Source organism: Equus przewalskii, chromosome 1, assembly GCF_037783145.1.
Source record: "Equus przewalskii isolate Varuska chromosome 1, EquPr2, whole genome shotgun sequence".
NCBI classification, from domain to species: domain Eukaryota; kingdom Metazoa; phylum Chordata; class Mammalia; order Perissodactyla; family Equidae; genus Equus; species Equus przewalskii.
Genome location: NC_091831.1, coordinates 127,345,218 through 127,406,165, shown reverse-complemented (window position 1 = coordinate 127,406,165; position 60,948 = coordinate 127,345,218). Strand labels below are relative to the sequence as shown.

The window sequence follows — 60,948 nt, the reverse complement described above, 5'->3', positions numbered from 1 at the left end:
TTCCTGCCTCTCCATTCCCAGGTACCCAGAGATCTCACACTAACCCCCATCACCCTAGTGCAGGGCTGACTCATCCATTAGGCACAGGGCTTAAAGTCCACATTACAAAAATGTCTTAATTTCCTTTATAATCAGAAGAAAAATAAGTGAGCTTTTAAGTGGAAGAAAATATTTCAGTATAATATATTCATCTTTATACCCACGCAGTCATAAAATATAATTTTAAACATTTTTTTATTGAGGAAGGGGCCCAGAAGGGCAAAGGTGCCAGGGCCTACGAAAGCCATGATGTGGCCCTGCCCTAGTCTTCCCTCCTGCCCGTGCTAACCCTCTAGACTCCAAAGATTTCCTTTCCCTCTATCAAAATGTACCTGAACGATAGCCCCCCACTGGCCTGGGAGCTCCTGGAGGACAGGACCATTCTCCATCCATCCTCATGTCCCCACCATAAGCTCAGTGCCTGCCCCACAGTCACATGAGCTATCGTGTTCCCTCTTTTGGCAGAGGGCCCAGGAAGAAACCTCAGGAAAAAAGGGCTAGGTTTTAAATAAATGTTGCCTGAGAAGACCTGGAAACTGTGCAGATTTCCCATCTGTGCGGTAGGACTTAGTCCACACGCCCTGTGCTGAGCTCTACTGACACTCCTCCCACCAAGTTCACCAATGATCTCCAACGTGTAAATCCAAGAGGGACTGCCCAGGCAGAGTCCTGACTGCACAGCGCATCCGACACTGCTCATCAAGACGTCCTTTCTGGCTTCCATGACACTTTTTCCTCCAATCTCCCTGGACAGTGCTGCTCTGTCTTCTTTGCATGCTCATCTTCTCTGCTGGGCCATTAAAAACAAAGAATAATGATACTAATAATAATAGCAGGTGAAACATATCGGCTACTTGCTCTGTGCTGGGCACTGTTGTGTCATTTCTTTTAATTCTCAAAATAATCCTAAATCTACTTTCCAACCACTAGTGAGAGTGATTTTTCTGAAAACTCAATCTGATATCACTTCCTTGAGTCAAACCTGCTAAAGGCTTTCCCTGGCCCACAGTTTTTAAGGTCTTTTGGGATCTGACCCCTGCCCACCTCTCCAGCCCTCTCCTTCCCTACCCCATCCCCTACAATGTTTCTCACCATAACCTCTTCCTTTGTGACCCTCCTGCCTTGAGTTTCTCCAGGGAGAACTCTAGGTCTTTGCATGTGCTGTTCCCACTGCCTGAAACACTCTTCCTCCACTTTTTGGCCCAACACCAATGGCTCTTTCAGGGTTCAGCTGAACATCACCTTTTCCAGGAGCCCAGGAGGGCTGTATAGCATGGTGGTTAGGAAACCAATCTGCCAGGTTCAAATCCCAACTGTGCCACTTCCTAGCCATATAACCTTGGGCAAACTATTCAACTCACTAGGACTTCAATTTCTTACGTCATGAGGATTAAAGAAACCAGTACATGCAAGGTGCCTACATGTGTTACTTCCATATTTCCTGACCTTAGACCTTGTTAAGACTCCTTGCCAAGTATTTTCCAAAACTCCTTTATAATATCACATGATGCCAACCTCACTCCTGAGGATGTCTGTCCATCTGCCCACCTTGCCAGACCGTCAGCTCCGTGAGGGCAGCGGCATTTTGACTTTGGTCCTGCTCCTATTTCTAGTGCCCGGCACACAGGAGGTGCTCATATTTGGTATATCAATGACCAGAAATCCAACACCTACTGGATATCCTCGTGATACATGCTCTCCAGCAAACAGCCACCTCGAACAAGGAAGGAGAGGACAAGATTTTTAGCAACGGCAGACACACACTGAGGTCGAACGCAGTCACGAAAGCGACTTGGTAATTAGGAAAATACATTTATTATTTCTGAAATGTTCCAACATTCAATGCAAAAACCATGATCGTGGCTTTTTTACAACTTCACAAATTATAGAAAAATGACTTTCCCCCTTCTTTACAGAAATCTCCCTTCCCAGATCAGACAGGGCTCCGTTATGGCTGAAAGGGGGCAGGAAGGAGGGGCAGAGAACACAGCCAGTAGAACAGCCGCTCTCTGGGCAGCCAGAGGCTCTTCCTGCACAGTTAAAGCCCAGGCTGAGTCCTAAAGACCCGACCCCTCTGTGGGAGGCTCGGTCCACGCACATCCGTGGCACACTGAGGCAGGCTTCTGTCTCCAAGGCCGGCTGGCAGCCCACAGACGGCCTACGGCGTGGCGCTTGTGGCTGGCAGGCCACGGTCAAGGCAGCTTCATGAGAACAGGAACAGGAGGCAGACCTGCAGCTTAAACCCCTTTCTCTAAATCATGGCCAGGAGAGAGGCTGTGGACACTGCCCAAGTGGTGCTCTAGGTTTAGAAATTTCCCCTTTTACTCAGCTCACAAAGATGCATTTGTCAAATAGCTATTTTTTTTAAAAAATCAGAAAATAAACATTTGGTTCCATTTCAGCTGTAATCAGCAGTTGGTAATTTTTAGAAAAAGCCAACTTGAGTCGCTCATTGTTAAGTTCATATTTTTCCTCAGGTCTCTGACTCCCTCCTTTCTCATCCGTGGTTGGGCGGGGGGGTGCTACGGCTGTAGCAGGAGGCTGTTTGTTGACTTAAGAAAACCGTGAAAATGTTTTGCACTCACATACAAAGGCTGATGGAATTCAAAAACGATCCCACCGATTTTTATGAGAAACATGACTGCTCCTCTTGGGTGTCTCAAGTCAAAACAAGGCAATCGTCAGTGATTTATAGTCCCCACTACACATTTTCCGCCTTCCAGAAAGCATTAGAGAAAGGGCCAACATCTGCCAGGAGCGATTGTAAACACAGCACTGACGGCCTGGACACTTTGTTTTTAAATGCAGCAGGACTTTTTCCTTTGGCCCTGGCAGAAAAGCCAACTCCTTAGGACCGTTTAGGGAGGAGCAGACAGGAGGGCGCCCCCAAAACCTAAAAGTGAGAGACCAGGGGTCTCTGTTGACCGGAGTGTGGCCAGGAGCATCATCAAAGGCAATCGATACATTATGGCATGTGAAAATTGTCCTGTGGTCCCCAACTGGCCCCCAGGTTCAACCTGGCTGGATGTGGGGCACAGGAGGTACAGAACAAGTTATCATAAGGCACATGGTCGAGGTGGCCCCCACACCGGGCCCAGAAAGACCCCTATCTCTTCACACGATTCCAAAAGTGTTGGAAAGCTGAGGAGTTGATGACACTCACTAGGAGCAGCAGCAGCAGATACAGGGATATCATGACCGTAAACCAATGGCTGGAAACCCAGGAGAGCTGGCTTGAAGCTCTGCTTAAGGGGGAAAAAAGAATGACATTAGCAAAAAAGAGAAAAACATTTTTTTAAAGTATATGCAACAACTTCTGGCTCAAAGAAGATGAAATGATGAATTTCATCCTCTGAGCGAGCCATGAAATGAAGCTTCGTGCATGCTCCTTTGCTTAAAAAATCTGGGGCTGTTTGCTCTGGCACCGACATGCCTTTCACCAGAACATTTTCTAAATGTAAAAAGACAGCTATGCAATGAGCTCATCCTGATCCTCTCTTTTACAGCTCCTCATGCACCTTTTATAACCCATCTTTTCTTAAGTAGGATTTTGGTATCTAGAAGAATGACCTTGCTTAAGGTGTCTATCCAGATGGCAGCAGGTGGCGGGTTATTTAGCAGAAGTCGTTTCAGTTTTAGACATGCACACATAGCAATCTGAGCGGGGGAAATCCTCTTAGTCCGCTGAGAGATGATCTAAACCGTCCAAGTGTGCACGAAAGAGACACTCCAGGGAGAAGTGGGAAGGAACGGAATTTTCAAGTAGAAAAAGCCAGATGATTTTAAACCAAAGGATAATGTTCCCCAGACTCAGGAACCCTACTTCCCAAATTTTGGGGCGAAGGGGTAGATTTTACCAGTTTATGAAATCCTAAGTGTGGAACCCACTGGTATGTACAAGCAGAAGTGGGGAGTATTAAAGTGGCCCCCTTTCCTGTCTTATGTGCTGCTCACCCCCAGGAGAAGCTCTACCATGAGCCCCAACAATGATAAGATCTCAAAGTGACCCCCAGCCCTGGAGAACCCTGCAGACAACCCCCACATCCACTCCGCTGAGATGGGAGGAGGCATCCACCCTGGCTCTTAGGAGCCCAAAGGCCTTGTCGGCTGTTGGTTTTAACACCCTCATTTTAGAGATAAAGATGAAGCATCTCTGCTCCCGAGAGGGGCAGGCAGTGGTTCAGCAAACGCTGTGGGAAGTGACAGAGCTGGGTGGCACACAATTCCAGCCTCTGAGCTTAACCTAATCAGTGGCTTTCAGACTGCAGTCTGGAGCCTTGGTGGCTAAGGGGCCTCACGGTCTAAAGCAGCCAATCTGGCTTCAGTCAGTCCCTCGTGTTATTTGTGTTTACGAATCTCTATCTTCTTTGCTAGAGTACACAGTCCTCTTAGGGCCAGGACTACATCTTATTGGACCTCTATTCCTCCCCTCACAGTGTCTAGCATAGTGCTTTATATACCTGATACACAGCCGAGGTCTAAGGCTGGAGGAAAGGGGGTGCTATACTAAGAACCCAGTACTGTGCAGCCTTGAGTGGTTCTCCTGGGCCTCACATGGGGACCGTCCTTCTCACCTCTTGGGCTGCTTCTGCGAGTACACCAGCAGGTACTTCACACGCAGGAGCTGGTTATTGGTGACCACAAAGTACTTTGGAGGGATGTCTCCCCCTTCACTGTGCTTGATTCTCGCTCTCCTGCGGTCTAGCTCCTTGGAATCTGAATGAGGAGAGTAGAGGGTGGGGGAAATACAATAATAAAAGCAGCAAATTATGAATAGAAACAGGTCAAGCCTCCTGGTCTTTAGGGTGGAGAAGCCCCACCAGGCTGAGGAATGGCCTGTTTGTGTATGTGAGGCAGCACTAAAAAAACAGGAGAAGCCAACAGACAGACAAACAGGAGGTGGAAAAAATGAATAGGAAAATAAGAGGGATACAAGGGGAAAAAACCGAGTGGGGAAAGCAGAGGTAAGCAGCAGATTGATGGCCATAACAAAACAAGAATCTGGGACCGGGAACTGGGAACAGGACTGGATGGGAAACAAGTCTCTTAGCAGGCATTCTAGATGAACCATTCTGGATTCGAGCTTTGTAGAACACTTATCTTCTACCCTTTGTACCAAGACTCGTTTAAAAAACAAAAACTTTTAATAACACGAAAAAGCTTTACAAAAAAAAAGCTGCGTGCCAGCAGGTGTTGCAAGGTTTTGTTTTGATGTCTAATGTCACGGTTTGCAAACTTCCTAACAATTATAAATGCAAATATTCACGCTGTCTGGTTTGAGAGGGTGGCGTCAGGCCTGGGCCGGTTCCTCGGGATTCCAGTTGTTTTATATTAGAGGCCAAGAACAGACAGTGTTCTTAATTCTCCTTGTCCCTGTGGAACCAACAGGCCAGTTCTGGAGACGAGAATGACAGTTCTGTGACTCTTCTGTCTCCAAAGGCAAAACCGCAGGGGGCAGAGAGCAAAGAATCTAAGGAACCTCAGAGGAGTGGACTGAGGCGGCCAGCTAGTCATTGACTCCCGGGAGAGCCTGGGGTTTACTCCCCACGGGGGCCTGAGTTGCCCCTCACAGCCTCTGGGGGCCCCGGAACACACCAGAGTAGCCTGGAGGGACAGGATCTGGATACACATCTTTAGCTTCAGTTTAGTAAATATTTATTGAATGTCAAGTACGTACCAGGCTCGCTGCTGACATTAGGCACCCAAGAGTGAATGAGACCCAGTTCCCGGCACTCCCTACCCAGCACCTTGTAGTAAGTGAGATCTTTTCCATCGTGTGTTCAACCCCTAAGGAGACTGCTCACCCCTTGAAGGCAGTCCCTGTCATACGTTGGTTTGGACCCAGCCCAGCTTTTGGTATGCAATGGGCACCCCACTGAACAGCTGGGCCAACGGCAAGAGTATGCACAGCCCAGGTCTGGGCCAAGTGCTCACTCACCCTTCTTCTTTGTTTGGCATTTGACATCTGGATGGTCAATGACCTCACACACGGCCACACAGCTGAGGATGGGGCCAAGGAGGCTGCGCTGCCACCCATGGCCGTGGGGGCTATAAATGAGGGCCAGGCTCAAGTCACTGGTGAGGTAGGTCCCTTCCCCGAACAAGGATGTCTGGAATGGCAGAGGTCAAGTGAAAACAGACAGGGCCTGTGAATGCAGGGTTGGCACAGCAAGACAACACAGATCTTTCTTCAACAGAGTTGTATAAAGAAAATTTTCCAGTCTCTTTTTTTCCCCAGCAAAAGGTACAAGGCCACATAATATTATCACATCATCCTAGGGTTATTACTAACCACATTCCTATCTGATGGCAGTTTAATTGATTGTGGATGTGGCTAACTAGCCTGGCAAACTTGTAGTTCCTGCGGTCAAGGGTGAGTCAGAAAACCATAGGTATAAGAGTCCCAACAGACCTGAGTTTGAATCCTGCCTATTCCTCCAACAAGCTGGCAAGTTATCTAAACTCTCTGGGTCTTAGTTTCTACATGTGAAAAATGGTGATACGAGTATCTCCTTCAGAAGGTCGTGGATGAAGATTCGATGAGAGAATGTGCAGAAAGCATCTAGCAGGACACCTGGCACATGAGAGGGGTGGACACTCCATCACAGGCTCTTATGTCATAGCATATGTGGTAATTCCTGTTATATGAATGTGTTAAACATGGTTACACTGATGGGCTTGCAGAAGCAAAGTCACACCTTTATATACAGGGAGGGAGGTCACACCTGAGAGGGGAAGTAATCTGAGTCATTTCTTTTTTTTTTAAAGATTGGCACCTGAGCTAACAACTGTTGCCAATCTTTTTTTTTTTCTGCTTTTTCTCCCCAAATCCCCCCAGTACATAGTTGTATATTTTAGTTGTGGGTCTTCTAGTTGTGGCATGTGGGACGCCACCTCAGCATGGCCTAATGAGCAGCGCCACATCTGTGTCCAGGATCTGAACCAGTGAAATCCTGAGCTGCCGAAGTGGAGAACCCGAACTTAACCACTCGGCCATGAGGCCCACCCCTGAGTCATAGGAAAGAAATGAATCTCCCAGACCAGAAACTATAACCCAAACAGGAAGGCCTCTATGAGGGGCAAGGTAAGTTTTACTCTGTGTTGGTGTTGACCAAGAAAATGTCCAAAACTCTGGGAGGCAGTTCCCTGGTGGCAGGTGCTAACTTGGTGCCCTCCGTTAGGAAGTATGCCAGATGACAGAGAAGAATCTCAGGTGCAAATACCTGCAGGCTGAGGCTTTGGCAGGCATAGCAAACACATCCTTTGCCCATGGTAAACATCAATAATCAACCATGATGGCCAACACAAAAATATCAATCATGGCATTCATTCACACTGACTCAGAATCCTTCTTAACATTCCAGGTAGCTGCTACCAATGAATGGAATTTGACATTCAAGTTGAAATTCAATTGCTATTCTTGGGCCACAGTATCAGTATCTAAGAGATGAGCGGACTTAGCTCACTGAATATCCTATGCTTGGAAATTGAGAAATAAGCTACTTAGTTGCACCAGGCTTCCACAATTCTAGTTGGTTAAGTGAAGCTTAGGGGAAATGAAACAAGCCTTTGCTTGGTCTTTGGGAAGCCCCTTGCCAGGTTAGGCAGTGTCCTCATCTCTCAAAAGCTGACAGAGACGTTTTCCAAGGACGCTGGGTGTCCTCTGACGCCCACATCCATTTTCCACTTATGCCTGCCACGTATATACCCTTCCCTAGGCTCGAGAGCCTTGTGCAAGGATGCCATGAACAGAGGTGCACAAGAGTGGGAAACTTGGGGTATCTCTACCACAAAAACAGTCTCACAGCTTCAAGTGGCAGGTGGGCTCCCTCAAACAAGCCCCTCACTGAAAACTCAGACAGAGGAGGCCAGAAGAGCATCCCCTTTACCAAAGGACTCTTGTGAGATGCTTCTAAGCAGCAAACCGCTGGGGCAGTGAAGTAAGGGTTTGGTGTACAAGACTGCAGTCCGCAGGCAACTTCTCCAGGCTGGCTCCGGTGTGAAGCGGAGGCCCCTGGATTCCAGTAGCCTGGCCATAATAGTAAGTTGAGAGCCAGTGTAAACAAGCCGGTCATCCTCAGCAAAAACCAACTGCACTAATCAGACGCAGCAGCGTTGGGAAAGTCTTCCTAGCCTTCGGGCTGCATCAGCCACAGCTGAGCCCGTGGCTCATGGAGCCAGCCCCTCAGACAAGGCAGATGCTGCCAGGCCTGGGGAAAGGCTGCAGCCCCCTAACTCCACCAGATTCCCTCTCCATCAGCCTATAAAAGCAGCTACTGTGGCCTTGGTGCCTAAAACAGGAAGAGCCCTTTGCATCCATGAACTGGTTCAATCATCTCAGCACACCAGCAGGTGGGTAATGGCGTCTTATTTACGGATGAGAACACTGAGGCTCAGAGAGGCTACGTAAATTTGCCCAGGGCCACAGAGCTGCCAAGGTGGTCTTTTTGGCTCCTGTCTATACTCTTTCTCTTACACCTCACTGAGAGACAAAATAAGTGCCAGCTGTTGACTCTAAAAAATGGTAGGAATGAAGCTCAAGGATGGAAGGAAAGGACCCCTCCTCAGCACAAGTCTCAATTTCTCTAAGGGCCAACTCTGTTGGAGTGTCCCCTAGGGAACTGTTTCTCAAATGTCAACGTGCACATGAATCACCCGGGGAGCTTGTTAAAGTGTGTTTTCTGAGGAGGTGGTCTGGGATGGGCCTGAGGCTCCACATTTCCAACACGCTCCCAGGTGATGCAGATGCCACTGGCCCAAGGACCACGCTGAGTAATGAGGGTTGCCACACCTGGGATCACCTGGTGAGCTTTTAAAGCATGCTGCTGCCTGGGCCACTTCCAGAGACTCTTGTTTAATTGGTCTGGGATGCAGCTGGGCATTCGGATTTTTAAAGCTCCCCAAGTGATTCCGAATGTGCAGCCAAGGTTGGGAACCATCTTTAAATCCATGCTTCTCAAAGTGTAATCAGCATAGGAATCTCCTGGAGGTTTTGCTAAAATGCAGGTTCTGATGCAGAAGGTCTAGGGTGGGCCCAGGATCCTGCATTTTCACAGGCTCCCAGGGGCTGCTGCTGCTGGGGCTGGTCAGCAGACCGCACTTTGAGTGGTAAGGCCTTAGTGAAATGACCCCCCAACCCCCACCAGCAAACTCCCCAGGGTTCTGACCCCCCCATGTCAGCAGGCTTAGGCCCCACCTTGTTCAGGTGGCAATGCAGGCCATTGTGGATGATGGAATGGAAGTTTTCTAGGCGGCTCCCGTGGAAGGCGTAGATTAGGTCTCGTTCTCCTTTGGTCTCGTAAAATTTGGCGTTCGCTGGGTCGGAGTACTCGATTTCAAACAGGAAGTCCGGCACGGGGACAGGCATGTGAGAGGTACCAGTCAGCTTTTGGATCTTTTCAAACTTGAAAACATGTAGGGAGTCGCAATTTTATTTGGGAAGCTGGTAAAATATGCTACGAAAATGGCCTCCTAAAGCATTGAGTTTAACTCCTAGGGGATCTGCTCATGAGGAAAACTGGTTTCATGAGAATAAAGTCATCAATTTGTAAACAGGCTCAGAGCTTCTAGCTCAAGACTGCTTCCCTCTAATAACCTTTTCCCTACAGTAGGCTAACTGAGAAGCATGAATTGCTCCTTCTAACTAAAGATCACTTCTAATTTTCATACCACTTTCACATCTATTTCCTGTATTCCATCTTTACAATAATCTCGGGGGTAGAAAGGTGTGATCAATTGCAAAAATGGCCACAGACTTTTCCTCCCATGCCCCTTGAATCTGGGCTTGGCCGTGTGACTTACCTTCATCAATGGGACTTTAGTAAATATATGGCAAACAGACACTTGAAAAGGGCTTGCCCTTCCTTGTCTGCTGCTGGGAACACTTCCCTCTTCACTGCCATGTGAGCAAGCCCTGCTAGTCTTCAATAGGATGAAAACCTCATGGAGGAAGGCCCCAACTACAGCAGCCATCCCAGCTGAAGCCCCAAACATGTGAGGCCACCCTAGATCATCCAGCCCCAGGCAAGCCAGCCCCAGCCAGAAGAACCACCCAAGCAACCCATGGAATTGTGAAAAGCAATCAATGGTGTTTTAAGCCACTACGTTTGGGGGATAGTTTGTTATGCACCAAAAGCTGATTGATACAGAAAGGTGAGCTCCTTACTAAAGGGCAACAATCCTCTTCAGGACAGAGACCACATCATTTCAGCGATTTCCAAACAGTAAGTCACAGATTAAAGCCAGTCTATCGTGAAGTTTTCTCTGGGTTATGATTAAAGGAGAAGAATAAGGGCAATAGAACAGATACGTTAATACTGACGTAAGGTTGCCACAAGCCTTTCTTTGGAAGAACTCTCCTTTATTCTGAGATCAGGACTATCCTCCTTTTTTGTGTGAAAACATCCTCTTATAAAATGATGATACATGGTGGGCTAATGTCCTTACTTGGGCACAATAAAAAGCTGATAATCCTGGGTGCCAAGACTCCATGTTTTAATGGAATTTAACTGGTTAATAATCAAAAGTCAAGGAGCCAAAAAAATAAAATAAAATAAAATAAAAGTCAAGGAGCCATTGCCTTATCTACTTTATCTAGTAGGCACTTGATGCCCATATGAGGTATGAATGAATGAATGAATCTCAATTTAACAGATGACAAAAGTGAAACCCAGAGATCACCCAGGAGTGAGCGGCCCAGCCTCGACCTGAGTACGGGTCTCCTAACTCCCACTCCACAGCTCTTTGTTATTTTACCATCCAACACAGACGGCTGTCCCTACACCCCAGAATCCCAGATACCAAATTCTACACCACCTAAGGAGGACTTCTGTCTTTAGCAGGAGACCGTAAAATTGAATGCTCTTGAATTAAAATTGATTAATTAAGTGGAGAACAGTACAGATGCCACTCAGAGGAGAGAGCACCAGACCAGCGATCTGCCAGTCCTACCCTCTGGTCCTTGTCATGCCAGCCTGTCCCTGGAAGATCCCAGCCAGGCAAGGGAAACCAAATTATGGAGTGTCTGGTCTGTGCCAGAAACCGTATTGGGGGTGACATTCTATCACAGCTCCCTTCTCAGGTAACTATTAATATTCTCAATTTACAAATGGGGAAAAGGCGATTCAGTAATGGATGGAAGTAGGAATCGAACCCAGAGCCTAAGGTTTTCCACTATTTCGGGTTCTACCTCTGTTTCCTGATGACTGGACTAGGCCAGAGTTTCTTAAGGTATGGTCAAGGGTCCACTCTTATGGGAATTACCTGGGGTGCTTGTGACACCCAAGATTTACTGAGCCCTGAGGCATTGTTCTAAGTGCAAACATTCATTCAATTCTCACACCCAGTTCCCTGATGGAAGCATAATTATCATCCCCACTTTACAGATGAGGAAACCGAGGTACTGAAATGTACCCAGTCACCTGCTCAAGGTCACGCAGCTAGGAAGAGGGAGAAGGCAGCTTTGCACTGCCAGTGTGCAAATTCCCGGGCCGCACTCCAGACACAGAATCAGAATCTCTGGGGTCTGGGAGTCTGCACTTTCAGCAAGCTGCCCTGGTTATTCTGGTGCACAAGGAGGTCCCAGAGCCCTTCAGCCCTAGGAATCTGTGATCCTGCAGACCAAAGGCTCACCTCCGACTTCCCTGCACTGTGGATTGTCAGGACCTTTGAGGATAAAATCCAGCTCACCAGGTCCCAGGCCCGTTTCTCTCTGTCTCCAGAGGACTGGAGAAGTTCTTTCAGGTTGGGTAACTTGCTGGCATCTGCAAGCTGAAGTGAGGAAAAACCTCCATTAGCAAGGATCCTGGACAAAATGATAACCAGGGGCCCTCTAGTGGTAAGGCAGGCGACTTGCATGTCTTTCATGACATTTCCTGAGAAACGCACAGGTCAACAATCCCCTTTCCAAATACTCCTCAATGCCAAAAGCTCCCAACACTGAAAGGCTGTTTTGTAGCTCATCTGGCACAAAACCCGACCTGAGCTGATGTGAGGTTCATTTAACCTTTATTTCTCCCACTTTGTGTTACTATCGGTGCACTTCGTTGTAGGAATATGAATGTCTGACTCAGGGCTCACTCGATGAAGGTGTCAGAAAACACACAGAACATGCACGTGTGGGTAAAGGGTTAACAAAGCTTTGTCCCTTCAGCACGAGAAAACGACCTTCATTAACCTGTTAACTGCTCCCCTAGAGACGGGATAAGGCAGCAAGGCAACTACATACATAACAGGCCACACTTATGGGACAAACGACCCAGAATGGAAAACTGCATGTGGACTAGAAGAAGCTATGAGTGGGGAGCCAGCTGCTAATTTGGGGTTTCCTGAGTGTGGTGACTTTTTGTGAGGACTCTGGCAGCCATGCCTATGGCATTTTTACAAGAGACACCTGCCTTGCAAGAGAGAACATGGGGCTTCATTAGGCCAGAGAAACGCCTGCACCCGCCTGACGGGAATCTCATCTCCTCACAGCTGAGCTGTCACTTTTGGGGGGCAAAGACTAGCTCCGGGACCTCTGCTGGACTGTGCAAGGACTTCCCCAGAAATGAAACACCAGACCCCGCCCTGCTGTGCATGTGATCTGTCCGAGAGCGTTCCCAACTGGTTCCCGGTGTGGCCTGAGACAGGCGTCTGAGTCGGTCACTTGGTCGTGTCCTTGGAGCATATTATTACTTTCATAAAGTCAGGCAGAATCTGAATTCTGAAACATACTTGGTGCCAGGATTTCTGATAAGAGACTGGGGACCTGGGCTAACAGATAGCTACTAGGTATCTGTAGTTTGTGCTCAGAAGTTATCACTGACTAGAAACCAAATCTCTCCAGGATGGCACTTAAGACACTGCAGACTGGCGTCGTCTGTGAATATGCCTTGGGTTGTACCACCTCCAAGCTTTGCTCACAGTCCCCTGGAATGCCCCTTCCTCCACCTCTACGAAACCAGGCACCCTTCTCTCTTAACCTCTAAAAGACTCAGCCCCTGTACTCTCTCCTCAGATGGCCAGGACGCCTGGAGGCCAAAGACTGCCTTGTGTGTTTTTAATTCTCCTCATTCCTGGATGTAGTGGACAGAGCAGACAGATATTAATTTGAATCCTGCTCCTGAGGCAAGGCACTGGACCTGGTCCACTATCTCCACATTGGGTTGTTGGGAAGATTAAAGGTAGTAGAATCTCAGAGCCTGGTAGAGCCTGGTCTATACATGTCCATTATCTTTTTTTTTTTTTTTTTTGAGGAAGATTAGCTGTGAGCTAAAATCAGCCACCAATACTCCCCTTTTTGCTGAGGAAGACTGGCCCTGAGCTAACATCCGTGCCCATCTTCCTCTACTTTATATGTGGGATGCCTGCCAAGGCATGGCTTGACAAGTGGTGTGTAGGTCCGCACCAGGGATCCGAACCGGAACGTGAAAACTTAACTGCTGCGCCACCAGGCCAGCCCCTATACATGTCCATTTCTTCTCTTGCTTATAGTTCTCCCTGGACAACACAGACACACACCCCCTTTGCTAGGGATGCACTTGGTACTTTATGAATACTAGTGGGTTTTTTTCCATTTCTCTAGAAAGTTGACTGTTGCTGACCTTGGGGGTTTCATTTCTCAACTCTGTAGTTGAAAATCAGAAAAATTTCAGGACCACTTTATTCCTGTCTCTATTTCCAAAGATTCAATCAGTAGCCTCAGACTTCTAATAAAACTATCTCTAGGGGCTGGCCCGTGGCCGAGTGGTTAAGTTCGCGCGCTCCGCTGCAGGCGGCCCAGTGTTTCATTGGTTCAAATCCTGGGCGCGGACATGGCACTGCTCATCAAACCACGCTGAGGCAGCATCCCACATGCCACAACTAGAAGAACCCACAACGAAGAATATACAACTATGTACTGGGGGGCTTTGGGGAGAAAAAGGAAAAATAAAATCTTTAAAAAAAACCAAAACTATCTCTACATGCCTCATGGAGCATCAGTGAGGATCCAATTTAAAAAAAACACGGACGTGTGGATGTGCAAATGCTCCATAAGTGTTGGTGCTACACGGCGGGGAGGCAGAAAGGTAAATAATTATGATTTAAACCTATTCATTGTCACAACAAAGATGGATACAAACTACTAAGGGGAAATTCGGGACTCCTGTTGGTTAGGGGCTGGGGGACGGGGTTGGTCAGGACCTGGCAGAGGAGGTGCTGTGTGACCTGGGTTTGACATGCAAAGGCACAGAAGCATGAAAGTGCGGCGTGTAGTCAAAGAAGTGGGTGGTGACGTGGTTGATCTCCTCCTAGGCAGCCTGGGCCCAGACCTGGGCTCACATCCCCCAGTCACGGTGTGACCCGGGTGGGTTGTATGACCTCCTGTGTCTCAGTTTGCTCAAATACATAACTGGGGTCATATGAGCAGCCACTTCACGGGATCCCTGCGCAGGTTAATTAAGTCACACAGTCCAGAGCTTACAGCACCAGCAAGGCACTAAGTCCTGTACTGCAGTGTTAGTGCAACGCCGCAATTGTTGTCGTCATTAACTGCAGGTCGTTCTGTGACACCAGAGTCTAGAGTGTAGGGGAGCGGTTGCCAGGAGCAGGAGTGCAAAGGCGACTTGAGATCAGCCTGTGAAGGGCCTTGTACCTGCCTTGGGGACGCTGGGCTTTCTTCTGTGGGCAGCATAAGGGAGCCACTGTGGGCACCTGAAGATGCGTTCCAAACGGTTTACCCTCAGGGGGCCGCCCGCATGGCCTGAAGTGTAGTCCAAACTACACGCCCAGCATTCTGCGGCTCATCTTGGCCTCCCCTTTCCTTCTTTTCTACTCCTGGTCCACACCTGTCATCCCAGAACCGGAGCTGCATCTTCTCTCCCATGATTACTGTTCCCATGACTCCTGTTCTCAAATCTACCTGTGAGCAGCCACGCTTGCCAGCAGTCCAGACCTGGGCACAGGGAGCCCCACAAGAGGCCAGTCAGCTAAGCCAGTTCCCTTTCAGGGGCTCAGTCTGGGGAAGTGGGAGAGACCCCTCCCAGATCCGAGCCGGACCCCAGCTCTCGCCTGGGCTGCCTTGGGGCCAGCCCTCTTCCAGGGCTCGGGCCCTCCCACTGCTGCCTGACCTCGCAGAGCCCCTGGGTGTCCTGCCGGGCTGCCCTCTTTGTCCCTACTTTTTAACCCCTCAACTGACCTCCTGTATGTCCCATTTCACTTTTCAAGCTACTCTGAAAAATAAATCTGCTCCAAGTTAATAGGATTCTTCCTCTTGTGACGAAAATCTGTCTGCATTTTAGGAGGGCCTTTTGGGGACCAGACATACAAGTTGGGTTGCCAGATAAAATGCAGTCTGCCCAGTTAAATTTTAATTTCGCATAAACAAACAAAATAAATGTTTTTAGTATAAGTATAACCCAAGCAAGATTTGGGGCATACTTTAAAAATTATTTGTTGCTTATTGGAAATTCAAATTTAACTAAGTGGCCTATATTTTTATTTGCTAAATCTAGCTACCCTCCCTTAACAAGGCCCTTCAGAATCTGGTTTGGCTCCTCCCACAGCACCTCCTGCCACAAACTTCCCATTGGTTCCCCCCATGCTGTTCCTCAACTGCACCATTCTCTCCTCCTCTGTGCTTCTGCAGCTGCCAGGCATGACATTCCACTCAGTCTTCAAGGCCAGCCTAAAGTCACCTCCCCTGTCCCTGACACACCACCACCTCTGTGCTCCTCTGTGCTCTAGGCAGAATCCCATGTTGATACTTCACTCTCTGGGGCCACCTCAGATGCAGTTGGGACAAACACTTCCTGAGGGCCAACCACATCTTATGAATCCTGGAGCCCCAGCAGCCAGCCTAGAACCTGGCCTGAAGTTCAGAACGAGGCAGTAACTACCATTTATTGAGGCCTGATCACGTGCCACACACTAGGCTCAATGCTGTGCACGCGTCATCTCGTTTTATCCTCACAACAGCACATTTTAAAGGGGAGGAAACTGAGGCTTGGGGAGGTTAAGCACCTTGCCTAGGGTCGCACAGCTATTCAGTGGCAGGGACATGCAGCCAGGTGGGCGGACTCCAGAGTCCATTCTCTGTGATTCTTTCCTATCAAATCAATGAAGAAATTTATAATGGGATAAATATTTTAACCCAAGAAGCAATTCTAGCAGAACTTTAAGAGGCTGCTGGGGAAGCTTCAGGTATGTTTCTGGAGTCTCCTATCCCAGAATAATATATACAACCAATATATACAACCAAGAGAGCTACTGGCTGTGCCTAAGCCCTGTCAAAGGAGGGGAGAGAGATGCACGTAACACTTAGTATGGACTAGGGTCAGGAGACAGAAAACCTCCATCTAGACAAGTTATGAACCACGGTTCATGACAGCGGAAGGCACTTACCAGCAACTGAAGAAGCGTTCAGGAGGAAGGCAGGCATTTCTGGGGTTGGCGGTGGGGGGAAGCAGAGGGAAAGGTTTACAGAACAGGTAGGATGGAGTGGGACCTGGAGTGATGAGGAGGACTTTAAGAGGCAGAGAAAGCACTCTCAGTGGGAAAGAGCATGGCGGAGGAGCAGAGAAGTGAACAGTGCCTGTTCTAAAAGGTGGTCCCAGGCTCAAATGCCCCCAGGGCCAGAGAGGGGAGAAAAATGAGTAAGCGGGGAGTCAAGGAAAGAGTGGTAAGGACTGTGTTGAACTGGAGACCCCAGGCCTAGCAAAGGGCCCAGCCACCAATCCCCCAGTTGCAGATCCAGCTCGTTTCTACCCAAGGGTGACCTCCATCCAGGCTGCAGAGCCTCAGATGTTTTTCTTGTTTTAAAAAGAAATCAGTAAGCCGGGGGTATTTTGGTTTTGTTTTGTTTTTTAATTTCCCAATTTCTAAAAGGCCTGTCAGACCACACTTTTGCAGCCTCCGCTCTGGGGAGCAAGAAAAGATTCAGCCAGAGAAGCGGGTGGGCAGCCTGGGTGAGGCCCGAATGATGGGCAGTGCTGGGCAGCCAAGGGGCTTGAGAAAGAAAGTCTCTGGGAAAGAGGTGGTTTGAGTGACTGAGAGACCAAGGGGGAGGGAACCAGCAGGGGGCAAGCAGAGGACAGAGAGGACCAATGACCCCGGAAGGGGACAACTCAACCTCCTTGCTTTGAGTCAGGAGGTGACAGGACAGCCCAGTGGATAGATTCCAACCACCCAGATCATAATCTCCTGAGGCGGCCGAGGAATTTATGTTTACAGCAGTTGCCACTTGTTGATTCTTATCACCAGGAAAAGATGGGGATATTCAGGCTTAGATATGAAGCACTGTTGTCCTAGAAGGGCTGGCAGCAGGCAAGAGAGAACATCTGAAAGAAGTCCTTGTCTAGGAAGACTCCAGAGGTCACAATTACTAGATGTGGGTGGAGGTGCTAGAAGGAAATGAACCAAAGGTACAGCCAAGATAACCAGCCTCGGGGACCAGACAGAGTGACACCTGAAACAGTGGGGTGGGTGGGATGGGTGGAACCAATGGGCTGCTGAGATGAAGGCAAGAAAGGTGACACCACAGTTACATACAGGTACACATTGCTGTGCACAAGTCTAAAGGATGGAAATCCAGATTTACTAAAACAGATTGGGGGTGAGAGTCTACTTTACAAGCGTTCTCATCACAAAAAGAGTCATCATGGGGACCTTAGAAAGGAGTGGCCTCCACCCTGGCTACACGCTGGCATCACCTGGTGGTCTGCCACCAGCACATCTACTGATGAGCTGATGATGACAGAGACAGTAATAGAACCTATGTTGCTGAGCCGTTAGGAAGATTAAATGAGTTACATGTACAGCCGGCTCAGAAGAGTGCCAGGAAGTGCGATTAGAAGTGTAAGTGTTAGGGACCGCATTATTATTATTAATCAAATCTCCCCCTCTACTGCTCCCCAATCTGAGGAGAGGCCTGCATTTCTGGGATGGTTGGGAAGGGAGGAGGTGGCTTGTACTAGAAGGATGATCCCACCCCTGGTCCTCCACATCACCGTCCCACAGGCTGAGATTTTTCTAGCCACATACCCACCAAGAGCCACATTACCTTATATGTATGTCTGTGTCCATATCTTTTTATATCTGTATGCTTCCCCCGCCCCCCTCATTTTTTAGATACCGTCTTTGAGAGCAGGGAAATAAAAAGGCAATCTGAGGGGCTGGCCCCATGGCTGAGTGGTTGAGTTCACGTGCTCAGCTTCAGCGGCCCAGGGTTTTGCCGGCTTGGATCCTGGGCACCGAGGACATGGCACCGCTCGTCAGGCCATGTTGAGGCAGCATCCCACACACCACAACCAGAACGACCTACAGCTGGAATATACAACAATGTACTGGGGGGATTTGGGGAGAAAAAGCAAAAAAAAAGAAGACTGGCAACAGTTGTTAGCTCAGGTGCCAATCTTTAAAAAAAGGTAACCTGAGAGACTATGAATTTTACCTCAAGATATCAAGTATATACCTACATGGACACTTATTGACTAGACTGAATTTAATTGTTATCATTTCCTCACCACCCAGCAGCTGGATGCTCAGGAAAATGATGAATTAATAGGAAAATTTTAAAACTACATATTCTCTGCAAATGAACAAAAATCCCAACGCCCAGGCTCCAACTCAAACCAATTAAATCAAAATCTCTAGAGGGGGCCCAGACATCAGTAGTTCTTAAAGCTCCCCAGGTGATTCCAAGGCAAGCCAAGGTTGAGAGCCTTGTAAATTCGAAGGATCTCTGGGGCTGGCCCTGTGGTGCAGCGGTTAAGTGCACACGTTCCACTTCAGCCGCCCCGGGTTCACCGGTTTAGATCCCGGGTGCAGACATGGCACCACTTGGCAAGCCATGCTGTGGTAGGCGTCCCACATATAAAGTGGAGGAAGGTGGGCATGGATGTTAGCTGAGGGCCAGTCTTCCTCAGCAAAAAGAGGAGGATTGGCAGTAGTTAGCTCAGGGCTAATCTTCCTCAAAAAAGAGAGAAAGAAAAAGAATGATCTCTGTTCTCCCCCAGGAAATGTCAATACCCAATTTCTAATCTGGAAATAAGCATACAAAGCCTTCCTTAGATTTGTTAGACTTCGAGCCAGCAATTTCACCTTTTGGAATTTATCTCAAGAAAATAACTAGAGATATAAACCACAATTAACATAGAAGGATGTTTATCGTAGCATTATTTATAAGAGCAAATTTGTTAAAATGTGAAAGAACCCAGAGGAAGGACTCCTAACTGCTTGGGGAGGGGGCACAGAATAAGATGAAGTTCCAGCCGGGTCTCAAAGGATGAGAAGCGTTTGCCTGGACAAAGAGGGGGATGGCATGGAGAGGGCAGGCACACCCTGGGGTCAGGACAGAGAGATGCTCATTCACGTTTTTAACCCAGACACTGAGAAGTCAGCTTGTCTAGACAGTACAAGCCAGAGACCAGAACCAGAGAGTCAATTAGAGCAGTCTGGCCCCCAAAATAGTGAATTGGGAACAGGGTTGGCTAGATGCAGTGCTTCTCAGACTTCACTATGCACACAAGTGCCTGGGGACCTTGTTAAAATGCAAATCTTGGGCCTGCCCAGTGGCATCATAGTTAAGTTCTCACACTCTGTTTCAGTGGCCCTGGGTTTGCAGGTTTGGATCCCAGGTGGGGACCTACGCACCGCTCATCAAGCCATGCTGTGGCGGCTTCCCACATACAAAATAGAGGGAGACTGGCATGAATGTTAGCTCAGGGACAATCTTTCTCAAGCAAAAAGAGGAAGATTGGCAATAGATGTTAGCTCAGGGCCAATCTTCCTCACCAAAAAAAACAAACAAACAAAAGCAAATCTTGATTGGGTAGGTCTGGGATGGGGCCTGACATTCTGCATTTCTAACAAGCTCCTAGGTGATGCTGATATTGCTGGTCCTCAAGCACACTGGGTGGCAAGGGGTTGAATTAACACAAAGAAGCCATTCCCGCCCACCTCCCACCCCAGAAAGGGTCTACAGACTAATGGAGAATCAGAGCATGATGTTTTCTAGGAGAAAAACAAAACAAAAATTTTACAGCTGTGATGTCAATGATAAGATTCTGTGTCAAGACTCAGGGATGTCAACTGTGCACAGGATAGCTCAACCTGAAGTTTGGGGGCCAATGGTCAGGGCTATCAGACATCCCAAGAATGCTACAGATTCTCTGATCTGATAGGAACTTAGCCAATCCTTGTCCCAAGGAACAGAGTCAGAAACTCTCATCTCAGCCTGGGCAATCAGCACATACCCAACTGATTCCTCAAACATCCAATAAGCACCTTCCTGGCACCGGGAATACAAAGAACTTCCAGTGTAAAATCGAAGAGCTGACTCAGAATAGAAATGTCCTCAAAACAAGGCACCTGGGAGATGATTTGGGACTTTGGGGGCTGTGAAAGAATAAGGCCAGAACCGTACCTAAAACCCAGAGCTTGGTTCAGCAGGGGGCATTCTCAGGAAACAACTGTTAAAGTGATTCAGGCCAGAGCTCTAATTTTTGGAAACTACAACACCTGTGTTACAGGTGTGTCATGACATCTCATAGTACGGAGGAAATTAATTAAAAATGGCTGAAAATGACACAATGTTTCACAATTACTTCCAAGTGCTGTTAGCCAAACAAACGAAACGAAAAACTTTTTAACAGCTCCATACCTTCCTTCTTCAGGTAACCACAAAATGATCAAGAAGGGCAAGTCCAGACCGGATTCCCTTTTAAAAGTTAACGTCTGAGTCAGATACAGGTCCAGATGCCAAGTTCTCCGCATCTTTTCTGTAACTCATGTGACACATAGCAAAACGAAACCTAACGTGTGTTTATCTAAGAATGTGTGCATGCCTCCCGAGGCCCTGCCTGGTGAGCGCCTTCTCGTTAAAGCCATGCCTCCAGACCGCCAGAATCTGTGCAGCCTGAGCTGGCTTCCCTCACAATGGCGCCCAAGAAGGAATATGGCAACAGAACAGCGTAGTAAGAATCTGCCTGTGCTTCTCCAGTGGCCCTTAAGAGAAAGTGTGCACTGCCTAGCACTGGCACAATGAGCCCTAGGTGAAGGACAGTCTGTCCCCAAAGAGGAGGTGGCTATTTGGGGCTACCTGAATTGCTGATGCTCTCCCAAGTGATTACAGGTATGGAAGAAAGGGTGTGCCCCAAAGTGAGAGCCCTGATATCTATAGGGAGACATGTGGCACATGGTGAGTTCTATCAGGGGACACTTTTACTTTTATGGTATCATTTGAAATTCTCATAACAAGAATATATTCAAACATTACTTGCATAATTAAAAATAAATTTTAAAAAAGCATGATAAAAACAATTCCAAACTCCCTTTACCTTTATCCCATAGTCATCAAACAAACCCGATTCTGTTTGCCAAAAAGACCTTCCAGTAGAAAGCAAACTCATTGAGCATTCTAGTCCACTTGAATGTTTCTTGGCAAAAAATAATAAAGTGCATCGTGGGGCACCACCTCTGGTGAGTTTAGTCCCTCCTCCTCTGACTGTTCCTCCTGGACAGATCCCTCTCTCACCATGCCACCACAGGGCTCTTTCAGAAATGCATCCTAGACCTCACCAACACCCTCCCCTGCCCAAGCATAAAACCCACACATCTTGGCAGGACATGTCCAACCCTGTGAGCTTCAGTTGGCTTCACCTCTTCCTGCTCCCCATGACAGCCACCTACAGTACAGACTTGTCCTTCTTGGCGAGCTCCTGGCTTTCTGCCCATCCTGCTACTCCTCCTGGAATACCACTTTCCTCCTCTCTGCTCTTCAAAATCCTCCACATCCCTAGGGAGTTGGCATGACATCAGTCACTGCCCCTGGTTAGTGCTCCCTGACCTCAGCCCACTGCCAACAGCTGGGGTCCCTGCTCTGGGCTTCCATGTTGTATGTCTAGGGCTTACCCCACAGTATAGCTGAGCACACTGTTAACCTCTCCTTGGGTCTGTAATTCTGTACCCTCAGCACCTAGACCACAGCAGGAGCTCCATAAATATCTTTGACAAAACTGAAGGAAGTTTCATCCCCAAGGCTCTGATATCAAGAACTTACAAAACTGAATATCTGAATTTGCATAACAAGCCATGGGTTTGCCTCTTTCTCCAATCTCCCACTCCCTGTACCCTGAAACATCTGTGTACCACAGTCAAGGCCTGAGGTGCCCTCAACACATCCCTAACCTGGGCTGCAATGGACAGGGTGGGCTCAGGAGGCTGGGCCTTGGTACCTTTACCTCCTGGGAAAGATAGCAACACGGGAACCCAACAGTGACCACCTCATCGGAGATCATTCTAAACATCTCTTGATTCTAAATATCTCCTTTAATCTGTTAACATGGTTTATAACATTAATTGATTTTCTAATGTTGAACTAATTTTGCATTCCTGAGATAAACCCACCTGTTAATGAGGAATTATTCTTTTTATACATTGCTAGATTCAGGATCCTAATATTTTATAAAGGATTTCTACATTTATACTCATGAGTGACATTGGTCTATAATTTTCTTTTCTTGTATCATCCTTATCAGATTTAGTATCAAAGTTATACCAGCCTCTTTTTCAATACTCTGGAAGAATTTATTTGAAACTGAAATTACGTATTCCCTCAGTGATTGGTAGAACTCACCAATGAAACCAGCTAGGCCCAGAGTTTTCTTTGAGGGAAAATCTTTGGCTACTAATTCAATGTCTTTAATGATTACAGGCTGTTTCACTTTTTTGTTTCTTACAAAATCAATTTTGGTAAGCTATATTTTCCTAGGCAATTCCAAATATTTGGATTACATAAAAAGATAACTGATATCTGACCGGAATGCTGACCCTGAGGTGAACGAACCCTGCAAGAAATTAAGTGCCTTGGGAATCATCAGAGAAATAACAGCTCACATGTGTACTGTATGTTACAATTTATAAAAGTACTACCCATATGTTACCTTATCTGAAGATGGAGCTGTGGGTGGCTTTGGTGACTTGTGTTGTCTAATTATTTGCCAAGGGATGGATAACTTCCTATTTAGCAGAATCAGCTGATTTCGATCAACATCTTATGGCTGGTCAAGCTGGGAAATTATGTGGTGGCCTATGCAACTACTGAAGTCCTCACTTCAGTCCTATGAGTCACCTGTCATTAACAAGAGGAAGCAGCCACCAAGTGCCTTGGGAGTGTCAACATTAGGGCGTCGGGAGTGTTCTCAGCTCATGGAAACCGTCCCCAAGGCCAGGCTGGGAATGGAAAGCGTGGGGGCTGGCAAGTTTACTAACACGGGTTCCCCAGGCCACGTGTCCTGGGACGGAGTGGGCAGCTCCAGGGAAAAGCGCACTCACCAGGGCCTCAAAGTCCTTGCAGTCGTGGCGGGCATAGAACGCGGGGAAGGGCCGCAGCACCGAGTCGCGCTTGTAGCTCTGCAGGGCCGAGGCGAAGAGGCTGCACCGGAGGTCGGCGGCCAGCACGTCGCGGCCCGCCGCCTCTCGGACGGCCGCCCTGCCCGCGGGCTGCATCCCGGGTCTCCGCGCGTTGCCGGGGAACACGCGCCGGTCAGGGTGAGGGCGGTGGGCGCGGGGCTGGCCCCTGGGACAATGGGCCAAAGGGGACCGGATTCCCAGGCCTGGGGTGGAGCTAGGCAGAGGGATGAGATGACAGGGATGAGAAGGTGTTGACTAGTGTCTTCTGCGGGCGTCCGGGCCGGGGCCCTCGCTGCTCGGGGAGACCGGTCGATGGGGGCGAAGGAACTGGACAGGACCACGGGTCAGCGCGGGGGGCTGGGCCTGGCGATAATGGGGCCGGGGGATCCCAGGCCTGGAAGGGGGCTGTGACATGGGATGAGATGACAAGGGCGGGAACGTGCTGACACGTATCCTCTGCACTGGCCCGGGGCGGGGGACGCCCCCGGGAGGAACCGCGGGCAGACCTCCCTCCCCGCGCCCGGCGAGGCTGCGGCGCCGCCCGTGCCTTCCTGTCCCGCCCTCGGCCGCGGCCGCCGAAGCCCCGGCGCTCGCCCGACTGCCCTCGGCGCTGCCTGCGTGCCGCCCGCAGCCACGTCGGCTCACGGTGCCCGGCCCGCCGGCCACCTCCTGCGCCCCGCCGCGCGCCCCGGCCTACCTCCCTCCCGGCCGCCGCGCTGCCGACGCCGCTCCGCGCTCCGCCCAGCCCGGCCGAGGGCCCGCCCCTCCCCGCTCCCGCCCCCTCCCCGCTGCGGCTTGTGCAGGCCCAGCCGGGTCCGCAGGGTCCCCCTCCCCCCCGCCCCATGCGAGGTGTGCGCCCAGGCGCGGTCACCCACGCCACTGCGTGGCACCCCCCCACCGTAAAAACTGACCCAGGCGCCCTTTTGACCCGCCCTTGAACTTGCCTTTGTCCCAGCTCCGCGGAGCAGTAGTTCTTGCTGCTACCTACTGCCTTCCTCTTGAACGGTTTCCCTCCAAAACTGGCTGTTCAGGAGCCATTTAACACCCAGGGAAACTGAGGTTTAGAGTGCTGTAATGCTTGCCCAAGGTCCCACAGCCAAACGGGGTGACTCTGGGATTCATACCCAGATCTGAAAGCCAAAAGACATTTCCTCTGCCTTTCAGCCTCTGGAATTTTTTGCATTGCTAAAGTCTCCGGCCTCTCAGACGAGATGTCCCAAGATCCTCCTTTGGGGCCTTCTCTGAGAGGGAGCCAGGAGAGACAAGTAATGGGGGAAGGCAGAGAGGAGCTTTAACGTAACTGTGCAGGAGGGAAGGAACTAGACTCCCATCGTCTCTCCCTACTCTGAGCCCCATTAGAGAAAACCCCGCAGTTTGGCCTCATGGTCACATGGAAATCTAAGCACAGGTCATTGCTAAATTCCGAGACCAGGAAGCCGCCTGACTCCGGGGCCGCACCCCCACACCTCAGGATCGTCTAAGGGAGGAACTTCCCCTCCTTCCATATCCAGGCTGAGCTCAGCCCTGGGCTCAGAGGAAAGGTGGTCCATGCCAGTGGATGATATGTATGACTTTGGGAGGAAGAGCAAGACTGGACCCCCAGACAGCACAGAGCTTCCCAGGCCAGGCAGTAAGTGCATGCTGCTCCCAGAAGTCCACATCAAACCTCTGGTTGCTGTGAGGCCTGGACTGATCCAGAAGCACCAAAAGGCCACAAGGCTCTTGGACAAGGCTCCTAGTTCCCCTAAAGTTTTGGGGGCCTCATGGGACCCAGGAACTGGAACATGGCTACTGAAGCTCAGGCCCAGAAAGGCAGAGCTCACAACAGTGGGGCAGAAGATAGGAACCAACCCTCATTCCATCTCTTCTCCGCTGTGGGCCCTTCGACACGGCTACCTCCTTAGCCTCCAGTATTGTTTGTTGGATGAATGCATGAAATTTGCTTCTCTGAATATGTTTTCTCACACGTGAAAGAAGAATCATAGTGAAAATATTCACATCCCAGAGGGCATGGAAAGGCCTCCGAGGATGCAACCCTCAGGGTCCAGGAGTTCTAGAGAGCAAGGTGGGTTATCTAGTTCCATGTCACTGTGTTGATTTCCTTTTTTTATTTTTTAAAAATAGCTTTATTGAGATATAATCTACAGCCCTTACAATTCACCCATTTAAAGCATACAACTCAATAGTTTTCAGTGTATTCAGAGATATGTGCAACCATCACTGCAGTCAGCCTGTTTTGTTTTGTTTTTGAAGGAAGATTAGCCCTGAGCTAACATCTGCTGCCAATCCTCCTCGTTTTTTTGCTTAGGAAGATTGGCCCAGAGCTAACATCCGTGCCCATCTTCCTCTACTTTATATGTGGGACGCCTACCACAGCATGGCTTGCCAAGTGGTGCCATGTCCGCACCCAGGATCCGAACCAATGAACCCCAGGCCACCAAAGCGGAATGCGCAAACTTAACCCCTGCGCCACAGGGCCAGCCCCATGCAGTCAGTTTTAAAACATTTTCATCACAGCAAAAAGCCCTGTACACTTAGGTTATCACTATCCTATATTCCCATTTACCCCAGCCCTAAGCAACTACTAATCTGCTTTCTGTCTCTTTGCCTACTCTGGACATTTCATATAAGTGGAATTATACAATATGTGGTCTTTTGTGACTTGTTCTTTCACTTAGTATAGTGTTTTCAAGGTCCATGTCATGTTGTAGCATGCATCAGAACTTCATTCCTTTTTGTGGCTGAATAATATTCCATTATATGGTTGTACCACATTTTCTTTATCCGTTCATCAGTGAATGGCCATTTGGGTTGTTTCTACCTTTTGGTTATTATGAGTAATGCTGCTGTAAACATTTGTGTACAAATTTTTGTGTGGACATATGTTTTCATTTCTCTTGAGTATATACTTAGGAGTGGAATTGCTCAGTCTTATGATAACTCTGTTTAATTGAATGAGAAACTGCAAACTACTTCCAAAAGTGACTGCACTGTTCTACATTCCCACCAGCAATGAATGAGGCTTCCAATTTCTCCACATACTCACCAACACTTGTTACTATCTCACTTTTTAGTTCTAGTCATGCTCGTGGTTGTGAAGTGGTATCTCAGTGTTTCGATTTGCAATTCCCTGATGACTAATGACATCGAGCACCTTTTTATGTGCTCATCGGCCATTTGTATTTCTTCCTTAGAGAAATATCTATTTAGATCCTGGGCCCATTTTTTTAGTTGGGTTATTTGTCTTCTATAGAGTTGTGAGAGTTCTTTATATATTTCAGATACAGGTCCCTTATCAGATATATGATTTGCAAATATTATCTCACATTCTGTGGGTTGTCTTTCACATTCTTGATAGTGTCGTTGAAGCACAAATGTTTTTGATTTTGATGAAGTCCAATTTATTTTTTCTTTTGTTGCTCATGCTTTTGATGTCATATCTAAGAATCCATTGCCAAATACAAAATCAGGAAGATTTGCCTGTGTGTTTTCTTCTAAGACTTATATAATTTTAGCTCTTACCTTTAGATCTTTGGTCCATTTTGAGTTGCTTTTTGCATATTGTGTGAGGTAAACGTCCAACTTCATTCTTTTAAATGTGGGCATCCTGTTGTCCCAGCACCATTTGTTGAAAAGACTATTCTTTCCCCACTGAATGGTCTCAGCTCTCTTGTTGGAAATCTGTTGACCATAGACACATGGCTTTATTTCTAGACTCAGTTCTGTTCCATTGATCTGTATGTCTGCCTTTATGCCAGTACCACACTAGCTTGATTACCATTGCTTTGTAGTAAGTTTTGAAGTCAAGAAATGAGTTGTACTTCGTTCTTTTTCTAGATTGTTTTGGCTATTGTGGGTCTCTTGCAATTCCATGTGAATCTTAGAATCAGCTTATCAATTTCTACAAAGAAGTCAGCTAAGATTCTGGTTGTGTTGAAACTGTAGATCAATTTGGGAAGTGTTGCCATCTTAACAATAATAAGTCTTCCAATCATACACATGGGATGTTTTTCCATTTATTTACATCTTTAATTTTTTCAGTAATGTTTTATAGTTTTCTGAGTATGTTTTGCACTTTTTTAGTTAAATTTTTTCCAAAATGTTTCATTCTTTTTCATGCTATTGTAAGTGGAATCATTTTCTTTTTTTAAAAAAAAAAAAGATTTTATTGAGGTCGTATTGGCTTATAACAATGTGTAAATTTCAGGTGTATGTTATTATATTTCACTTTCTGTGTAGACTGCATTGTGTTCACCACCAATAATCTAGTTTTTATCTGTCACCGTACATAAATGCCCCTTTACCCCTTTTGCCCTCTCCCCACTCCCTTCCCCTCTGGTGACCACCAATCTGTTCTCCGTATCTACGTATTTGTTTGTTTATCTTCCGCATATGAGTGAAGTCATATGGTATTTGTCTTCCTCTGTCGGACTTATTTTGCTTAGCATAATACCCTTAATGGTCATCCATGTTGTCACAGATGGCACGATTTTGTCTTTTTTATGGCTGAGTGGTATTTCTTTGTATATATATACCTCATCTTCTTTATGCATTCACCTATTGATGGGCAGTTGGGTTGCTTCCATATCTTGGCTTTTGTGAATAATGCTGTGACGAACATAGGGGTGCATGTATCTTTTTGAATTATTGATTTCATGTTCTTTGGATAAATACCCAGTAGTGGAATAGCTGGATCATATGGTATTTCTATTTTCAATTTTTTGAGAAATCTCCATACTGTTTTTCATAGTGGCTGCACAAGTTTGCACTCCCACCAGCAGTGTATGAGGGTTCCCTTTTCTCCACATCCTCTCCAACACTTGTTATTTCTTGTCTTATAAATTACAGCTATTCTGATGGATGTGAGGTGATATCTCATTGTAGTTTTGATTTGCATTTCCCTAATAACTAGTGATGTTGGATATCTTTTCATGTGTCTATTGGCCATCTGTATATCTTCTTTGGAAAAATGTCTGTTCATATCCTCTGAACATTTTTTGATTAGATTGTTCATTTTTTTGTTGTAAGTCATTTTCTTAATTTTATTTTCAGATTGTTCATTGCAAGCGTATAGAAATACAATTGATTTTTGTATACTGATCTTTTATCCTGCAAACTTACCGAACTTGTTTACTAGTTTGAATAGTTCTTTGCAGATTTTTTTTAGAATTTCCTATATATTAGATCATGTCATGTGTGAACAGAGATGGTTTTACTTCTTTCTTTCCAATCTAGATATTTTTTATTTATTTTTCTTGCCTCATTGCCCTGGCTGGAACCCCCAGAACAATGAAGAATAGAAGTAGTGACAGCAGACATCTTGTCTTGTTCCTGTTGTTGCCATGAAAGCATGGATACTTTTTTTCAGTATGATGTTAATGGTGGGTTTTTCAGATACACCATTTGTCAGGATGAGGAAGTTCCCTTCTGTTCCTAGTTTGTTGAGTGCTTTTATCATGCAAGAGTGTTGGATTTGAGGGCCAGCCCCAGTGGCCTAGTGGTTAAGTTCAGCTTGCTCCACTTCAGTGGCCCAGGCCCAGTTCCCAGATGTGGACCTTCGTTGCTCTGTTAGCAGCCATATTGTGCTGCTGGCCCATATACTAAAAAGTAGAGGAAGATTGGCACAGATGTTAGCTCAGGGGGAATCTTCCTCAGCAAAAAAAAAAAAGAAAAAGAAAAAAAGTGTTGGATTTGACAAATACTTTTTCTGCGTCTTTTGGCATGATCTTTTATATGTTGCTGGATTTGGTTTGCTAGTATTTCGTTGAGGATTTTTGCATCCATATTCATAAAGATATTGGTCTGTAGTTTTCTTTTCTTGTGAGGTCTTTGTCTGGTTTTGATATCAGAGTAATACTGGCCTCATAGAATGAGTTAGGACGTGTACACTTCTCTTCTATTTTTTGGAAGAGTTAGTGAAGAATTGGTATTAATTCTTCTTTAAATGTTTGGTAAAATCCAGGGGTGAAGCCAGGTGAGCCTGGGCTTTTCTTTGTGGGTAGTTTTTTTTTATTGTTAGTGTTACTAATTAAATCTCTTTACTTGGGGCCGGCCCCATGGCCAGGTGATTAAATTCGCACACTCCACTTTGTCGGCCCAGGGTTTCACCAGTTTGGATCCTGGGCTCAGACATGGCACCGCTCATCAAGCCATGCTGAGGCAGCATCCTACATAGAAACCAGAGACACTCAACAACTAGAATATACAACTATGTACTAGGGGACTTTGGGGAAAAGAAGAATAAGAAAAAAAAAATGAAGATTAGTAACAGATGTTACCTCAGGTGCCAATGTTTAAAAAAAAAAACACTCTTCATTTGTTATAGTTCTATTAAGACTGGTTTTTTTTTGAGTCGTTTTTGATAGCTTGAGTCTTTAGGAATTTGTCTATTTTGCCTAAGTTAGCTAATTTATTGAAATACAGTTGTTTATAGAATTCCTTTAAAATTCTTGTTATTTCTGTAAGGTAGGTAGTAATGTCATTTCTCTCATTTCTGATTCTAGATATTTGAGTCTTCTTTTTTCTTGGTCAGTCTAGCTTAAAGTTTGTCAATTTGGGGGCCAGCCCCACGGCTGAATGGTTAAGTTCATGCACTCTATTTCAGCAGCCCAGGGTTTCACCAGTTTGGATCCTGGCACAGACCTAGCACTGCTCATCAGGCCATGCTGAAGCAGCATCCCACATGGCACAACTAGAAGGACCTACGACTAGAATATACAAGTATGTATCCGGGGGGGTTGGGGGAGAAAGGAAAAAAAGAGAGGAAAAAGAAGGTTGGCAACAGATGTTAGCTCAGGTGCCAATCTATATTAAAAAAAAAAAGTTTGTCAATTTTGTTGATGTTTTCAAAGAACTAGCTTTTGGTTTCATTGTTTGCTCTACTATTTTCTATTCTCTATTTCATTAAGTCCTGCTCCAATCTTTTTTGTTGCCTTCCTTGCTTCAGGTTTAGTTTGCTCTTCTTTTTCAAGTGTCTTAAGGTGAAAGGTTTAGTTTATTGTTTTGAGATCTTTCTTCTTTTGTAATGTACACATTTGCACCTATAAATTTTCCTCGAAGCACTACTTTAGCTGCATCACATGAGTTTTGATATTTTGTATCTTCATTCTCATTCATCTAAAAGTATTTCCTAATTTTTCTTTTGATTACTTTTTTGACACATTGGTTAGGTAGGAGTGTGTTATTTAATTTCTACCTATTTGTGAGTTTCTCAAATTTCTTTCTGTTGTTGATTTCTAATTTCATTTCATTGTGGTCAGAAGACATACTTTGTATTACTTCTATCCTGTTAAATTTATCGAGGTTTGTTTTATGGCCTAGCATATGCCTATCCTGGAGGATGCACTTGAGAAGAATGTATATTCTGCTGTTATTGAGGTGAGTATTCTATGGATGTCCCTTAGGTCCGGTTGGTGTATAGTATTTTCAGTTCTTATATTGTTGGTTGTCTGTCTACTTGTTCTGTCCATTATTGAAAGTGGGGTACTGAAATCTCTAACTGTTATGGTTGAATTGTCTATTTCCCCATGCATTTCTGTTAGTTTTTGCTTCATGTATTTTGGTGCTTTCTTATTAGGTGCATACATATTTAAAACTATTTTATCTTCCTAATGGATTGGCCTTTTAAAAATTATAAAATGTCCCTCTTACCTTTGGTAAAATTTTTTGTTTTAATGCATATTTTGTCTCCTATTAGTATAGTCATTCCAGCTTTCTTGAGTTTGCTGTTTGCATGATAAATCTCTTTCCATCCTTTTACTTTCAATATATTTGTATCTTTGAATCTAGCATGCCTCCTGTAGACAGCATTTAGTGGATCTTGTTAACTTTTTTTAATCAAGTCTGACAATCTCTGTCTTTTGATTGAATTGTTTACTCCATCCACATTTAATGTTACCATTGATATACTTGATATATGTGCCATTTTACTTGTTGTTTTCTATATGTTTCATATCTTTTATGTTCCTCTATTCCTCCTTTACTGCTTTCTTTTGCATTAAATGAATATTTTATAATGTAGCATTTTAACTTCTTTAATAATTTTTTAAAATAATTTCCTCAGTTATTGGTCTAGGGCTAACCACATACACCTTAACTTATCAGAATCAACTTCAAATTTATACTAACAATTTCTATGAGATATAGAAATGTTACTCCTATATAGTTATATTTCCTTGCCACTTTTTGTAGTATTATTGTCAGATAGATTACATCTTTAAATGTTACAAACCCAAAAATATAGTGTTATAATTACTACTTTATACAATTTTATGTCTTTTTAAAGGAGATGAGAGAAGAAAGAAAGTATATATTTATCACTTTTGTTATATTTCTTTTCTTATTTATCATTTCTAGTTCTCCATATTTATTTTTGCAGATTTGAGTTATCATCTGGAGACATTTCTTTAACCCAATACAGCTTTGCACCCACACAAACTCTATGTGCTGTTATTGACAAACATATTACATTTCTACCTGATAGGCCCAACAATACATTAGATACAAATTGTATTATACAATTGCTTTTTAAATCAGTTAAGAGAAAAAAGGATAACAAATATGCATTTATTCTTTCTTTTTTAATTACATAAATCCTCTGGTAATTACATATTCACTGGTTCTCTTTGTTTTTTTGTGTGGACTCAAATTACCATCTAAGGTTACTTACTTTCAGCCTGATAAACTTCCTTTAGTATTTCTCATAAGGCAGGTTTGCTAGCAACAAATTCTCTGTTTTTGTTTATCTGGGAATTTGTTATCATTTTTGAAAGATGGCTTAGCTGGATATAGGATTCTGGTTGGCAGTTTTTTTCTTTGAGCATTTTGAATATGTCATCCCACTGCCTTCTGGCCTCCATCATTTCTGCTGCAAAGTCAGCTATTAATTTTATTTGCATTCCCTTGTAAGTGACAAATTGTTTTTCTCTTACTGCTTTCAAGATTCCCTGCTTGTCTTTGGCGTTCAGCAGTTTTACTGTGATGTGTCTATTTGTGGATCTCTTTGAATGTATTCCACTTGGAGTCCAATGGGCTTCCTGGATGTGTTGATGATCGTTTTTCTATAATTTAGGAAGTTTTCAGCTATTATTTCTCCAAATATTTTTCCTGCTCCTTTCTCTCTTCCCTCCTTCTGGTACTCCCATTACACGTATGTTGATGTGTTTAGCGTTGTCCCATATTACTCTAAGGCTCTGTTAATTTTTCTTCACTGTTTTCCTCTCTGTTCTTTGGATTACATAATCTCTATCAATCAAGCTTGAAGTTTGCTAGTTCTTTCTTCTGCTAGTTTATATCTACTGTTGAGCCTCTCCAGTGAATTTTTCATTTCAGTTTGTACTTTCCAACTCCAGCATTTCCAAGTTTCTTTTTAAATAATTTCTAAGTCTTTATTGATATTCTCCATTTGAGGTACCATTGTCCTCATATCTTCCTTTACTTCTGGTTTTTTTTTTTTTTTAGGAAGATTAGCCTTGAGCTAACTACTGCCAATCCTCCTCTTTTTCCTGAGGAAGACTGGCCCTGAGCTAACATCCATGCCCATCTTCCTCCACTTTATACGTGAGACACCTACCACAGCATGGCTTTTGCCAAGTGGTGCCATGTCCACACCCAGGATCTGAACCAGCAAACCCTGGGCCACCAAAAAGTGGAACATGCAAACTTACCACTGCACCACCAGGCCGGCCCCCTTCCTTTACTTCTTTAATCATTGTTACTTTAGTTTCTTGAACATACTTATAATGTCTACTTTGTAAGCTTTGTCAAATTCAACATCTGGTTACTTTCACAGGTAGTTTCTGTTGTCTGCTTTTTTCCCAGTGTATGGGTCATACTTTCCTGTTTATTTGTATGTCTCATAATTTTTTTGTTGCAATTGCAAGTCCAGGTTGTCACCTGTGCTTCTGACCAACTGACTATAAATCAGAGCTTCCCACAACCCCCTCCTCAGATTTGATTAATTTGCCAGAACAGCTCACAGAACTCAGGAAAGCAGTTTACTTACTAGATTACGAGTTTATTATAAAAGGATATAACTCAGGAACAGCCAGATGGAAGAGATGCACAGGGCAAGATATGCAGAAAGCGGTGCAGAGCTTCCATGCTCTCTCTGGTGCAGCACACTCCCCACATCTCCACATGTTTACCAACCCTTCAGCTCTCTGAACCCAATGCTTTTTGAGTTTTTATGGAGGCTTCATTAGTTAGGTATCATTGATTGAGTCATTGGTCATTGGTGATTGACTCAACTTCCAACCTGTCTCCCCTCTCTGGAGGTGATCACGACCATCATATCAGTAGTGATAAATCATGTTGATGGTACGTACCCTTGAAGTGAGGTGATGACAACGGCAGTATACCTATGTGATCTTCCTCTCAAAAACACATTACCCCTGTCTAATCATGAGAGAAACATCAGACAAATCCCAATAGAGGGTCATTCTACAAACCAATCTGATCACTATGCCTCCAAACTGTCAAGGTCATCAAAACAAGGAAAATCTAAGAAACTCACAACCTACTTAGAGGAACCCAAGGAGACATGACAACTAAAGATAATGTAGTATCCTGGATAGGCTCCTTGAACAGAAAAAAGATATTAGATAAAAACTAAGGATATCTGAATAAACTATGGGCTATTGATTCCTTAATTACAGCACATGTACCATACTAACAATAACATGTTAATGATAAGGGCAACTGGATGTGGGGTATATGGGAACTCTGCACTATCTTTACAATTTTTCTGTAAATTTACAACTTTTCTAAAAAATAAAGTATATTCAAAAATACATCATTGCCCAATTGAGTTTAGGCTATGAATGCAGGGATGATTTATCATAGAAAATCAATGAATGTAACTTTCCACATTAATAGATTAAAACAGAATATTTATTATCTTCTCAATACCCACCCATCCTGTAAGAAAAAAAATCACAGCAAACTAGGAACAGAATGGAACTAGCTTAATCAAAAGAGTTTCTACCAGAAACCTTTCAAGGCCCAGTGCAAAATGAAAATGCAAAGCCTTTGTGCAAAAATTATTAAGAATTTCATGAAGGTGTAGGAGAGGAAGACATTTCCTCTTCCCAAATGGGGGTTCGTCTAGCTGGAGAATGAATTAAATTCACATGAGACAGAATAGCAAGAGAAAATTAAACAAAGCTTTATGAGAACCATGGCCCGGGGCCTTTCTTCCCGAAGGAAGAAAGGGCACCGAAGAAGTGGGGTGCACATAGTGGTTATATACCCCCAAACAGGGTGTTTCACATGTGATTGAAATGTCCCTCCCACAATAGTCACAAGATTGCCCTGTCGGCACAGTGCTTGATGGACACAGCAGGTAGTGGTCGGCTATCTCAGAGGGCTATCTCAGAGGGCGTAGCTGGAGGCAAGTCTATTGTCTTGAGCTGGGTGGTCACAGGTGAGTGCAGCAGTCAGTTCCTAGCCTAAGGAAAGATGCTTAATCCTTAAAGAAATGTCAAAGTTGGGAGGGGGAGGGAAGTCAGTTACAGGAGGTTACCAGGCAAGCACAATAAAATGCAGATTTAAGTCCTTGTCTTTGGCATTCATTAAGAGTTTCTAGAGAGAAGGTCATCTCCCTTCTTCTTCCAGGTACAGAGAGGGAGGCACCTTTTACAGACAGATTTACCTTACAAATGTAAATGTCTCCTAACAAAGGGCGAGTTCCATTCCTCAGAGCCTCCTTCCCTGTCCCAGTTTATCAAAAGCAATCAGCCTCAAATAATCCTGATGCCAAAGAGACATATCTTGGGGGGCCAATTTCAGGTCCCTACAAAGGCAGCAGTAGAACCGGGGCCTTATGAGCACTGGGCCTTATGCACCTGAACGGACTGCTTGCCCCTGAAGCCCTCCCTGTCTGCAGCAAATTTTGTACGTCATGGTGATCCAATGGAAGCTATGATCAAAATAAGAAGAAAATATCCACTGTCATAGCTGCAGTTCAACATCTCTATCAGAGTTCCCAACCAGTTAGGTAAAACAAGAAAAAGAAATAATAAAAAGTATAAGACTTGGAAAAGAAAAAGCAAGGTTGTCACTTTCAGATGATATGCTTGTCTACATACAACATCTAATAGAATCTACAATCTGTTAGAAACAAAGAGTTTAAGGTTGCTGAATGCAAGAGCAATAAGTAAAATTCAACTGCATTACTATATACCAGCAATAAGCAATTATAAATTGTAGTTTAAAAAATCTGTACTAGCCACAAAAACTACAAGATATTAGGAGTATGGTAAATCTAACAAAAAACCTTTATGGTAAAATTATAAAACTATATTGAAAGACATTAAAGTAGACCTCAATGAAGAGGAAGATTTACAATCTTCATGAGTATGATATATATTATATATGAATATAATTAAAAAGTAACAAAATGAAATGCTGATGCCTCCCTCCCAGTTTAAGAAAAAAGATATTGCCAACACCTTTGAGACCCTCTGCGTGCCTTTCCCCAGTCACATCCCTCACTCCCCACTGCCGGTAACTACTGTCCTGAATTTTGTATTAACCATTACCTTTCTATCCTCGCAGCCTGCCCCCACCCCAGCTATCAGAAAAGTCTCTTATTTAAAAAAAAAAAAAAACATACTCAAAGTCCCAAAGTATAAATAGATAAAATCAGAATGTCTGTACTTGATCAGGTCACAGTTTAGATCCCAGACAGCCAAGCCTCAGCTTCGTCCCTCACAGGTGGCTGCAGACCAGGATTTGAATGCTATTTCCGGAGTCCAAAGGACGATTATTCAGGTCTCATTTGCATACCCATAATACACCATAATACACTGCAAACAGTATAATTGTTTTCAAGTAAAAAAAATTCTTTTTTACTCGACTTTTCTAAGTATGAGAATGTTGTTTTCAGAGTATTTAAATAAACTTCTGTCGGTATTAATGCTTGTGATAAATAACCACCATCAATGTACTAGGAGTTGTAGTTACCTGAAAAATGAATTTGGGGTCCCATGCAGCATACTCTGGTTTCTCTTCAGATCGCATAAATCTTTCGCCTTTTACTAAAGATTTCCGTGGAGAGGAACAATTCTGAGTTTCAAACCAATTTTTTGAGGCCTTGTTCTAGCAAGGCTACTTATTTTGGTTTAAGAAAAGGTGGTTTACTTAACTGTGTTTAGTGTTGGTTTTCTCTCACGCTCTGTGTTTACATTACTCATTTGTTCTGATACTGATTTGTGTCCACTTACACACTGAAAAACTTCACTTTTAAAGGATGTTCTCCCATAGTAGCAGTGTCTGTACAAATACACCAAACTGACTCTTTTCACCCCGAATTCTGCACAGCTGTATCGGCATTCAGTTTTTTGAAAGTGATACCTTATGTCCAACACAAGTTTTTGGTGCCTTGTAGTTTTACTTGGCTGGTTTTTGATGCAGCACTCTCCAGTAGAAATATATAAATTTTAGAAATGTATAGAATGTATTCTGTATACAGAATAATATATATTAAGATTGGCACCTGAGCTAACATTTGTTGCCAATCTTTTTTTTCCTTCTCCCCAAAGCCCCTAGCACATAGTTGTATATTCTAGTTGTAGGTCCTTCTGGTTGTGCTGTGTGGGACACCACCTCAGCATGGCTTGATGAGCGGGTGCCATGTCCATGCCCAGTATCCAGGCCGGTGAAACCCTGGGCTGGGCCCGCTGAGCACTTGAACTTAACTACTCGGCCACAAGCCGGCCTGTCCAGTAGAAATATAATGGGAGGTACGGGTAGAATTTTGAATTTTATAGAAGTCCCTTTAAATAAGTAAGAGAAACAGGTGAACTTGATTTTAACAATATACTTTATTTAATCCAATAGATCCAAAATGTTATAATTTCTAGATGTAATTAATATAAATAATTATTGAGATGTTTCACATTATTTCCCCCCATACTTTATGATGAGGATTTTAGGCTGGTTAATTTTAAAACTGCAGATGAGAAGCAGGCTCCGAGGAGTGGAATTTGCTTGCCCTTTGATCAGAGACAATTGCATTTGTGAAGGAAATCTCCATGCCTCCCTCTCTGCGCCAGGAGGAAGGGGGGATGGCCTTATCTCTGGAAACTCTTAATGGGGAAGGCAAGAACTTAAGTTGTTTACTGTCTGGCAACCTCATGTAACTGACCCCCCTACCTTGTCAGCACGCTCTCCCTTGCTCCTTCCTCACTGCAACCCCTTCTCCAGCCCCTGGAGCCAGGCACTAACCTGACTTTCCCTGGTAGTCATTTTCTTGCTTTTCTTTCCTCTTTTCTTCTTACTTCCTCAGAGAATATAACAGGAGGACCACTGTATTAGGGTTCTCCAGAGAAACAGAACCAATAGGGTATATATAGATAAACAGAAAGAGATTTATTATGAGGGATTGGTTACACAGTCATAGAGGCTGAGAGGCCCCATGATCTGTTGTCTGCAAGTTGGAGGCCCAGGAAAGCCCGTGGTGTAGTTCCAGTCCAAACCCGAAGACATGAGAACTGCGGGAGCCAAAGTGGAAGTCCTGGTCGAAGGCCCAAGGCCCAAGACCCAGGAGTGCCAAAGTCCAAGGAGAGGAGGAGATGGATGTTCCAGCTCAAGCAGAGAAAGTAAATTCACCCTTCTGCCCTTTGGTTCTTTTCGGGCCCTCTGTAGACTGGATGATGCCCACTGCAATGGGAGGGTGATCTTTACTCACTCTACTGATTCAAATGCTAATCTCTTCCAGAAGCACTCCGACAGACACACCCAGAAATAGTGTTTTACCAGTTATCTGGGGATCCCTCAGCCCAGTCAAGTTGACACATAAAATTACCCACCCGAGCCTCCTTTATCTCACCTTTACTACTTTATCATCCTCATAACCACCCCTTGGGAAGCCACTCTATGTGTTCTCTTTACCATTCATGGACCCAGAGCACCCTGGACCGTGTTTGTCCCACCTGTAGGCTCAGATTGCTTGTAGCTCCTTGGACAATAATTCCTGCCCCCTGTCTCCTTTTTACGTTGTTTTCCTCCAAGGCTGACAGCCAGGACAAAAGGATTCATGTAAACCCAGGGAAAATAGATGCTTGGGGAGGTGCAAGTCACAAGGTCGGAGGGGTGGATCTGGGACTACCATCCATGCTGCCTTTCAGCCCCAAGAATTCTTCACCTTGCTTTAGGATTTTGCTCTCAGATGTCTCAAGATTTGCCTTTTGGGGCCCTCTGTACTGGAGTATGGAGCAGGGGAAGGTGGTGAGGGTGGAGGCTATGGAGGAGGAATGCTTTGAGCCAACTACAGAAAAGAAGGGACTAGACTCCCATCTCCTCTCCTCGGCGAGAGAAAACCCAACACTCCAGTCCCTTGGTCAAGTGTAAAACCAAGTCCAAGACATTGCTGAGTCCTTAGCTCTGCACTGTCCAATATGGCAACCACCAGCCACTATTTACACTTAATTAATTAAATTAAATGAAAAATTCATGGGCCGGCCCAGTGGCGCAGCAGTTAAGTTCACGTGTTCCGCTTCCCCGTGGCCCGGGGTTCACCGGTTCGGATCCTGGGTGCAGACATGGCACCTCTTGGCAAAAAGCCATGCTGTGGTAGGCATCCCACATATAAAGTAGAGGAAAATGGGCACAGATGTTAGCTCAGGGCCAGTCTTCCTCAGCAAAAAGAGGAAGATTGGCAGTAGTTAGCTCAGGGCTAATCTTCCTCAAAAATAAATAAATAAATAAAAATAAAATTTCCATTTCTCAGATGCACTAATCATATTTCAAGTGCTCAAAAGTCACATGTGAGTAGTGGCTGCCATTTTGGACAGCACAGAACACATCATTTCCATCGTTGTTACTCTTGGCCAAGAAGTCCCCAACATCCCCCACAGCAAAGCACGAATCACGGAACCACCTCAGTTCCACAGGGAGGCTGGGCTGGGCCCGGGCATGGAGGGGAGGTGGCCGGGGTGAGCTGGACTTTGGGAGATCTACTGAGGACTGCTTTCCTGCCTCCCTTTTGCTGATTGCCTTTCTCCCGCTTCACAAAATAAGTTTTGCTGTCTTCCATCCTAAACCTTACCCAAGTGCTAGTCTGGAGGATGTAAAAACCTCAGGCCTCCCCACAAATGTCAATTTAAAATATGTGCATCCATTTTGAGAAAGTGAATGAGTCTGGACAACAAATTTTTGTAAATTAAAATTTCCAAATCTTTTCTTTCAACAGAATTTAAGGAGGGCTTAATCCAGTTGTCACCTGATAGTTCATTACGTGGTAGTGAGTGACATTGTCGAAACTCCTTCCATCTACTGATTCATGGGAACAAGATTTCTTAGGTTACAGCTATACAAGTGAAAAAGAAAAAAGCATTGGAACTAAACCCTATCTCCTGTAGTAAAAAGTAAGATGCATCCATCTAATTAAGAGATGCAGTTCCAATAAAATGACACTTTTAGCTTAATAATTATCAAAATATGTAATATATTCATGTTGTATTGATCGTGTCTACTAGTAATAAGTGTAATGACAAGTCAATCCAGAAGAAAAATATTAATGCATAGAATTTTAAATTCAAAGGATGTGGAGAAGTTTTGAAATTCAACAAATACACTTATTTTATCAGAAAAATATAATTCAGTAATCAAAACACATCCAGGTATAAAAATATTATATTTGTTTTAAATTCTTGAAGAAATGGAATGGAAAAACAAGTTCAAGAAAAAAAGGAATTAGGGGCCAGCCCGGCGGCATAGTGATTAAGTTCACAGTGCTCCACTTTGGTGGCCTGGGGTTCACAGGTTTGGATCCCAGGCACGGACCTAGCACAGCTCATCAAGCCACATTGTGGCAGCCTCCCACATAAAATAGAGGAAGATTGGCAACAGTTGTTAGCTTAGGGCCAATGTAACTCACAAACACACAAAAAGGAATTATGCAAAATTTTTTAACTTTTTAGAAAATGATGAGAGTGGGTATCAGATCTCTTGGGTATTTAGCTTCCACTGATTACATTTTAAAGTGATATAACAGCTTGGAGTATCAATATTTACAACACACAAAGTAGTCATCCATTGCATCTATTTAAACATATGATGTTGTAAGCTACCTTATGAACACCATACATATGATCTTTAAAATGTGGAAGAGGAACATAAATTTTCAAAATTCTTTTAGGAGGTACGAGAGCAAAACGTTGGACTCCCTGACCTCAACAGTTGGGCCTCGAGCTGGAACTGAGCACTAAGGGGAAGCAGCACCGCCCTGTGGCCAGCGTAGAGGCTGCAGCAGAAACGAGCCCAGAGTCCCAGGAAGAAGATAAACCTGGAGGAGCTGAGACCCGGAGGTCCGATGCGCCTTCTCCACAGGGACAGTGTCTCTCCACTTCAAAATTTGAAAGCATTAGGTATTCCTGTGCCCAGACCTGTCTTTTGTAGCTGTGGCCCCAGGGATCTGGCCACAACAAATAGAAACCAGAAGACAATCTCCAGGAAGAGGCAAGGATGATTCAGCATTAATCTCCTAATGTAGATCTCCACTGGAAGAGATTAGAGAAAAGCCATTTGATAATAATCCTGTGAATGCAGAAAAGGCATTTGATGAACTCAAATACTCACTCGATATTTATCTACCTATCTTATTATACTAGAAATAGAGGGGAATCTGCCTAATCTAATGAAGAATACCAACCAAAAACCTCTAGCACACACCACATGTAACAGAAAGTAACTTTCTCTTTAGAGAGAAAAAGACAAGAACAACCAGTAAGTATCAACACTTCCACTGGGTTTTGTACTGCAGGTCCTTGCCAGCACAGTAAAACAGGAAAAGAGAAAAAAAAGGTACAAGGGCTGGAAAAAGAAAAACAGAATTATCATTATTCTCAGTCAATACGATTATCTTCATAGAAGATCCTAAAGGATCCAGAACTGCGCTGTCCCATATGGTAGGCACCGGCCACATGTGGCTATTGGGCACTTGAAGTGTGGCCAGTCTGAATTGAGATGCACTGTGGTATAAAATACATGCTGGATTTGAAGATATGTATAAAAAATTAAAAGGTAAAAATCTCATTTAAAATTTTTATATTGATTATATATTTATATAATATGTTGGGTATATGGGATTAAATACAATATATTACTTAAATAAAATAGAATTAATTTTACCTGTTTATTTTTATTTTATTAATGTGGCTACTAGGAAATTTAAAGTTCCATGTGTGGCTCATGTATTTCCACTGGACAGTACTAATTTAAATAATCCTTTAGAATTAAAGCTATATTTCAGCAAGGCTGTTGGATAGAGGACTGATAACACAAAAATAAACAGCGTTTTTAGGCAACTAGTAAATTGTTTGGATTATAACAATCAATTAAAATTTTTATTTCAAATATCTATCATTTATAATAGCAAAAAATACTCCTAGGGTATTAGATGTAAATAATTGTTTAAAAAGACCACTCCAGAGTCAGTTATGTAGCTTTATAGAAGGAGGTAAAGAAATGAAAAATATAAATGGAGCTCATAGAATGGTAGACTCAATGTCATAAAGGTGGGAAATTCTTCCTAATTTAATCTATAAATTCAAAGCCATGTGAATCAAAAATCCCAACAAAGGTTTTTATGTTTTGTATTTTTTGTTTTTTAGGTTATTTCCTGTATTAAATATCAGTGTGAATTATTGCCAGAAATGGACGTGTCAGCTAGACCATAATCAATGAAACTGCATGGGCCTCTCCAACCCCACATTTACAATCAGGGACAAGTCCATGCTTTCACTTCAGACGTCTTGGAAACTCCATGAATCTGTGGAGGCTGAAAACAAAAGTGGACCTTCCTCGTGGTTCTTTAACCAGTGAAAGCTGCCCAAGACCCTTCCAGAGTGGAGCAAAGTCCAGAAGATGAATGCCTCCTACCACCTAGGAGCAGGGAAACACTCTCTCCCGAGTTACAACCTGGAAAGAGCTCAAAGTGTTCGGAGCGGCTCCTTTCCTGGCCCTTCCCTCAGCTGCTGGCTAAGTTGGAGTGGTGTAGCTGTGACCACAGGGTCGGAACTTTGTATCTTCCCGGGTCTCTAACTTCCCATTACAGTGAAATAGAGCAAGAATGCCAGAGTACTGAAACGAATGAATGTGTGGGTGAATCTCACAAGCATGCTAAGAAGCGAGCCACAGGGGCTGGCCCCGTGGCCGAGTGGTTAAGTTCGCGCGCTCACCTGCAGGCGGCCCAGTGTTTCGTTAGTTCGACTCCTGGGCGCGGACATGGCACTGCTCATCTGACCACACTGAGGCGGCGTCCCACATGTTACAACTGGAAGAACCCACAACGAAGAATACACAACTATGTACCGGGGGGGCTTTGGGGAGAAAAAGGAAAAAATAAAATCTTTAAAAAAAAAAAAAAAAGAAGCCAGCCACAAAAGGTTGTATGCTTCCGTTTATATGAAATGTCCAGAATAGGCACTTTAGGGACAGAAACTGGGGGAGTGGTTGGCAGAAGCTGGGGGATAGGGGGATGGGGAGTAACTGCTAAGGGGTACAGTTCCTTTTTGGGGTGACGAAAATGTTCTAAAATTAGATTGTGGTGATGATTACACAACTCTGTGAATATACTAAAACCATTGAATTGTACACTTTAAATGGCTGAATTGTAGGGCAAGTGAATTATGTCTAATAAAGCTGTTTCTAAAATGTATCAGACAAATTTAAACGAAGTATATGTCAAATACGATTGACTTGTTAGCAAAAGAACCAGCAAAATGAAAAATGAATGTGCCAGTTCAGAGAAGCTGTCAAAGTTTGGAAGTGGAATGTTTACACGAGCAGCTAGAAAACACAAAAACAAAAAAAGGTGTAGTTTCCTTTCCCAAGGTTGTTGGGTTACCACGATTGTTAGGGAGGAGTCCGTGTGGGCTGGTCAGAGAACAGCACATTTTAAAAGCATGGGATAAGGAGACGTGAGAGCTGAAACTGGAATGCAAGATTGCATGCCCAACAGCAGCGTCAGGTGGGGCGGGAAACCTGAAACGGAGCGCGCAAGTCCCAAGTTTAAACAGACATTGCCAGGAATTTTTCTCAGACAAAAATGCAGAATGTTCAAGAGTGTATATCCCGAAGGTACACGGTTAAAAAACAAACAAAAACACAGCAAACAAACAAAACACGGGTGCGGCCACTACGTAGCTGAAGAAAAAGGAAATTGTCAAGCTTTTTAAACCCCTGTGTGCCTTTCCCCAGACACAGCCCTCATTCCCCACCGAAGGGAGGAACCACCGCCCTGAATCTTGCGGCAATCACCTGTTTGGTAGTTTTTTCGTTTTCAGTTTAATAGCAAAGTCTTTATTTAAAAGAAATCAAACTCAAATGTACAAACACAGAAAACATCCCGATCGGGACGGCGTTTCGCTCCCAGACAGCCAATCCTGCGCTTCGCCACCTAACGGTGACGCAGAGGCACCCTGTGAATACTAAGATATTTCCCCAATCGGCAGGGTGGTGACTCGCTTTATTTGCATACCCACAGTGCACTGCGCACAGCTTAAAGAGGCAGAATTTTAAAATTTCTTCCACTTATATTTGCTGAAATTTAAATTTTTATTTTTAAGGTAGTCTGAAAAATTTTATTCAGACACTGGAGCTTGGTGTTAACTAGCCACCATCAGTGTAATAGGACGTTTTTTTACTCGCGCCATCAGCTACAAAGTTGCAAGTTATACTCTAGTTTCTCTTCAGATCGTATAAATCTTTCGCCTTTTACTAAAGATTTCCGTGGAGAGGAACAACTCTGAGTCTTAAACCAATTTTTTGAGGCCTTGTTTCGGCAAGGCTACTTATGTTGTGTTAAAAAGAAGAATTTGTTTGTGTTAGTACTTGCTTTTTCTGTACAGCACCGATGTTGTCGTACGACTGGGGTTGTACATGTCATGAACGAAGGTGGGTTACTTTTCTCTTGGTTTAGGCTGTATGTACACATGTGCGCGCGTATGTTGAATGCGTATGTTTGGGGTGCTCTGTTTGTCTTTTCTTGCTCTAGTGGTTCAAAGCTATTTTGAAAGCTCAGCGTTTTGCTGCCTGTGCTTGCAGTTTTTCTGTTCAGTGTAGCACTAAGTAGAGACAGATGGAATTTTTATTTTTTAGAAGCCAATTAAGTAAAAAGGAAAGCGTGTGAAGTTGATTTTAATGTCTTTAATCCAATAGAGCAAAAATACTTTCATTTTAGTATGCAATCAGTAAAAAACATTATTAAGATGTTTTGCATTATCTTCTTTGGTACTAAATCATCTAAATCCAGTGTGTATCTTACACAGCACATTTCAGTTGGGACTAGCTGCATTTCAAGCACTCAACAGGCATTTGTGGCTAATGACAGCATCTGACAGTGCAGCTTTGCAGCATTACAATGTGTGAACAGACCACGGTTTATGGATCCATTCTCCCTTCATAGAGATTTAGATTTTTCCCGATTTTTCTTATGAGAATGATGTTACTCTTAGTGAGCATGTGCAAGACTCTGTCCCTGAAGTGTGGCATGGAATTGCAGAGTCTTAGGACAGGTAGGTACAGTAATTTTTCCTCAAAGTGAGTGTACCCATTTACACTTCCACTAATGGCCTGTACGTGTCCCCATTGCTTCTCATCCTTACTGGCCCTTGGTATGCTCAGACTTTAATTTTTGCCCATCTGGTAGTCATGAAGTAATATCTTACAATACATAAATATCTTAATGTACATTTCTCTAATGACTAATAAGGTTGAACGTCTTTTCAAAGATTTTTTTGGCCATTCATGGTTTCTCTTCTGTGAAATGCCTGTATTTGTCTTTTGCCCATTTTTCTCTTAGATTGTGAATCATTTTCTTAGTGATTATGGAAGTTTTTTACACAGCCTCTAGACTCTAGAGACTTTAAATAGTAATCTTTTGTTGGTTATATGGTACAATTACTTTATTCCAGTTTATGGCTTGTCTTTCCACTCTTCTTATAGTCTCTCTTGATGAACTGGTCTTAACTTTAATGTTGTCAGATTGATTTTCTTTTCATTATGATTTGTGCTTTTTTGTGTTTTGTTTAATAAATAATTCACTACCTAAAGTTATTAAAGAAATTTTATATCTTTTTTAAGCTATGTCTTTCATATTTAAGTCTTTGATTCATCTGGAATTGAATTTTCGTGTGAAGTGTGGATCCATTTTTATTTTCCCACCAAATGATTGACAATCGTCCAGCCTATTTATTGACTATTTATTGACTTGTGTCTCCTTTCCCCACTACTCTGAGATGACAACTCTGGCATACACCAGCTTTCCTCGTAACCATGGGGATGCTCCTGGGTGCTCTCGCTTTTTTTACACTGCTCTGCTGATGTCTGATGGACATACAAAAAGCTGTACATCTTTAATGGACACAACTTGATGAATTTGGAGATAAGTATACACCTGTGAAACCGTCACCACAGTCGATCCCATGTTTTTTCTGGGCTCTCTATTCTGTTAGATAGGTCTAATTTATCTCTCTCTGAGCTAATATCACACATCCTAATTACTATGGGTTTATAATAAAACTTGAAATCTGGTACGCTTAGTCCCTCTCATTGGTTTTCTTTTCAGGAGTCACTTGGCTCTTCTTTGTTCTTCCCAAAAATGTTTAAAATTGCCTTGTTGATTTCCATGAAAATCCATGTTGGATCTGAGTTTAAGTATGTAGCTTAATTAGGGAGAATTGAATCTTCATCTTATTCATGGACGTGGTTGTCTCTCCATATGTTTAGGTATTCTTTATTATCTTTCAATAAAGTGTTAAAATTTTCTACTATAGATGTTACACCTTTGTTAGTTTTAAAATTGCATTTCCTAACTGTAACATTGCTATTGTATAGAAATGCAATTGACTCTTGTCTAGGATCTTATATCTGACAATCTTACTTGACTCTCTTATTAACTCTAATAATTTGTGTATAGATTATTTTGAGTTTTCTATCTGCACAATCGTATTATTGGGAATTTTTTTCATTTCCTTTCTAATATTTATATTTATTTTTTCTTATATTATTGAGCAGTTAGCATACACAACATTGATGTTACATAATATTAAGTAGAAACAACAGTGGACCTCTTTTTCTTATGCCTGATTTTAAAAGAAATGCTTCTCCATTGAGTCTGATGTTTCTTCTAAGTATTGAATACCTTTTACGGGTAAAGAATGTTTGCTTATATTCTCAGTTTACTAAGAGTTCTACTGTGTCTATTAAGATGATCCTATGGCTTTTCTCTTAGTTTGTTAATATGGTGAATGGCATTGATTGATTTCCAGATGTTGAGCCAATCCTGCATTTCTAGAATAATCTTGCCTTAGTTAGCTCAGGCTGCTACAACAAAATACCATGAATTGGGTGGTTTCAACAACAGAAATTTATTTCTCACGGTTCTGGAGGCTGGAAGTCTGAGATCAGGCGCCAGCATGGTTGGGTTCTGGTGATGGCCCTCCTCCAGGTCGCTGATGGCTGACCGCCTGTGTCCTCACACTGCGGAAAAGGAAAACCCAAGCGCTCTGGCCTCTTCCTATAAGGGCGCTAATCCCATTCATGAGGGCTCCACCCTCGTGCCCTGATTACCTCCCAAAGGCCCCCACCTCCTAATACCACCACATTGGAACAAGGGTTTTAACAAATGAATTCGAGAAAGAAGGTCACAAACATTCAATCCATTGCAAAACTCAACTTGATCATATTACAATTTTAAACATTGTTGGACTCAGTTTGCTAATATTGTGATTAGACTTTTATATTTAAATTCTCTAGTGGGATTGGCCTGTAAAAATATTGCTTCATTGTACTGTCCTTGTCTTGTTTTATTATCAAGGATGTAAAATCTCATAACATGGGCTGGGAAGTATTTCCTCGTTGTTTTAACCTCTGAAAGAGATTTTGTAACTGATGGAGTGATCTGTTCCTTGAATGCTTGCCAGTGATGCCCTCTAGGCCTAGAGATCCGTGTCTTCCTTAGTCATAGGACATTCAGGTGTCCTATTTCTTCCTGAGTCACTTTTCTAAGTTACATGTACAGTTGGAATATGTACATTTTCTGCAGTTTTAAAATTTATTGGCACACAGTTGTTCATTATTTTCTCTATCCTTTAAGTCTCAGCAGTATCTGTAGTTATGTCCCTTTTTTCATTCCCAATATTATTTGTTTTTGCCTTCGTTTTTTTTTAATCTGATAAATCTTGCCAGAAATTGTCAGTGTTATTAGTGTTCTTTTTCAAAAAGCCAAATTTGAACTTTGATGATCTTTTCTAGCATATCTTTTTTTTCCACACTAATTTCTGCTTATATCTTCAATTATATTCTTCTGCTTACTTTCTTTGTAGTTTTTCTGTTGTTTCAAGGGGAATTTTTGTGGCATTCAACAAGCTGATATTAAAATTCATTTGGAGGGGCCGGCCCCATGGCCGAGTGGTTAAGTTCGTGCACTGGGCTTCAGTGGCCCAGGGTTTCACTGGTTCAGATCCTGGGCATGGACATGGCACCGCTCATCGGGCCATGCTGAGGTGGCGTCCCACATAGTAGAACCAGAAGGACCTACAACTAGAATATACAAGTAGGTACTGGGGGGCTTCGGGGAGAAGAAGAAGAAAAAAGAAGATTGGCAACAGATGTTAGCTCAGGGCCAATCCTTAAAATAAAATAAGTCATTTGGAAAAGGAAAAGATGTAGACTGGCCTTTCCTAAACCCCCACCGCAGTGATATTTCAGTCTCCCCACCCAGGTTCTCATGTTCTGCTGGATGTCTTCCTTGTCCTTCTGTGTTGGCTTTCCCTCCACACTAGAAGCTCCTCCCGACAGCCTCAGTCTTGTCCTTCCTGTAGCCCATGGCCCGGGCCGTGGAAACACTAGGTCTCAGGAAATGCGGAAGGGAGCTGCAGAGGAAGGCAACGTCCCATTGAGCGTCCTCAAGAGGAGCCAGTCGTCTGTGAGAAAATGGAGGCAAGTGTCCCCCCGCCTGCCTCACGGGGGGTGGTGAGAGGCAGATATACAAACTAAAACATGGCTCTAATGTTCCCGAACTAGGCAGCAACGCAGTGGCGCCCTGCAGGGCCCTCCCTGCATCTTCAGTAACAGGTGTGATCTGCTCCACACAGGCGGAGGCAAAGGAGACAAGAACCCAGCTCAGACACACGCAGACACACACGCACGTGCACACTCGCCACATTTGCTCCACACGCTGGAGGTTTGAGGCGACTTGTGCCTGCCACACCAAAGCCCCGCTGTCCAGCCAGGGCCTGCAGGCAGAACTGTGGATGCTGCTCTCACATGTTGACGTTGCCTGCGCCACTTCCCTGTGCAAGCAGCACCTCTAGGACACTAAGGACAGGGACCTCAGTGACAGCACCTCACTTTGGGTGTCTTGGGGGGTGAAGGGTGAAGGGGTCCCTCCCTGGTGCTCCGTGTGGGCAGAGCTGAGAAGGCAGCCCCAGATGCTTGCTTCCCTCTGTTTCCTCAGAGCCCAAATCAGCACTGTGTGGGGGCCATGTCACCACATAGCCAGAATCACTGCCGCCCCCAGCCCTTGGCCCCCCACCCCAGGATCCCACACCAGCAAGGCCCAGCTGCCTCTCCTTTCTGAGGCCCCTCCCAAGATCCCTTTCTACGGGCAGCCCTGGGATGGTCTCCAGAACACATAGGAATTCTAGTTACGCCCCCTTTCCAGAACAACTGGGTTGTTGTCTAGGAAGCCTCCTCCCTGTCACGGAGAAGCCTCTTGATTCCCTCAAAGGTAGTTTTCCTCCTGAGGTGACACAGGGGACTTCTGACCCTTCCTCTTGATGACGAGACCAAAAACCGCTCAGGTTCAGTCTCCCAGGACTCCTGTTATCCTGTCATCCTTCCCCTTCATTCTGCAAACCTTCCCAAGACTCTCATCGAAGGCACAGTTTACTATTTCTTCTCCTGAACGCCACATACTGAGTGAGTTTTGCCACTGTGTTTATCAAGCAAGAATTTAGTCATTTCCCATTTGTAATGAATCAAGAGCATATTTGCCCACCAACTGGAGTTCTGATCAGCATGAGGAGACCAAAGCTGTCTCCCAGGACTGGGCTAACGCCGGCCCAAGGGGAGGGGGTCAAGGCCCAGCCGTGGGTGGACTGAAGCAGTTCCTGCCTCCGGGACCACCCTCCCCAGTGCTGAGTGTCCTCAGCCCCAGCCTGGGGACTGTTGGTCTATGATCTGCAGACTGTGAGGCAGACAAAAGTGTGGGCAGTGGGGTTGTGGCAAGAGCATGATAGCGGGTGGAGAGATGTGGGTTCTCGCCCTGGCTCTGCCGCTAATGGGCTGGGTGACCTCCTCCAGTCAACTGCCCTCTCTGGGCTTGGCCTCCCCATTTGTCAGGGGAGGGGTGAATTAGATAATGTCCAAATTTCCCTCCAGGCCCTGGCATTTTGTGATGCTACGCTCTGGGCTCAGGGGAGTGGAGATAAGAGTGTGACAGAAGCTGACGGGCGCTGACTGTGATCAGAACTGCCCCTGCCTCCAGCCGCACAGCTGCTCCCACTAGGGCCCATTGAGACACTGCTCCCTGTGGGGATGAGAGACACGGCAGGGCCAAAGCAGGGCTGCGTGGTCACGCCAAGACAGCCAAGCCAGACATGCTGGCACACGCCCACACACATTCACAAGCACACCGGCGCACACTCACACATGCATGCACAAGCACCGTCACACACACATGCATGCACATGTGCACTCATACTCACACATGAATGCACACACCCACATACACTAACACACTTATCCCAAGTGCTGTGTGCTACTTGGCTTCACCAAGTCTGGGGATCTGCCCACTTCTGTGCCCTGAGTCGCCAACTGCCATTTCTTGGGGTGTGTCTGTGAGGCTGGGCACAGGGCATCCTGCTGGCCCAGGTGTGTCAGCCTCTCTGGGCGGGCTGAGCCCACAGAACCGCAGCCTGGTTTTCAAGAGCAGCCAGCAGGCACTGGATGCCAACTTTCCTGTGCAGATGTCTGCTCTGGGTCCCCACTGCCGGCTCCCACTCACTAATATTTCATGAGTCTTAATCGTTCTCCAGTATCTCCCACAGAGTAATGGCACTTGTCGCTGACTGGGAAGGGGGAGGGAGAGCAGGAGTGACACGGGTGGACAACTGGCAGCAGGCAGATGACAGGAGCTGACTGGCTATTGGCCCTCCCCGGGGAGAACCCCAGCATCCACATCTGTATCCCCAGCATTTACCCCAGAGCCTGGCACCTCCTGGGCTCAAGAAATGTTTCTTGATATAAACCAATGTTACAGAAATGAAAAATTAATTAATTAATTAGTAAAGAAAATGTTTCTTGAAGGGATGAATGGATGTCTGACTAGAAGAAGGAGATAAGGAAAGAAAGACAGGAAGAGGAGGGAAGAAGGTGGGGGAGGGGAGATGAATAAAGGGAGGTGAGTGGGGACAGGCTTAGGGAGCTTTTCTTTTTACATCTTAATTTAAAAGGGGTCAGACCGATACTGTAGAGTCTGGTAAGAGCATTGAACTGTGGGCATGGCTCTTCTTTTCCTTCCCATTTCCTCTTGAGATGAAATGTGTCCATCCTGTGCTGTGACGCTGAGCGATCTCTCTCTGAGCCTCAGTTTTCCCATCTCTACGTTGGGTCTTCCCTTCCCTCACAGAATCATCAAGAGATAAAAGTGAAATAACAGAAAAGGAATAGTGTTTTGGGAAACAAGCGTGTGTGCCTAATGGCGGGGTTGGTACGCCCACAGTAAAGCTGAAAGGCAGTGTGTTCAGTGGTTACCACTCAGGCCCTGGAGCCACACTTCCTGGCTTCTGATCCCAGCTCTTCCACTTCACTTCCTAGCTGTGTGACCTAGAGCAAGTTACTTAACTTCTCTGTGCCTCGGGTACTTCATCTGTGAAGCGGGCATGATGATAATAGTATAGGTTTAGTATTAAGTGTATTGAAATGGGTGCTTGGCCCCTAGTCTGTGCTGTAGAAGGGAGCTAATATACATTACTAAAATCAGGCACTGGCCCACTCTGTAGATCTGAATCAAAACAAAAGGAAAAAAAGAGGGTCTCAGTTAAGAGAGTTGCAGGAAGGTGGAAAGAGACATGTTTTATTTTTAATTTAAAAATTTCCCATGCTAAGTATTTCTGTACATGTGTTTTATTTTTATTACACGACCATTTCATTATGGTGGTGTTACTTGTTGCTTTGTGATTTAGATCTTTTAAACAGTTAGTTAATGTTCTTGAATGAATAATGCATGCACGGGGCACAGTTGGCAAGGTCGCTGTGACCTGCGCTGGCTGCAGCGGCGGCGTTCCCGGGAGGGCCGCGCTCCCCAGCACACCTGCGACCTGTCCCGCTTTGGGCCGGAGCAGAGGGCGGGCGCTTGAGTGGGAAGTTGGCCCTGGCGGGCGCTGCACGTTCACCCCCAGCGCTGGCTCCCGGGGCCACTGTCCAGCCTGGCTGTGGAGAACCGGAGAGGCAGGTGGGTGGGCAAGAGGATCCGGGAGATGGCCAGGGACTGGGGACAGGGAGAAGAAGGGACCCAGAGAAACTGGATCAAGATCAAGCTGAGATCGATGGATGGGGCTAGCTGGGATCGAACTGGGTGTTTATTGATGGGCAAAGCTCCCGGATTCTCTCTTTGATCCTCAGAGCAGCCTTGGAAGAGAAGGAAGCTGCCCCTGCAAGACAAAAACAGCCCCCGTCCTCTCAGAGACTGCTGGCGGAGAGGGGGCCCCCGGTCACGCAGGGGGGTCGCTGGGCGGTGCGGTTAGATTCCCCACGCACGTGCCCCAGGACCGGCAAATGCCCTCGGTCCTACTCTACAGAAATACAAGCCAACGAGCACGGGGAGACCGGGCAAGGATGTCCACTGCAGCACTGGAAATCGGAAACTTTTTTTTTTTTAAGATTTTTTTTTTATTTTCTCCTTTTTCTCCCCAAAGCCCTCCGGTACATAGTTGCATATTCTTCGTTGTGGGTCCTTCTAGTTGTGGCATGTGGGACGCTGCCTCAGCGTGGTCTGATGAGCAGTGCCATGTCCACGCCCAGGATTCGAACCAACGAGACACTGGACCGCCTGCAGCTGAGCGCGCGAACTTAACCACTCGGCCACAGGGCCAGCTCCGCAGGGGGCATTTTGAAAATATAAGTGGCATTATTTAGTCTACCTTATATTTGACTTAGGTGCTTATGGAAGTCCATAATTACATAGAAAAAGGCCTGGAAGGATACCCTAAGCTGCTAACAATTATTACCCCTGGGAAGGGTCTCCCTTGGGAGGGTTGAGTGGGGACTTACAAAACACTTTTACTTTTTTTTTCAAGTGAGAATGTTTTTTGGTGTTTTTTTTTTTTTTTGAGATTAGCCCTGAGCTAACATCTGCTGCCTAATCCTACTCTTTTTGCTGAGGAAGCCTGGCCCTGAGCTGACATCCGTGCCCATCTTCCTCTACTTTATATGTGGGACGCCTACCACAGCATGACATAGCCAAGCGGTGCCACGTCCGCACCCAGGATCCGAACCAGTGAACCCTGGGCTGTCGAAGCAGAATGTGTGCACTTAACCGCTGCGCCACCAGGCCGGCCCCTAAAGGGGAATGTTTTTGTGTATAGTTTGTTTGACTTAATAAAAAAAAATGTTTAAGGCGCAGAGCTACTTGAAGAACCAAACTGATTCAGAGGGAGAAGGGATTTGGGCAAGAATGAATGAAAATCCACTATAGACTGGAGTTGGGGAAAGAAAAAAGAGTTTTGGAGGTGAAGGAGGAGCCGTGAAATGATAGGGAGAAAGATGGGCAAAGAGACTATGTATACCTCTGGAGTGTATGACATGTGATATAATTCATCCTCCACACCTCTCCCAGGCTGTTCAGCAAAGACTCAAACAGCTTTGCAATTCGGATGTTGGACTTTTCTTTCACGTGTAAAACTGAGACTGACCAAGAGGCAGACTGGTTTTATTTGAGTTCAACTTATTTGGCAAATATGGATAGAGAACCTTCTATGGTGGGCACTGGGCTGGGCCCTGGACACACGGGGACAGTAAGAGTTCCACAGTGACCTCTACTACATTGAGACAAATCATGCAACGAGGCAGAAACACAGGTTTGTGGAAGCAGAGGCGGGATCAGGGATTCTGCCTGAGAGTCACGAAGGCCCGGCAGAGGTGGGGACATGGGGGTTGGGCCTTGATGCAAACATCAGGATGCTCCAGCCAGAAGAACTGGGGAAAGGCATCGCCGGCTGGGTTGAGCGGACCTGCTCCCAAGGTTCTAGGCTGCAATCTGTGGGGTTGGAAGAGTCCCAGAACGCATGCTCCTCCTGTAGCTAATGCTAAGGGCGCCCCCAGGGAGAACCATTTGCATGCCTTCCCTCCATGCAGGAAACCTCTGGGAGGCGGCGGACAAGCGCCAGCCTTTGAGCTGAAAATCCGGGATCCCTCCCCAAAAACAGCTGGCATCATGGGCCTCCAGATGTGATGCCCTACAAAGGACACAGCATCACGTGGGAACTGTTTATGGCAAAAATATTATCTGACTCTCTAACTAGTCAGGAGGAAACATGAGACAAATCCACGCTGTGGGTCACTCTGCAGGACGACTGACCTTGTCCCTTCAGAAATGTCAATGTCAGCAAAATCAAGGATGTCTGGGGCTCAGGGGAGAGGAAAGGGACATGACAGCCAAGAGAGGGGGCGAGTCTTGGTTGGACCCTGGACAGTGTTGAGAGCTGACTGAGCGCACACAGGAGAAGCAGGGCCAGTGGTTAACACATTTGAGCCAGCATGGAAGCTTAATGGGGACCTGGAAGCATCTGCAGAGCCGATCCCTTGGGGATCCCTTCCCCCTTGGGTGGGAGAGGTACCCTCAGGGGTCTGCAACCCTTTTCTTCCCTCCGCACCCCCACCCCTACCCCATTTCCCAGCCAGCCCCAGAATAGGTGCTCCCAGCAAGATTTTTTTAACCGCTGGGTACAGCCTGGAAACATGGCTTAGATCCCCTTTGTTGGTTTCCAGCAAATTAAAATTTATCTCTCAGGGAGGAAATGAGGGAGTTGGGTTTTTTTCCTTCCTCTTAATGGGCCCTGATGAAGGAAATGAATGCGGGGAAGGGATCAGAAATATGATCCACCACTCACAGGCTCAGAAAGGTCTGGGGGCTCTCTGTGGCCTTCGAGGGGGCAGCTGGGCACAGTGTGTTTTATTATATAATTAACCTTGACCCTTCTGGGTTCAAAGAGAGAGGTTAGTTGGAAATAAATCAGTAGTCTGGTCTGGTCACTTCAAAGGCTTCAGAACCCGCTGGAAAATTCCATGTTTGTTCAGTGTGTAAATTGGAATAGGGTGTGCAATTCTTTTTGAAAGGTGGGGGAGTTAAGTCTAAAATTGAAATTAATTGTGTATCCGCTTCCTTTAATCAAGCAATCAGGAGTCTTTATTGTGTATCTTGTTGGGGGGGGTGAATGAGAAGCCCTGGGGGGTACTGTGTGACCTCTATGAGACCACTGGGCTTGGTTCTAGGACAATAGGCATCTCTCCAAGCTCAGGAAGCACCTCCCCTCCCAGCAGTGTGCAGCCCTTTATTCGGACATGTCTGAAATTCTTAGAAGCACCGAACCATCACCATCATAATACACGGCATTTATTGAGTGCTTACTATGGACCAGGTGCCGAGGATTTTCCAGCTATTTTCTTATTTGAACCTCATAACAACCCTATTAGACAAGTACCATTATTATCTCTATTACAGATGAGGAAATAGAGTAGGGGCCTAAATAGCAAGTCCAGGGCCACTTTGAGGTTTCCAAAGTGTGTTTCAATGCCACGGCTCAAGGAATGCAAATAAAAGCCAAGGAAGAGACGAATTACCCAGTCTCCAGTCTCCGTGTTCTTTTCCTGAAGTTGCTAGAAGGTAAGTGGAGCCGGGCTGGTTTCTCTTAAAGTCTCTTTTGGCCTCATCTCTAGTTCACCGCTCATCCTTCTCCTCTTTCTCTTCATCTTTTCTTTCTGCCTCCTTCCCTCCCTCCCTCCATCTTCTTTCTCTGCTCTCTTGCTTTCTTTCTGCAAACGTTTGAGTATTCAGAGCTCCTCATGGCAGCGGTTGGCGGGCCATAAAGAGAGAAGATGCCATGGCTGTCCCTAGGAAACTCACACCCCACTCCAAGCAGGGACAACAGGTGTACGTCTTGTGCGTATTATGCTGCAGAAGGAAATAGTTCTGTAAGAGAAGGTTAAGCCAGGTGCAGAGGAAGGGCAAAGGCCAGGGAAGCAGTTCTAGCTGGAGAGGACCGGGGAAGACATCAGGAGGAGGCAATGTTTGGAAGGATCTGGAAAGAAGGGACGGTGGAGGAGTATTATTCCAGGCTGATGCAACAGTGTGCAGAAGGGCCTGGAGGCACCACTGTGCATGGTACGTTCCGGAGAAGCCAGAATCCCAAGTTGGAAGATTGGAGATGATGACAGAAGTAAAAGGTTAGGTTCTGCTTTGATTAATAGTAATAATAGCAAGCAAGGGGGGGACCAACCTGGTGGCATAGTGATTAAGTTTGCATTCCGCTTGGGCAACCTAGGTTCATGGTTCAGATCCCAGGTGCAGACCTACACACCATTCATCAAGCCATGCTGTGATGGCGTACAAAGTAGAGGAAGATTGGCACAGATGTTAGCTCAGGGCCAATCTTCCTAAGAAAAAAATAAATAAAATACTAGCAACCAAAGTCCTAAGTACTTTACATAACTGACTTGTTTACTGCTCACAACAACCTCTGAGGTAGGTGCCATCCTTATCCATAGTTCATAGAGGAAGAAACGATGGCACCAGAAGTTAAGGGACATCCACTAGGTCACACAGCCAGACAGTGGTTGAGCGGGGATTACAAACCTGAGCCTATGCTCTTAACCACTGGCCTATGCTGCCTCTTGTGAGGGGCCTTCAATGCTGGGCTAAAGGCACTGGACTGCTCTGGGAGCAGTGGGGAGGTATGGCAGGTTCCTGATCTAACCTGCATTTTAGGACATGCCCAACCTTCTACTCCGGGGTCTGACATTCCTGGGTCTTTCCTCAATATTCAAAAAGAAATTCTCAGCCAATTTAGACCCCCCTCCCCAAGTCCTCCTGCCCTCTTCTCCTCCATACACAGACAACGAGTCAGCAGACAGCATGGGCTTAGCACGAGGAGGCCAGCTCCACCATGTCACTTCTCTGGGCTTCGGTTTTCTCATCTGTTCAATGGGAGGATGAGAGTAAGTCCGTCCCTGCCCACTAGAAGGCGGGGAGAAGATTCAGATGAGGTAATGTGGAGGTGCTCTATAAAACGCCACAAGAGGTAATGACTGAGCTATCATCATTATCACTGGGGCCCTAAGGAATCCATAGGGGCTCTTTCCCCTTCCTTGAGGAAGCTACAGACTATTTGACCCTCTCACTGGTTCCCTTTACACCTAGAAAGTCATGTAAGGCTTTCTCCAGACATATCAACCATGCAAAAAGCGTGTGCTCTGGAAATCTGGTAATCATTCACTTATACACATTTATCGAGCATCTACTAAGTGCCAGGCCCCATGCAGCAAATGACAGCCTCCTGGCTGTTCAGTGGTCTCACCATGCACTTTCACACCTCCAAGCATTTGCCCATGCTGTGCCTTTGGCCTTGGATGCCCTTTCCCCTTCTCCACTCCTCTTCAAAGCCTTCTTAATCTCAGACTTCAATGGATCCCATTTTCTTCTGTTTCCCCATCTCGTTGCTGGTACCCATCCAAGGACGTATTTGGACAAATTGCCATTATTTTTATTCAAGCCTATACTTTCAGCTCATTGAGGGCTGTGTCTGTCTCTCTCCTGTATGGAGCTGAGCATGTCTTAACTGCTAGCTCCACTCAGAGGTGGGTAGGGATGAGGCCTTAATCCCCATAGCTGTAATTCTTGCTGATTCCACAGGGTGGCAGCAAAACCCTCCAGTCACAACCCTTCTCGCAGGAGCCAGAGCTTCTAGGCTGGGAGGCTGCATCGGGAGGCTCCCTCCTCTCCAGGGAGGCCAGGCCAGGCGCAGAGGTCGCTTCCAGCTCGCTTTCTTCTTTATCCCGCCCCCACCCTCCACTTTGGGTCACTTTGCCCTGCCTACCCCAGTTTCTCTGCCTGTAACAATGGGATGGTTTGGACACTTAAACGGAGCGTGTCACTTATTATGAACTCATCGAGTCCTCTCGGCAACTTTTTTTTAAATCACAGCCTTACCAAGATGTAATCTGCATACCATACAATTCACCCATTAAGATGTGCAATTCAGTAGTTCTTAGTATATCCACGGGGTTGTGCAACCATCACCAAAGTCAATTTTAGAACATTGTCATCATCCCAAAAAGAAACCCTGTGCCCGTTAACAGTCACTCCTCATTCCCCTCCAACCCCCAGCCCTAGGCAACCACCTACCTACTTTCTGTCTCTACAGATTTGCCTATTCTGGACATTTCATATAAATGGAATCATACAATATGTGGACCTCTGGAACTGACTTCTTTCACTTAGCATAATATTTTCAGCGTTCATCCATTATCCTGATAAATGATATCCTATTCTATGGATATACCACATTTTGTTTATCTACTCATCAGCTGATGGACTTTTTGGGTTTTTCCACTTTTTTTTCTATTATGGGTAATGCAGCTATGAACGTTGGTGTTCAACTTTTTGTGTGAACATATGTTTTCATTTTTCTTGTGTATACGCCTAGGAATGGAACTGCTAGATCATATAGTAACTATATATCCAGGCTTGTGAGGAACTGACAGGGTGTTCTTCACAGCAGCTGTGCAGCTCCACATTCCCACCAGCAGTGTGTGAGGGTTCCGATTTCTCCACATCCTCAACAATACTTAACATTATCTGACTTTTTGACTCTAGCCATCCTAGTGGGAGTAAGGTAGCATCTCATTGTGGTTTTAGTTTTTATTTCTTCCATGTGCTTATTGGCCAGTTGTATATCTTCTTTGGAGAGATGTCTATTCAGATCCTTTGCCCATTTTTTAATTGGGTTCCTTGTCTTTTTATTATTGAGTCGTTCTTATTGAATTGTAAGAGTTCTTTATATAGTCTAGATACAAGTCCCGTATCAGAGATATGATTTGCAAGTATTTTCGCCCATTCTGTGGTTGTCTTGGCATTTTCTTGATGATGTCATTTGAAGCTAAAAAGCTTTGAATTTTGATGATGTTCAGTTTGTCTATTTTTTTCCTTCTATTGCTTATGCTTTTGGCATCATATCAAAGAAATTGTTGCCTGATCCAAGGTCACAAAAATGCATGTCTATGTTTTCTTCTATGTTTTAGCTTTTACATTTAGGTTTTTGACCCATTTTGAGTTAATTTTTGTTTTGTTTCTTTTGAGGAAGAATAGCCCTGAGCTAACATCTGCTACCAATCCTCCTCTTTTTGCTGAGGAAGACTGGCCCTGAGCTAACATCTGTGTCCATCTTCCTCTACTTTATATGTGGGATGCCTACCACAGCATGGCTTGATGAGCAGTGTGTAGGCCCACACCCGGGATCCAAACTGGCGAACCCCAGGCTGACAAAGCGGAATGTGCAAACTTAACTGCTGTGCCACTGGACTGGCCCCTTGAGTTAATTTTTTTACATGGTGTGAGGAGGGGGTCCAGATTCGTTCTTTTTCATGTGCATATCCAGTTGTCTCAGCACCATTTGTTGAAAGTCTCTTCTTCCCTTATGATTGATCTTGGGATCCTTGTTGAAAATCAACTGACCACAAATGTGAGGGTTTATTTCTGGACTCTCAGTTCTATCCCGCTGATCTATGTGTCTATCCTTATGCCACTGCCACAGTGTCTTCATTACTGTAGCTTTGTAGTGTTTTGAAATCAGGAAGTGTGAGTCCTCCAACGTTGTTCTTTGTTCTCCAGATTCTTTTGCTATTCAGAGTCCCTTGCATTTTCCATATGAATTTTAGGATCAGCTTATCGATTTCTGCAAAGAAGCCAGCTGGGTCAACAACCCTTTGAGGTAGGGGCACATTATTCCTATTTTACAGGTGAGGAAACTGAGGCCTAAGGAAGTTAATCACTTGCTCACAGTCACACGACTAGGAAATGGCAGACCCTGGGCTTCAAAGCACCTCAGTAAGACTCTAATGTCCACGCTGTGGACCAGGGCCACCACTTTCTCAGCTCCAGGGGACACCATGCTTCCCTCTAGGAGACAGAACTCATCACTCTCACCAACAGGGTGGGAGCTCTGGGCTAGCTCCCAGATGGCAAAGGGTTGAGGTATGTGGCCAGCTGAGCCACCAGCTGGAGTTGGAGAAGGTCCTCCATGAGATGGCACCTGAGCGGGGCATGGAAGGGAAATCCTCACCGTTCCCCACTCCTCCAGGACCCTGGTTCTCCCCATCCTGGTCTCAGCCCTAATAGCTGGGGACTTGGTGGCCACAAGAGAGATGACTGCATGCTTTCTTCCATTGCTTAGCCCAAGACAATACCATACTAGCCAGGGCTTGGTCCAAGGGTTTTTTATTTGTAGCTTCACAACAGTGTCCCCAGCATTCCAGTTGGACATCCTGTTCCTGCATGCCTTCTTTCAACAAACAGTTACTAAGTGGGTGCTGGGGACACAAGTTCATCCAGTGGGGAGCCAGAGTATGAGGCAAGGAGACAAATGCAGGGACCTAGCAGCACAGGATGTCAAGGGCATTTGGGGGAGAGAGCTGGTGAGAAAGCTCTGGAGAAAGAGGCACAGAGGTGAGAAGAAACTGTGAGGGTCAGGGTCGGGCCAGACTGTGGGCATTTCAGAGTGATGGCCAGGGCAGTGGGCACAGGGCACAGGGTGAGCAACAGGCCATCGGCGTCCTTGGGAGCTCCAAGTCCTACGTACATCCCTCTTGAGTCCAAGGAGCAAGGCACTTCCCTCCATGGTCAGTGGTTCCTCCCTGGGCGCTTCTCTCAGCCTCTCCTCTCCCCCTTCCTCCCTGCCCCAGAGGGCTCCGTGAGAGCCCAGTGGAGTGACAGAGCTCAGGAATCAGTCCCGGTAATACCTCTTTGTGGGAGGGGCATGGGTCTAGATGTCCTCCTCCCTAACTCTAACCTGAACCCAGAGTTTAGGACAGACCCCCATCCTTGGTTGTTCCCACTCCCCTATTTCCTATTTCCAACCCAGATCCCCCCTGTCTTGAGCAAGGTGGCTCCTCTCACTGCCCCACCCCCAGTCTCCAGGTAATAGCCCACCTGCCCACACACTCACACACTCCCACTCCCACTCTGCTCCCTCTCCCTCCCCTCTGCTCTCTGGAGCTCAGCCCAGTTCCAAGAGTCTGACTGTGGCCTGGCTGGGTTCTTTGGAAAGGGCCCCATGTGGCTGTCCTGGGCGTGAGCCCTGGCTCTGCCTCTAACTTCCCTGTGACCTTGAGCAGCTCCTGCCCTCATGGGCTCTCAGTCGCCTGTCTGTCTCACGAGGGGTCAGTGATCCCTTCCAGCCTAGGTGGTGGGGGTCTCAGGCTTGTGCCCACTGCCCTTGGCCCTCACTCCTCACTGCACGAGGAGGGGGAGCAGACAGT

The 60,948-nt window shown here is 45.4% G+C and overlaps 1 protein-coding gene, 1 long non-coding RNA gene and 2 other non-coding genes across 7 annotated transcripts; 3 read left to right on the top strand and 1 right to left on the bottom strand.

The window, feature by feature from the left end:
- Nucleotides 1–1,835: 1,835 nt before the first annotated feature.
- PARP16 (poly(ADP-ribose) polymerase family member 16) lies at nt 1,836–24,168 on the bottom strand. Of its 3 annotated transcripts, none has more exons than XM_070577098.1 (7): nt 24,107–24,168; nt 23,332–23,623; nt 11,671–11,808; nt 9,236–9,442; nt 5,978–6,149; nt 4,614–4,755; nt 1,836–3,281 (listed from the first exon to the last, which is right to left on the bottom strand). In XM_070577098.1, the coding sequence occupies exons 2-7, from the start codon at nt 23,503–23,505 to the stop codon at nt 3,146–3,148; spliced, it is 969 nt and encodes a 322-aa protein (XP_070433199.1). In that variant the 5' UTR covers nt 23,506–23,623; nt 24,107–24,168; the 3' UTR covers nt 1,836–3,145. The 3 variants fall into 3 exon arrangements, with proteins under 3 accessions (XP_070433199.1, XP_070433207.1, XP_070433217.1); XM_070577106.1 differs by having other exon boundaries at nt 11,728–11,808; nt 24,107–24,166; XM_070577116.1 differs by lacking the exon at nt 11,671–11,808 and having other exon boundaries at nt 24,107–24,166.
- Nucleotides 24,169–25,341: 1,173 nt separating this feature from the next.
- LOC103558601 (uncharacterized) lies at nt 25,342–43,069 on the top strand. Of its 2 annotated transcripts, none has more exons than XR_546772.2 (5): nt 25,342–25,474; nt 30,017–30,129; nt 30,730–30,786; nt 40,550–41,433; nt 42,024–43,069. It is a non-coding gene; the product is annotated as an uncharacterized lncRNA (long non-coding RNA). The 2 variants fall into 2 exon arrangements; XR_011527456.1 differs by having other exon boundaries at nt 30,014–30,129.
- LOC139078625 (U5 spliceosomal RNA) lies at nt 36,403–36,518 on the top strand. Its single transcript, XR_011531644.1, has one exon. It is a non-coding gene; the product is annotated as a U5 spliceosomal RNA (small nuclear RNA).
- Nucleotides 43,070–44,086: 1,017 nt separating the features above from the next.
- On the top strand, nt 44,087–44,202 carry LOC139078627 (U5 spliceosomal RNA). Its single transcript, XR_011531654.1, has one exon. It is a non-coding gene; the product is annotated as a U5 spliceosomal RNA (small nuclear RNA).
- Nucleotides 44,203–60,948: the final 16,746 nt, after the last annotated feature.

What these genes read in the sequence shown, in the direction of transcription:
- PARP16 (XM_070577098.1), bottom strand. Translation starts at nt 23,505, where the DNA reads ATGCAGCCCGCGGGCAGGGCGGCCGTCCGAGAGGCGGCGGGCCGCGAC. An exon ending in ACAGTGCAGGGAAGTCGGAG is followed by an intron (nt 9,443 to 11,670) that starts GTGAGCCTTTGG and finishes CATGTTTTCAAG; the next exon opens with TTTGAAAAGATCCAAAAGCT. An exon ending in ATGCCAAACAAAGAAGAAGG is followed by an intron (nt 4,756 to 5,977) that starts GTGAGTGAGCAC and finishes CTCCTCATTCAG; the next exon opens with ATTCCAAGGAGCTAGACCGC.